General features: G+C 43.1%; 1 protein-coding gene across 3 annotated transcripts; it reads right to left on the minus strand.

The window, feature by feature from the left end:
• Window positions 1-13,252: 13,252 nt before the first annotated feature.
• NR1D2 (nuclear receptor subfamily 1 group D member 2) lies at window positions 13,253-60,091 on the minus strand. Of its 3 annotated transcripts, none has more exons than XM_043965621.1 (8): window positions 59,873-60,086; window positions 41,000-41,251; window positions 40,315-40,403; window positions 35,104-35,248; window positions 32,602-33,233; window positions 29,472-29,657; window positions 19,569-19,779; window positions 13,253-16,800 (listed from the first exon to the last, which is right to left on the minus strand). In XM_043965621.1, the coding sequence occupies exons 1-8, from the start codon at window positions 59,886-59,888 to the stop codon at window positions 16,604-16,606; spliced, it is 1,728 nt and encodes a 575-aa protein (XP_043821556.1). In that variant the 5' UTR covers window positions 59,889-60,086; the 3' UTR covers window positions 13,253-16,603. The 3 variants fall into 3 exon arrangements, with proteins under 3 accessions (XP_043821556.1, XP_043821557.1, XP_043821558.1); XM_043965623.1 differs by lacking the exon at window positions 13,253-16,800 and adding an exon at window positions 26,039-26,117 and having other exon boundaries at window positions 19,645-19,779; window positions 59,873-60,091; XM_043965622.1 differs by lacking the exon at window positions 29,472-29,657 and having other exon boundaries at window positions 59,873-60,089.
• Window positions 60,092-62,849: the final 2,758 nt, after the last annotated feature.

The raw sequence follows: 62,849 nt of genomic DNA on the forward strand, positions 1-62,849 counted from the left end.
AATATTGTACTAGAAATGTTACCATTAGCAATCAGAGAAGAAAAAGGAATTAAAGGAATTAGAATAGGCAAGGAGGAATCAAACTTTCACTCTTTGCAGATGATATGATGGTATTCTTAGAGAATCCTAAAAAATCAACTAAAAAACTGCTTGTAACAATTAACAACTTTAGCAAAGTTGCAGGATATGAAATAAACCCACATAAGTCATCAGCATTTCTATATATGACCAACAACTCAGCAGCAAGAGATAGAAAGAGAAATTTAATTTAAAGTAACAGTAGACAATATAAAATACTTGGGAGTCTACCTGCCAAGACAAACCCAGGAACTCTATGAACACAATTACAAAACACTTTTCACACAAATAAAATCAGATCTACGTAATTGGAAAAATATAAATTGCTCATATTAGCCCAGCAAAGTAGGTACCAAATGTTTTGCCATCATAATCAATCATCATAACTATTTCCCTCCATCCTATTCCCTTTCCATGATATTTACTCTATTTTCTATCTTCTTTTAACCTATTCCTCCTCAAAAGTGTTTTACTTCTGACTGTCCCCTCCCCTACTCTGCACTCCCTTTTTTTCATCCTTCCTTCCTTATCCTCTTCCCCTCATACTTTCCTGTAGGGTTAAAATAGATTACTCCTCCCAACTGGGTGTGAATGTTATTCCCTCCATGAGCCCACTCTGATGAGTTTAAGGTCTTTGAACTAATTCTGTGTTCTAAGTTTTCTTCCTCCCTCCCTCCTCAGCCCTCCCTATGAAATCAAGCAATTCGATATGTCATACTTGTGCAGTTATGCAGAACATCTTTACCTTCTTCAAAAGTGTTTTGCTTGTTACTGCTCTCTCCCCCAATCTGCCCTTCCCTCCTTCCCCTCTCCCCCGCCCCCCGCCCCCCCCCCATGGCAAAATGTATGGTACCTACTTTGCTGGGTTAATATGAAGAAAATTCTTTGTCAAATTTAAGGTACTTTATTCAGGTTATGATGAACAGGATACTATCAGAAAAACCTGGAAAGACCTACATGAACTGAAGCAGAGTGAAATGTACTGTATACAAAAAAAAACCAGCAATAGTGTAAGATAATCTGCTGGGAAGTATGTGGTTATTTTCAGCAAGGCAATGATCCAATATAAACCTGAAGGACTTATGAAAATGGCAACCCATCTACAGAGAAAGAACTGATAGTATCTGAAAACAGATGGAAACACATTTAAAAAAAATTTTTTTTCCTCTTTGACAATTCCTCAATCTGAAGTTTGGGGGCGTTTTTTGACTGTTTTCTCTCACAGCCTAGTTAATGTGGGAATGTTTTCCATAACTACTCATGTATAACTTATTTTGAAATGCTTGAGTTCTAGTGGGTGGGGGGTGGGAATGGAGGAGGAAGAGACATTGGAACACAAATTTTTTTTAAATTGATGTTAAAATGTGTTTTTACATATATTTTGGAAAATAAAATTCTATTCAATAAAAAAAATATAAATTGCTCATGGATAGGCTGAGCTAATATAATAAAAGTGACAATTCTACCTAAATTAATTTATCTATTCAGTGCCATACCAATCAGATTACCAAAAAAAATATTTATAGAGCTATAAAAATAATAACAAAATTTATCTGGAAAAACAAAAAGTCAATAATATCAAGGGAAATAATGAAAAAAATGCACAGGAAGGTGGATTAGCCATACCAAATTTGAAGCAATACTATAAAGTGGGAGTCATCAAAACTATGTGGTACTGGCTAAAAAACAGAGTGGTAGATCAATGGAATAGGTTAGGCACAGGAGACACAGCTCTAAATGACTATAGTAATCTACTGTATGATAAACCCAAAGGAATTCAGTATTTGACAAAAACTGCTGGGAAAACCGGAAGATAGTATGGCAGAAACTAGGAACAGACCAACACCTTACACCTTATATAAAAATAAGGTCAAAATGGGTTCAAGATTTAGACAAAAAGGGTGATACCATAGATAAATTAAGAGAAGAAGGAATAGTTTACCTCTCAGATCTATGGAGAGGAAAACAATTCATGTCCAAACAAGAGATAGAGAATATTATGAAAAGCAAGATGGAAGATTTTAATTACATTAAATTTAAAAGCTTTTATACAAACAGAAACAATGCAGCCAAAATTAGAAGGTAGGCAGAAAACTGGGAAACAATTTTTACAGCCAGCATTTCTGATAAAGGCCTCATTTCTAAAATATATCAGGAACTAAATCAAATTTATAAGACTCCAACTCATTCCCCGATTGAGAAATGGTCAAAGGATATGAAAAGGCAGTTTTCTGATGAAGAAGTCAAAGCTATCTATTGCCATATGAAAAAATGCTTTAAATTACTATCGATGAGAGAAATGCAAATTAAAACAACTTTGAGGTACCACCTCACACCTATCAGACTGGCTAATATGACAGAAAAAGAAAATAATGAATGTTGGAGAAGCTGTGGGAAAATTGGAACACTAATGCATTGTTGGTGGAGCTGTGAAGTGATCCAACCATTCTGGAGAGCAATTTGGAACTATGCCCAAAGGACTATGGGACTGTTCATACCCTTTGACCCAGTGGTATGAATGCTAGGTCTGTACCCCAAAAAGACCATAGAAAAGGGGAAAGGACCCACATATACAAAAATATATATAGCAGCTCTCTTTGTGGTGGCAAAGAATTGGAAATCGAGGGAATGCCCATCAATAGGGGAAAGGCTAAACAAATTGTGGTATATGAATGTAATGGAATATTATTGTGCTGTAAGAAACAATGAGCATGGGGCAGCTAGGTGGCGCAGTGGATAGAGCACCAGCCCTGGAGTCAGGAGTACCTGAGTTCAAATCCAGTCTCAGACACTTAACACTTACTAGCTGTGTGACTCTGGGCAAGTCACTTAACCCCAATTGCCTCACTAAAAAAAAAGAAAGAAAGAAAGAAACAATAAGCAGGAGGAGTTCAGAGAAACCTGGAAGGACTTAGATGAACTGATGCTGACTGAGAGGAGCAGAACCAAGAGAACATTGTACACAGTAACAGCAACATTGTGTGATGAACAATGGGGATAGACTTGGCTCTTCTCAGCAGTGCAACAATACAAAACAGTTTCAAAGAACTCATAATAGAAAATATTCTCAACATCCAGAAAAAAAGAACTGTGAATTATGAATGCAGATTGAATCAAAGTCTTTCTACTTTTGGACTATTTTTTTTAATTATTTTCCTTCTTTTTTTGAGGTTTTTCCCTTGTGCTCTGATTCTTCTTTCACAAGATGACTAATGTAGGAATGTTTAATGTGATTGTACATATACAGCCTATATCAGACTGCTTTCTGTCTTGGGGAGGAGGGAGAAAAGGTTGGGGGAGAAAAACTTGGAACTAAAAATCCAGTGTAAACAAATGTTGAAAACAATACTTATATGTAATATGTAACTGGAAAATAATTTTGTTTGTTTGTTTTTTCGCGAGGCAATTGAGGTTAAGTGACTTGCCCAGGGTCACACAGCTAGTAAGTGTCAAGTGTCTGAGGCCCGATTTGAACTCAGGTCTTCCTGACTCCAGGACCAGTGCTCTATTCACTACGCCACCTAGCTGCCCCTGGAAAATAATTTTTAAAAAAAGAAAGTCACGTCCTGCAATTTAGAAATCATGGAGACTAACCCCATTTTACCGAGAAGAAAACTGAGGCCCAGAAGATAAAATGGTAGAAGATATAGCTGCTAACTGCAGGAGCAGAATTTCCAAGTCGCAGCCTCCAACTCTAAATTTGATGCTTCTTCCCCTCCCTATACGAGCTCTACTGAGATTATCCTAATGACGCTAAGGATAGAAATCCCCTCCAAATCACCATACTTCTCTGACTTCTCCAAGCCAAGGATGCCTTCTTCTGCTGTCTTTGGAGATTATTTTTGGTGAAAAGAGGGTTTTAATTTGTCCAGAAGCTTTGCTCCGACCTCAGGGCAATGGCCCCAGCTCGAGCCAATCCACTCCTTTCTCCATCTACGCATAGAATCATCCTCTGTAGGTCCATCCATCCCTAGCAAGTGTCCTGGAGCTGCTTGCAAACCCAGAACTTAGTGAGTTGTGTGAACCCAATCCGAAAGCCCCAAATTCTCTAACTCCCAACACTAGACCATTCAGAGATCTGGTAAACATCCAAACCACAGAAGAAGAGGCAAGTAAGGGAGGAGTGGGGGATGGGGAGGGGGGGGAGGGGAAGCATCTGCCTTAGGAGCATGAGGGCTCTGGCAGTAAAAGAAAATGAGGTTTCTGTCTCTTTAAGGCTGAGGCAGCCTGCTATTGTATGCGCTCCCTTGGCAACCTGCAATTCGCCAACCTCCCGAATTCAAAAGCAACAATAGAAAATCCTGAGCAAATAAAGTATGGTAGCTCCAATGGACCGTCGTCAGCTTGTTCGGGTCTGACTTGGAGAGCTTCGAAATAAGAAGGCACTCGCTGCTTAGGAACCCTTCCCTGGGTCTGAATGAAAGCGGGCTTTTTGTTTTTTGGAGGACTGGTGGGAGGGAGGGAGGGAGGGAGGGAGGGAGGCTCGTCTTTTCAGACCCTTTCAGACAGAAAAAAAAGGAAGAAAAAGCAAACAACTTTGTGAAAGGTCTCAATGCCAAACCTGCTCTTGGGTTGCAAAAGAATATTAACAGAAATGAGGGCACCAAGAAGCAGGTTTGAACAGTTCCTAATCTGCAACGAGACTACTGGGTGCTGAATTCACTCATGCTCTCATAATCTCTGTCTCTCACTCTCTAAAGAAATAGATATAGATACACACATAGACACACATGTATGGATAAATCAACTATATAGAGTCTATACTATATAGAGACTTTATATGTAGCTATATATATGAGAGAGAGAGAGAATCTATATAAACTATATAAATACAGATGAGAGAGAGCATGAGTTAGGTCCCAATTAGTGCAAATAATGAATTTCATGAAGTAGTCAACATGTATTCAAGTTTGTACTATTTGAAGTTATGATTATATAAAATGTGGTCATTGGACCAGCCCAATGGAAATATGCAAGATCCCAGACTGGCAATACACACACACTCTGTCTCCCCAATCTTATTGGCTCCCAAGGGTTCAATGACCATCTCTAGCAAATGGCTCCCAGTTCTATATATCTGGCCCTAATCTCTCTTGAGCTCCTGAGCATCACCAGCTAGCCATTTGTTAGACATCTCCAACCAGATGTCCTGTGAGTATCTCAAACTCATCATGTTCAAAACTGAACTGGTGATGTTCACATGTGAACCCACCTGTCCTCCTAATGCCTCTTTTTCTAGAGAGGTCATATCCATGCTTCATATGCATAGTACATTGGCATTATCTTTCTCCATCCCCAGAGCTAATCAATTACCAAATGTTGCCTATTCTACCTTAGTAACACCTTTGATATCCATTTCTTTCTCTCCATCAATCTGGCTCAGACCCTCCTCACATTAGGCTATTGCAACAATCTCCTACCAAGACACCCAGCTTATAGTTCCCATTCCCTCTCTCACAATTCATTCTCTACAAAAGGTGCCAAAAAAATCTTCCTAAAGCATGCTGATCTTGCAGGTGATTTGACTCTAGCACCTTCAGTGGTTCTTTATTGTCACAAGGATAAAACACAAAAGCCTCTAATTGTTATTGAATCTCTTCACAATCCGGTCGCAGCCTCCATTGTCGGTCTAATTTCACATTATTCTTCTTCAAGCTGTTCTGCGTTGCAGTCCAATTGCCAATCTTGGCATTCCAGCTCTTGCTTGTATGGGATTATCTCCCCATGCCTGGTCACTGTGTTGGCTGTTTTTGCTTAATTGTTTTTCTTTGTTACAGGGAAAGATTGAGTGTGGAGAAGGAATGCAGAATAGGGAAAGCAAGGTCCAGAATTAATTATGATTAAAAATATAAGATATCTTTTTTTAGAGAAAAGAAATGATGACTGAGCTTCAAGATTGTTTACACGTTCATATTCAAATCCAAGGAACGTACATCAAGCACTTTCTATGAGCTGTGTACTTTGGCATTAGAGCTTAATAAATATCGATTGATTGATTAAAGAACGTTTTTACAGCATTTTACTACTTCTTGGATAGGGAAGAGCCCAACACTGGCCAGGACCCTAATCTCTCCTCATCCAAACAAGATATACAAGCCATAACTGCTTTTTTTTTTTTTAATGAGATATCATCACCTAGGGAGCATTATTTGCTAAGTACACTATAATATGGTAATGACCTATGGGGCTTTGGAAGCCTGTGGAGTTGTTTGCACCCACTCTAAATTCCTTCAGACCGCTGTGAATTTTAATAGTTTTCCACAGCTCTCCTTGCCAGTAACACTGTGAGCTGTCACTTCTTGGTGACATTGTGCCTAATGATACTGCTAACTCACATTCAGGTAGTACATTACGATTAAGTCATGCAAGTGTTATCCCACTCAGAAGAATCCCAACCAGAGAATGAGGGAAGCCAACTGTGCTTTCCTAATGTCACATGGCCAGAAATGGTAACCCTAAGCCTCTAACCAGTATTTCTGACCCCGACATGGTGTTCTTTTCCCTACATGCAATTCTTAGAAGTCCTTTCCCTTTCCAATTGGATGTTATCAAAGTGCCATGGAAAAGCAGAAAGTCCAGTTTGTTAGAATTGTGCCTAAATTCAGAATGACTTAGCTCTGAGTGGTGACTTGAGTGGTTTACTTGGGACTGAAGCCTCTGAGCCTGCTGAAAGCTATTTCAGCCATTTAGTGACCATTTTAATTTGCTTCGGAGTTTTAGACTGTGTCTCTCATGAGTGCCAGATGTGGAGTCAAGAGGTTATTGTTGTTGTTGAGTCATTTCAGTTATGTCCAACTCTTCTTGACCCCAGTTGGGGCTGGAGCAGTTGGCCATTTCCTTCTCCAGCTCATTTGACAGATGAGAAAACTGAGGCCAACAGGGTTAAGTGAATTGCCAAGGGTCACAGAGCCAGTAAGTGTCTGAGGCTGGATCTGAACCCATGAGGACAAGTCTTTCTGATTCCAAGCCCAGTGCTCTATGTACTGTGCCACCAGGGTTCAAATTCTAGCTTTACCACATGTTGTGTGATATTGATGGGGAAATCACTTGACCTCATTTTAAAAATAAGGAAGTTGGACTTACTGGTCTCTAAGGTTCCTTCCTGCTCTAAGTCTATGACCTTATGACTAACCCTGGGCAAATCACAGCTTCTTGACTCCCTGAGATTGTAAATGAAGATTATTAAATAATGCAGATCTACACTGGCAGAGAGCACTTCGTGCCTGGGAGGTTCCCCAACACATGAAATCAGAAATCTAAACCAAAAGTTCTAGCATAGGAAAGGAAGAGATCCTTGGACCAATACTGTAAATTCTCTTATATCTAAATATCTGAATTTTCAAGAGTCCAGTTTTGATGTTGGTTTTTTTTTAATCTTTTTAACACAATAAATTTATAGGGTTTTGAACTGGAAGGAGCCTTAGTAATTGTTTAGTGTCATCTCTTTATTTTATAGATGAAGGAACTGAGGTTCAGAGAGTTTCAAGTGCCAAGAAGACCCCACAGGCAATGTCTCGTTTATAAAGGACAGAGAAGGGGAGAGAGGGAGGGGAGAGGGGAGAACAGGAAGAGGGGAAAGACTCTGTGTGTGTGCACATGTGCACATGTGTACACAAGGCTGGGTATTCGCAGACCACCCCTGCTTTGAGCCTCCCCAGGAAATCCTGCATCTTTGGCAGCTTCTCCCTGACTTACATTCCATTCCCAGCTAGCCCATCTCTACCAGCCATGCCACACATTCTGGCTCTCACTGGAGACAATGAGTGACCAGCTCAAACTGGGGCAGGAGGCAGTTACTGCCACTGAGGAAGGAAGATGCAAGTGTCTTTTTTTGGCAATCTCTGAGTTACCTGAAAGATTCAGGAGTGTAAACTTGTAAAGTTGGACACTGAACTGGTGTGTGTATGGGGGAGGAGGGGGAGAGGAAAAGGACTCTTTAAATGTTCACTAGGTACCCATTCACTTGGGGGTAAGGGGGGGGCTAAAGAACAAAGGGAACCAAGGTAAGGATGCTGGGTGGTTCTGTGACAGTTGGGTACCTGCTAGGACTTCCCCAGGGTCTCACTATATAAGCCTGGAACTGTGATGACTGGGAGAAAGGAGAAATTCCCTATTTTTTCTTTTTTTAATGAAAATTTTTTTTGGATGTAGGTTGTTTTTATCTTTTATTGGGAGAAAGGAAAAAAACATTTTTTAATTACAAAATTTTTAGATTAGTGAATGATATACTTTTATTTATCTGGCTTTTCTGTCTCCAAACTATTTCTTAGATGCAAAAGATTTTTAATGATTTATTAAATACTTGGTAATGGCCAATGCAACTAACTAAATTACCAATGACAGTTTATATTTAATTAATTTTAATGCATAAAATGTCATAACTTTTCAGTCCCTACCTCTAAACATTCTTCTTCACTTTTTCTCCGGTTTTGGTTAATATATACTTTCTCTTCCTAGTTCTACTTTTCTCACTTGGAATTGTTTTATAAAGGTCTTTACAAACATCCTTTTTCATACTTATCCATTTCATTGATTATTTTCATTGATTGTTAATTTCATTATTATTCATTAATTTCATTGATTATCCATTCAATGAAATTCATTAATAATGTTGATAATTATGATAATTAGTAGAATATTCCATTATATTAGTGTTCTACAATTGATTTAAGCACTCTCCAAGTGCTGAACATTTGTTTGCTGCTGGGTTTTTTGTTTTTGTTTTTGTGGGGCAATGGGGGTTAAGTGACTTGCCCAGGGTCACACAGCTAGTAAGTGTCAAGTGTCTGAGGTCAGATTTGAACTCAGGTCCTCCTGAATTCAGGGCCGGTGCTTTACCCACTTTGCCACCTAACTGCCCTGCTGCTGGGTTTTTAATAATTAGGAATAATGTTGCTAAAACACTTTTATGCCCAGAATTTTTGTTTTTTATAACACTTTTAGGGTATATGCCTAATTGTCTGGGGTCAAAGAATACTGTTACAACACTGGCTACTAGAAAAGCAGGATAAAGAAGCTGCTAGATGGGGTAATAGAGCACCATCCCTGAAGTCAGGAGGATCTGAGTTTAAATCTGGCCTCACTTATTTGCTGTGACCCTGGGCAAGTCACTTAACCCCAACTGCCTCAACAACAAAAACAAAATCAAGATAGAGTTAAACTCAAAGCCAGGAAGAGCAGAGTTCAAGCCCTGCCTCTCATGCATGTGACCCTAGGCAGGTCACCTAACCACTCTGCTCTAGATAACCCTCTAAGATCAAAAATTGGAGAGAAGGTGCTGACCTGCATTAGTGGAAGGAGTTTCCTCATTAGAGAGTTAACTATACTAGTAGACTAGTAGGAACTAGTATAAACTAGTAATTATATTAGTAAAATCCCAGGACCACCCCTTATCATTTCCCACTATAATAGGTCACAGATTTAGAGATATTAAGAATGTTAGGGCAGCTAGGTGGTGCAGTGGATAGAGCACTGGCCCTGGAATCAGGAGGACCTGAGTTCAAACCCGGCCTCCACCAAAAAAAAAAAAAAAAAGGTTAGAAATCATCTAGTCTCAGCATCTCATTTTATGGATAAAAAAACTGAAGTCCAAGGAAAGTGACTTGCCCAAGGTCATACAACAGCAGGTAGTAAGTAGAAACAGAAATGGGTCTGCCGGCTCCAAAGCTAGGGGTCTTTCCACTACATCACCCAGCCACCTCATCAAAGCCCCCATACAGGGAAAAAAACATTAATATTGCATAGCCTGTGTGGATGAGTTCAGTGTGACATCACAGGAGCATGTAACATATTCCACGTCATGATGGAAGACCAAGTAACAGAACACCAGTGACAGGCCACTGACATGAGGCTCATACTGAACCAGCTAGGATAGCATCTAATGGAGAGCACTGTCTAAAGTCAACCAAGGGTATCTGGGATCTTGCCCACCCTATCTCCAGGGAGACTTCAATTTCCACCTTTGGGGAGGACAGGAAGAACACTCTGGGCTGGGTACTTACTCTTTTATTTTCTTGTCTCCAAGGATATGGTTTAGAATCATATCTAATACAACTCCATTTTGTCTCTGTTGCCCTGCCTGGTTTCACCCCAGGGGAACCAAATGCCCCCGCTAGGACAAGCTCATCTCTTTTTTGTGTGAGTGAGGCAATTGGGGTTAAGCCTGGAGTCACACAGCTAGTAAGTGTCAAGTGTCTGAGGCCACATTTGAACTCAGGTCCTCCTGAATCCAGGGCCGGTGCTTTATCCACCGCACCACCTAGCTGCCCCAAGCCCATCTCTTCTAAAGCCACCACCAAGCTGTTAACTCAAGCCTCAGCCTCCTCTCTCCGGTCTAAAAGGATGGAGGGGTGGAGTAGCCAAATCCTCCTAATCTCTTCCTTTATAGAGGGGCAGAAACTGGACTCTCAGCTCATTCCACTTTGCATCTGCTGCCCCGTCTGGTTTCTACTCTATGGAACAAGATACTCCCTGGCAAGCCCCCCTTCCCCTCTAGTTATTTCCCTCCAGGTTGATATTGTTCTACTGAACACTCTCTGGGTCTGGTTATTCCTTTAGTATCAGATGCACTTACTATCTTTGTCTTGTCTTTGAGGAAAGTATGCCTTTTCCAAATGCCTTGCTGAAATCCAGGTAAACTATGCTTACAACATTCTTCTATCAGTTTAGTAACTATAGAGGCACTAGAATCAGGAAGACCTGACTTCAAATCCAGTTTCAGATCCTTCCTAGCTGTGACCTCAGGCAAGTCGCTAAACCCGTTTGCCTCAGTTTTCTCAACTGTAAAATGGGGGGTTTGTAAGTCTCAAATGAACTTTTTTTTTTAAGCGGGGGGGGGGGGGGGGGGGATTAAGAGTTAAGTGACTTGCCCAGGTTCACACAGCTAGTAAGTGTCAACTGTCTGAGGCTGGATTTGAGCTCTGGTCCTCCTGAATCCAGGGCCGGTGCTCTATCCACTGTGCCACCTAGCTGCCCCTACGATGATTCTCAATGGCAAAGAAAAGCAAAGAAAAATAATAGGCGAGTTCTGTCTTCTGTATATCACCTCATCCACCTATTGTAAAGTCCTGTTAGGGACAAAACTTCCACGGTGCTACAGAGAATAAAGGGAGGCCACAGTGCCTAGCACCCTGCATTGCTCCGAGGCAGCTCCTGCTGATTTATTAAACATTAGAATGTTTATTAGTATCCAATTAGTGACCAGGAGAGCATGCTTCCTATTGTTGAGAATTACCATGCTTATATATGCTAACTGAAGGAAACAAAAAATTGAGGAAAGAGGTGGGAACAAGTGAGAAAATTAGAGACAGGTTAACGAAAAAATAATTGGAGGAAAAACTTAAGCTGAGCCATACTCGAACAAATAGAATAAAAACACAATAGGTAAGCCTACCTACAGAAATGAACGTTAAAAAAAAAAAACACCTTGAAGAAACAAAAAAGGAAAAGCACCCAACACTGGCTTCTCTAAGGCTCAATTAAGAATGAAGGGACTATTCAAGCTCATTGTGTAAGAAAATTTGAAATAAAAACTTAGACACACAAGATTTGTCTTTTGGAATTTGTACCTAAACTGTCTTTCTAAAGAAACTGATCCTCCTTTCTTCCAAGACGTATAGAAAACTCTGATTGAGAATGAGTTTTCATGTCTCCTTTGTCACGTCACCACAGATCAGCTGAAGTAGCATCTGGATGATCCCCCTGCCCAGGTTAGTAGACAGGAACTAGTTCTGACTCTGATGGAAAGAATAGGGGTACTTAACTGGCAATTAGCAGGCAGCTAAGAAAGCTTGGGTCACTACAGCCTCCTAAACACTTAAAGAAACTAAGAACTAAGGGGGGAAATAGAACAAATTTCAATCCACATAAATTCTGGCCTAGGGATTAAAACCAAATCTCAGAAACAATGTCCCTCTTAACTCTGTGCTCACAAAAAGCCTTTCTGCTAACTCTGCATTTCTTTTGGGGGAGGGGGGAGACGGGGCAATGAGGGTTAAGTGACTTGCCCAGAGTCATACAGCTAGTAAGTATCAAGTGTCATAGGTCAGATTTGAACTCAGGTCTTCCTGAATCCAGGGCCAGTGCTTTATCCACTGCTCCACCTAGCTGCCCCTCGACTCTGCATCTTTTAATGGGGTGGGTCAGCCCAAGCTGACAATTCATGGGGCCTAGTCAATGCCTCCAGCTGATAACTGTTTGGTGACTGAAACCCAACCAAATCATTTTTCCTTAACGTCACTTTTGTCTGAAGTAATAAAAGTGTCTCCAAACGGTTTCATTTTGCCAAGAGTTAGTCGTAAAGACCAAGCTTTAGAGATAGTGGGGACCTCGGGGCTCAAGTTAGTAGATCTAGTATTACAGATGAGGAAACCAAGGGCCCCTAAGTAGCTGGAGTTTCAATTGGGATAGGAATACGCTGCCTTTACTTAAGGGGAGCCAGCACGGAGTAGTTCAGAATAGTGGTTTTGGAGGCTGATATCCTGGGTTCAAATTTCAGTCGTCAAATTTATTAGCTGTGTGACCTTGAACAAGTCTCCTCTCCTCTGAGTTTCCTCACCTATAAAATGGAGTAGGAGGGGGCTAGATCAGAGCAGTCACACAACCCCCAACACACCCAGAATCCGAATAAAATATAATTGGGAAATATGTAACAAAATTCATCAATGTGGGGTCTGCAAGGATCTTTCTGTGTGGGCTAGAGGCCACCATTTCTATGAGTGTCATCACCACTACTGGACTTGATGTTCTCTGAGGTCCCTCCCAGCTCGGAATCCATGTGCATGGGGCCCATTGGCACCCTCATTTTGAGCTTATTTCCATCACCTGCCTTGCCACGTCAGATACCTCGTGTGTGTGTGTGTGTGTGTGTGTGTGTGTGTGTGTGTGTGTGTGTGTGTGTGTGTGTGTGTGTGTGTGTGTGCGTGCGTGCGCGCGCGGCTGTCTTTCTCCAGTTAGTTAACTCCTTGGGGGCAAGGACTGGCTTTCTTATTATGTGGATCCCCAGGACTTAGAACAGTGTTTATTGACTTTCTCACTTAAGTGCTTTTAGATAGTCCTGTGCCACTAGTTAAGAAGTAGGTGTTAGACAAGAAGTTTCAGTTACAAATGGTTTTACAAAAAAAAAAGAAAAGGAAAAGAAAGAAAAGAGAAGAACTAGAAAGTCCCAAACAAAACACTTGGTTAGAAAGCATATTTATTACCCGCCCCATCCCATGTACAGGCTACTATTCAGAAACACAGGATGAGATATTGTCCATGCCCTCATCAGTTATCATTTTGTCGATAAACTGAACCTGTGTCCTGTCTACAATAATGCATTTCTCTCATTAAAAAAAAACAAAACACCCAAAAACCATTTGTTTTCTTTTTAATGCAAGGATAGCTTCAAGTTTTATTCTGGATCATATGAAGACAAGTTCCTTATTTGTCAGTCATGATTTCAAGATGCTCCTCCCTCCCCCCCCCCTAAAAAAATTCTATATCCTAAGTGATAAACTCTTCTTTTACATTCAGCAAACTTGATACTGGAAAAGAAACATAACAATGGAGATAAGCAGTTACTCTCGTGCACAGTAGTAAGTCTAGCTGATGTTTACAGAAAATAAATCATATCTTATCAGGTTACATTAATTTCTTGAAATGTAAATTTGAAAGATAAACACTTAACCCATAGCCATTACCTGCTCAGACATTTTCTAAACCTGCAATTAATTTACCACCTGTCTTCCTCTCCTCCCCTCCCCTCCCCCCCTTTAAGAAAAAGTTCCTCCCAAGAAGACAGGGTTTGACCTTTTCTTCAGCTGTTTCAGTCTACAAGCGGACCCACCCATCCCCAGGGTCTTAGAAGGATACATGAAAAGCGCAGACAAGATTTAGTTTGCTGACATAATGAATGCCCTTAGTTTGCTGACATAATGCCCATGTTTCTTAAAATGCAAAAGCAGAATTAAAATGTCATCGGACTCATACAGTACATTATTAGTCAATCAGCCATGTCCCACCAACTGAGAAAGTTGTCTGTCCACATCAGTTGTCTTCTCAGCATTTCCTAAGTGTAGTGTATGACCAGTGACTTGGTAAAAGAATGTGCTTGTAAAAACACTGCTGGCTTAATTATTTTGGAATTCGAGGTTTCAATAAATGGATCATTTTCCAACACAGAAGTGCTGTGAGTCACTGCACCTTGATTTTTCACATGAACTCTCCATTCATTTCCCATCATCTACAGGAAGAATTCATTCAAATAAAATGTCACAAGACAAAATACGTATCTATATACCTATATAGATGTATATATAGATGTATGTATATATTGAACCTAACTAAAATTTAATAAGCAATACTTACACAGTTCTGGTTATACATTCCTAAAGGCTTAATCATTTTTTAAGATACATGTGATAAAGAGGCGTATGCAAAAGGCAAAAACTGGGTTTTCATCTGACCTATTTTTTCCCCAAACATACCCCAAAAAGCTGTGTCTACTCCCACAGAAGAAAGCAAACCAGGTCCTTGGATATCTTAAAAAATAAGAACTCTCAAAAAAGATAATGCCACCATGTAAAGAATTCACAGAAACTACATTAGATAGTCCATCAAAGTCATACCCAGTCAAAGGTAAGTCCCAATTATGGTTCAGAGAGATGGTATCAGAGATGTCTGTCACCACCACTTGTAGCCTTGGAGAATGGAAGGGCTCGGATTTCTCCCCCACTTGGCTAAGTAGTAGTGTGGCAGCAGTTCAAATCCTAGTCACGATGCTCTATGGCAGTAACGACACTACAAAATAAGGCATTCTGCTCACATTACAGGACAGTAACAGGCATATCAGTAAACTAGACTCCTTTCATCTTTTCACAATTTCATACAATTCACAAATGACAAAAGGGATGGACATCTTTTTTTTTTTTTTCAGAGAACACCACTAAACAACTCTTTTCTGGGCAGGGAAGGGAAAAGAGAAACACAAATTGGCACCTCCCATCGGGCATTTTTCCTGACTGCTACAAATGAGAGGCCATTTTTACAAACCGGAGTTTAAAAAAATTCCAATAGTCTTGCACATACTACCTCCCTCTAAGTCTAGATGTGCACAGCAGAGAGAAGGTCAAGTTAGGCCACTGGATTGATACTTTCCAATTTTAGATTTAAACCCTATTTAATAATAAAACAAAAAATTCCTTGTAGTGTAAAAAAAATGGTCTCAGAATATGAAAAATATGCTATTAACATATTAAATACAATATTCCTTAAACTACATGTTATTAGTTCTGTAGAAAGAACCAACATTCTTAACCACTTTGCTGCTATTTCTTTTTTTTCTTTTTAAGCGGTGCTATAGTATGTGAATAGTGGTCAGAAGCCCAAATTTTATCAGCTCAAGCTTGGAATCTCAGCTAAATGAGTTGTTAAATGAACTAGTACCTTGGACAATTAATTCTCTTTTCCCAAAGGCAGACTCTAAAATATATTACTTAGGTTTGGACGTAATTGTTGCATGTTTACATTATGTGTTCTTTAAATTAACAAAAATAGAGCATAAAGTCAATTTGATAACATCTAAACATTTGTAAGTGATGGTTAATTCATCAGTAGGCAGTAAGTGTACCTATTTGGTTCTTTTCATACCTCTATTTTTAAACCTCTTGTATGATACACTTCTTCACAGTTTAAAATATTGTGAAGAAATATGTAAAACTATATTCACATACATATTTGTACACAAAATTATGTTATTTCATATATTCATAAACATGCAATGTGTGTGTATTGCTACACATACACATATGCATGTGCCCTAAATAATGAATGAGTTGGTGTGGACTGTGAAATCATTCCAAAAAAGTTATTTATGAGTAAGAAGAAAAATAATGCTTTATTTACATAGTGCCTATCTCCCAGGAGGTAAATATGCTTTACAGACATTTTCAAATTAACCCTCACAATGCCACTGTGAAGTAAGCCAAGGAGCTATTTGCCTCATTTTCCACATTGAGGAGGTTGAGGCCTAAGGAATTAAGAGGTTTGCTTAGGATCCAAGCAGCCCACTGATGGCAGGGCCAGGGATGGCCGGAGGAGTGGAGGCTGAATCCAAGCTCAGTTCTCCATTCGTTAGGTCACCCTGCCTACCTGGTCTGTGATTTGGAATTTCCATGCAAGTAGGATAACTTCAGAGCCCACCTCCTTTTAATTGTGCGTTCTGTTTATACCACAGGGAGATGAAAATTCTTTTTGGTTTTGGCAGATGAAAAAAGCCTTAACATTCAGTGTGATTATAATTCAGTGTAGCTTCTCCTGTTTAAGAGCGACACAGCTGATTTGGTGTATATCATGGAGGATGCTGTCAGGTGCATTGCCAGGTGGCTGAAAAGTTCTCAGTATTATTGCGTGATTACAGGGATCTCTAACAATCATGTAATGTCTTAAGGGTTCCTCTTTCTCCACATAGGGTACAAAGCTATAAATAAGCATCTTAGCACAAAATGTATAGTCTGCATGAACCAGTCCAATGTATAAATAAATAGCCCTAAGGGTGAACTTTAAAGGCCAAAAGCTCTTCAGAGTGCATGTTGTTTAAAGAACGCAGATCTGGCAACTTTAAAAGGAGTTTTGTAAAAATAGAGGCTTCATTCGGATGGTTTTTCATTATTAAGGTCCTTAACGCACGAATAAGGGTTTCTTGTAAAGCCTCCACAGAGTTGACATTTTCTATTCCTGATCGATCTAGTAAGGGGGAAGGAGAGGAGGAGAGAGTAGGCAGAAGGAGAGAGAGATGAGGGAGGAGAGGGGAGAGAAAGATTAAACAATATTAAGTATTAAGCACATAATTCTTATTAGCCAGTCTTATACAGTAGCACTTAATGATATAAAAAAAAGTTCCAAGAAACCTGAACCAATTTGATATTCATTAATCATACGACTAAGTACATCTTATATGAAGGAGTTTCTAAAAAAGCAATCATTATATCAAAAAACATGTTGTTGTTTGGAAAATGAAATAAACTAGCATTCTTTACAGCTTTAGATACTCTAATACAATGAAATGTCCCAATTTTACAAAGTGCTCTCTCATTATGGAATATGACTGTTTCCAATTGAAAGTGTGTGGGAGTATTCAGTGAGCCCAAGTCTCCTGATGCTACCCACCCATTGGGCCTCTCATCCCATGCAGTTCCACCCATCCCACCCCTCTTCCTGCCCGGTGATAACAGTATTAGCTTCTCCCTCCACCTTCACATCGCATCACAAAAATTAATAAAGCTGTTAATATCCCAAAGAGGCACGGCTGTTTTGGGAAACCTTCTGACCCTTCTGCTATCTGACCAACCAGAGGAAAAAAGCTCTACAATCAACCAATGGTATGCACTCATGCTTTATCACTTGTAAAAAGAAATTTAAATGTCCCTGTGTTCTTGTTAAAAATAATCAATAATCATAATCATCAATCATAAAAGCCATGGTTTTTTTTCTGTTTTGTTTTGGAGACTTGGTTTCCCTATTGGCTATCGAGGTTCCACCCTGGCCCAGTGCCCCTCCTGAACAACTCCCGAGCCCAAGGGATTCACCACATCAAAGATCCTACGTTGCTCATAAAGCTCTTTAACTTGGTCATTTTATAAAGAATCCACAGCAACAGCACAGAAGACATTTAGACAGCACCTTGCAATGTACAGTATTTTTCACCTTCATCCCATCCTGTCCTTGATTCTGGGCTCCTCATACACAGGATAGCCATGGTTATGCAACAGCACCTCCCCTGAATGTGTAGTCCGGGTGGTGGATGACCCATGTGGCACTGCCACCCTGTGACTGGATTCCTCCTCCTCTTGCCGGTGGCTGCCTCCAGACTCCCATACACCGACATTTTCTTTCTACGCTCATGCCCTTGGCCCAAACTGTAATGGTCACTGCTACACAAATGACGCCCAGATTTTCATCTGCAGCCCTGCATTCCCCGAGACCTACCAAGCATGCTCTGCTATCTGTGATCTTAACATCCCGTCTTGAACTGGATTCAGGAAGCATCCAATTTCTGTAGGGGCACCACTGTTCCCTTAGTGTCTCAGCTCAGTCTCCTCCCCTGGAAAGGGCAGGGCCAGGGGGTGGAGAGATGCCTGAAGGTCCCTTGGAGCCCTCCTCCTTGCCTGGCTCCTCTCAAGACCGTGCCCCAAGCCAGCCCACAGTCACGTCTCCTCAGGGCACACTCGGGCCTTGATGGCAGGAACCCCAGCCCCTGACACACTGCGACTCTCCTAAACACATGGGATCCGTGTCCCAACTAACACCTTTGGTTTCACATGATCAGATTACTATTGTAATGTTATTACTTACCAAAGAGCAGTCAAGAGCCAAGAAAAATACAAGTGATGTGTAAAGTGTACCCAGGGAATAAAGCACCCTTGGGAAGAGTCTCGCTATGGAGTTACATTCAGTGGTGACCTCTGACAACGTGATAGAGATGGCTGAAATGTGCCCTCCAGAGTGTGACAGAAGCTTAGGCTCCACACTGATCTAGCCTTCACATATTTCTGTCCAGCAGGTGGGCATCCCCCAGGCAATCGTCCCAGAGCAGGGCCAGAGCTCTGCACACAAGCAGCAGGCCTCAATAAACCTCTACTGATTGCTCAGTATTAGCCCCCCTTCTCCCTCTTTCTACACCAATGCATCAGAACTTAATGATGGAGCATGCTGATTTGTCCAGCACAGAGAGGTCTATTACTGTATCTCAGGGACCCGTTTTCCTTACACACAGCAGAAAATAGCCTTTGTCTTCAAGGTTCCAGTCAACTTCACAAACATTTAAGCACACAGCACATCCGAGTTATGGAGCCAGGTGGTGGGGTGGGGTGGAGCAGAGCGGGGCAGGGGGCTACAGAAACACAATGTTCTGCTCTTGTTCTCAAACAAGCAGCCAGAGACTTGGGGGTGGGGGAGGGATCTGAATGACAGCTCAGTATGAGGCAGGAGGAAAGAGAAGGTGAGGGAGGAAGTTGTTTGTGACGGTCTCTCTGTGTTTTTAGCTGACTGATATACCACCTTCAGGAAGGCTGCACTGTTTATCTGGCTTATGTAATTATTTGATAGCTATGGCGGGGGAATCATAAGGACTGAGGATTGCAAATGTGTGGTAAATATTCAACAGAAGCTCAAGTGTAGGGTAGTTGGTGAGGACCTTGTAAGACCTAAGCCCAGCCTGTTAGGGGTACAGTGTTCACTATGACAGTGGACAAACACAAATGTTCTAAAGTAAAAACCCATGGCTCTCCAACTGTGCTGCCTGTAAGTGGTCACTTTTCTCTAGGCAGGCTGAAGGCACCACACTCCCTGCCACCATCTTCCTTGGCACATGGTGAAACCGTGGCATGCCTTGGGCTCCCTTCAGCTCCTTGGGAGGAGAGCTGGATCATTCCTTATACTTGCATCCCCAGGGCCTAGCATAGTGCCAGGCACACAGCAGGCACTTAATAAATGCCCGCTGATCAATTGATTACCTGCAGATACTAGGACTACAGCTGTAAACAAACTCATCTCCTCATCGCTGAGTTGTAGAGAATTTAGTTTCTCACTAAATTCAAACATGGAGTTGAGCAGCTCTCCAGCTCCCATTGAGCGTAAATCGTCCACGCTATACTTCTTTCCACTGAGAAAGGTCACAGTACGTTCCTTTGCATCAAACAGTGAGGCAAACCGTACCATTAAAACCTAGCGAGAGAAAAAAAAAGTGCTTTTTGAAAATTCATTAGTAGTACCAAGCAAGACAACTTAATAACATTTAAATTAATAAGAAATATCTTTGATATAAATAAACCATGTAAAAAGAATACTCTTTCCAAATATCACTTTATAATAAAAACAATCAAAAGCACACAATGAAAAACCAGAAAAAAAGGAAGACAAACAACTGTCTATAATCATCTTGTTTTTTAAATGCTACAGATAACACCACTGTCCAAAGAGAATTTTCAAGGATTTGGTGCTTATACACAACTATATTAATTTATACAGGAAAATGGTCAATAATGAAAAGATACCTGACCCCGTTTTTCTAACTCAACAGCTATAAGCTGATCCTTCTAAAACAGGTGCCACCCTTGGTTTTCCTGCAAATGTTTGGGGCAGCAAGCTTTAGGAAGCAGAAAGATACAACTTCTAAGGAAATTGCAAATAAGCTACAGCGTTTTTTAGAGACTTGAGGGAGCTCACTTGACACTTGATATAACTTCAATCCTTCTCAGAGGGTGCTTGAAGAAAATTAACAAGTTGCAGTTAGAAACAAAAACCTATCGGCACAGAGGAAGGGCGAGAAGAACAGCAGCAGCAGCAGCTTCTGGTCGGATAGGCCACTTAGCTTCAACGCGTGGCTCCAAATGGCGAGGTTACTGCCTTTGCAAAGAGGAAACCAACCAACTCCAGGTTCCAAGGACTATACTACATAAATCAGAAAGAAACTTCTCCTTCCCCCAGCTACAGTATAAGCCAACATCATCATCATGACCCCTGTCCTGGGGCTCTTGTATCAAGCTAAAAAAGAGAGACAGACAGAGACAGGAAGACACTTTGCCTCTTCTTCTCATTGTGCCAAGCCGCATGGGTTCAAACGTTGTGGGCTTGGAGTTAGGATGAGAAAGTTTGAAGAGAGACGGGATTTTAAAAGAGATGCCATTTTTGTTACTTTTAAGTTGCCAGCAAAAGAGGTCATACCTTTTCTCCTTTGAGTGGATAATAACCATTATTAGCACACTCATTCTGTGTATATATATGTATGTTTGTATACATATATGTGTGTGCTATGTATGCATGTGTGCATGCGTGTATGTGCGTGTGGAGAGGTAGGGAGCGACGACGGGGAGAGCGAGCACACCAGTATTTTCTAAAAAAGGTCTGAGACACCACTCTTCTTTTGTGGGATAAAGTATACCCTTTCTTTGTTGCCCTTCCCCTGCACGCCATCCCATAATTAAGGACAAACTTCCGGCCTGGCCACTACTGTGTTAGCTAAAATTATTCTCATCTGCAAGGTGTCCACTTCCAACCCCTCTTTCCAACAGCACTTGGAGGAAAGTAAAGAATGGACAGCTGCAGCCTCAGCTGAAGACGAGGAGGAAGGAGCTCATCCCCACTGCTGGTAAGACAGACCCAGCTGAGGGCCCAGCTTGACCATTTCTAACACATTTTTTAAAAGCCCATCCTTCCCTCCTCTATGCCTGCCAATGTGCCTCTCTGCAATACACTGCTTCCAGTTTTAATTCCTCCTCAATAAAGTGTAAGTCTATCAGCAAAGCCTACAAGTAAATGCAGGTAAAAGTAAAGCCTTTGTAAAGTCTTAATCCCCTCCTTGGTTGATCAAAAGTCTATCATTAAGCAAGGAAGAACCAAGAGAACAGTTTAGTAAACACATTGATCACAACTAAGTAACAAGAAGCGTGTGTCTTTCACATCACTACAGAAGGAACAACAGATGAAAAAAGGACACAAGGAGTCGCTGTGGATGGGACGTGTCTGGGCGGCAGCACAGACAGAGGCTGTCAGCTGGGCGATCCTGGAGGACAATGTGATGGCAGCCCTTCCCCTGGAGGGTGCTGGGAGAATAAAGAAACAATATGGATCCAGCACTCTGCAGACAGGACAGCACTACAGAATTCAGTTATCATGACTACTATGGCCGAGACATGTAGCTGGTCTGTTTAAAGCTGGCCGTACACTAAGGGGCTGTTGTTTTTAAAGGCGTTACTCTCTTGTGCCTACATTTGCACTGGAAATACAACATGAAAGCCGACTCCTGTGTCCCAAATGAAACCACTCGTGCTTCCTCAGAGCTGCCTTTTTCTTACCCTAGAAACCCACAGAGGCGGTCAGAGGCAATTCAGCCGCCTCAAAGGTCACTCCAAGGCAGAGCATAAGCTCACACACCAAAGTTCCACAGGACAAATGGAAGAGACACAAAAGCACAGAAGAACGCTCCCGGCCATCCCAGGAACTCCAGTAACTTTAAAGGGCAGAACTGGAGACACACTCAGCCAGTCCCTTTTTCCTCAAAACAAGTGGTCAGAAGGGACCCTAGGAAATGCTATGTCTCACTCAGCAAAGGCTCTGTCTTACAGGAGTCAAGGACAATGCTTTCCCCACAAAAGGACCACTTGACTTTAAAGGTATCCCTTTCCATACTGCCACTATCCCCTCCCATCATCCACCCACCCCTTCATAGGTACAGAACCCTACATACAAGGCCAGATTGTTTTTTCCAATGTTGCCAGGTTTTACTGATTTCCCCCCTTACTTTTCTTTTTAAAAAAATTCCTTGTGATTAGACTCAGCAATTTGGGAGGGAGAAAGTAAAGGGATATAGGGATGAAAATTTCAGCAATGTTAAAACAAAACACACCAATAAAAAAATAAAGGAAGGGGGGGCAGCTAGGTGGCGCAATGGATAAGGCACTAGCCTTGAATTCAGGAGGACCTGAGTTCAAACCCAGCCTCAGACACTTACTAGCTGTGTGACCCTGGGCAAGTCACTTAAACCCCATTGCCCTGCAAAAAATAAAAAATAAAAATAAAAATAAAGGAAGGAAGGCCCCTTTCTAGCTAAGGCAGCGTGGGTCCTTACTTTAGCCGGCACAGGCAAAAATTAGCTTGTAGAAATAGGCAGTTGATCATTGTCATGGTTGTTGAGGATGAATCGAATGTCTCATCTTGAATTCATTCTATGCTTCACGCAGTCATTTACAGTAACAGGCACACCTTTGAAGGGTGGTCAGAGGAAAGAGCTTGCCCCCAGGGGCCAGGAGGAAGAATGATGGGGGAAGCTGTCAGGAAGCCTATTTCCACGGGACCTAAGGACACTATTCCTAACCCTGAGAAGTCTCCCAGAATGGAATGGTCTACACTGTGAGGTCACCTGAGGCTTCTGGTCCCAGGGGTCGCTGCCAACTGGACAGGACTCTCTCCTCAGGGATGCTTTAGACTAGGCGCTCCGGGAGGTCCCTGCCACCTTTAAAACGCAGGCAGTCCATGATGTATCTGACACCCCTCAAGTGAAATGCAAAACACTCATTATTATCAAGGAATGTTTAAGGTTTGTGCCTTCCGTGTTTATGAGACAGAAAGGGAACCGTGAGACACCTAGAACTCACTACACTTTCAAAAGAATCATTTAGCATTTGACTGAATTATCAAACAACATTTAAGAACGAGACTTGTTCCTGCTATCTCTAATTAAAATGTATGCACCATGGGAGGATCTATATAATAACAGAGCTAGATTAGGACTCAAGAGGACCCCATTTAAACTCGGGCTTTGGGCAAATGACTTACTTGTTTTCCTTATTTGTAGAATGGGGACAGAGCAGAAAGGAGTCAGGTGGACCAGATGGCCTCATAATGGGGAAAGGAGTAAGCATTTAGGAAGTACACCACATGAAGTGCTCGATCCCATCTGATCCCCACAACCACCCGGGAGGGAGGTGCTGCAGGGTGGTTTTGTTGTCTCTGCATCATCACAATGTGGGGCACAGACCTGTTGGTGGCTGAAATGAGCCCGCAGAGAAGGTAAGAAACAGGCCACAAACAGCCCAACCTCAGAGGAAGAAACTGAGTAAGACATAAATGAACTTCCAAAGAAAAGACTCCAGGACCAGATGGATTCACAAGCAAATTCTATCATTCAAAGATCAATTAATTAAATTATATGGGAAAAAGCAAAAGAAGAAACACCCACAAATTCTTTCTGTGATACAGATATGGTCTTGCTACATAAATGAGGGGGAGTTACAACAGAAAAAGAAAGCTAGGGACCAATGAACACTGATACAAAAATTTTAAATAAATTCTTAGTAAAGAAGCTAAAAGACTATATCACAAAGGTAATATACTATGATGTGGCTAAATTTATAACAGGGATGCAAGATTGGTTTAATAGTAGTAAAGCTACAAACTGAATTAATAACAAAATCACATAATTGATTAGTGTAGAAAAAGCTTTTGACAAAACACAAGTCATTTCTCTTTTAAAAAAACAGAAAATAGAGAGATGAATGGTCCTTTTCTTAAAATAATAAATAGCATATATCTAAAACTAAGAGGTACCATTCTATATTCAGAGATGAGCCTTTTCCAATAAAATCCGGGGTGAAACAAGAATGTGCATTGTCACCACTTCTATTTGACAAAGAAGCAGGAATGAAAGACAAGAAAAAAGGGACCGAGGGAAGACACACAGGAAACTAACAGTGAAACGCACGCTTCTGCAGGTTACACAATGCAATGGTGCACTTAAAGAACCCTAGAGCCAACTTAAAATTTATTGAAACAGTAACATCAGCAAATTTATAGGACATAAAATAAATCCACATAAATCCTCGGCATCTCTAGGTATCACCAACAAAACCCAAAAGGAAGAGATAGAATTAAAAATAACTACAGAATGTGTAACATACCTGGGAGCCCACAAATAAGAATTATAAAACTACAAATGACTGTTTACAGAAATAATGATGAGCTAAATAACGGAGAAAATATCAACCACTCATAGAGTCAATATGATAAAAATGGTCATACTACCTACATTAGCTTATTTATTCAATGATGTACCCATCAAATTATCCAAGAATTACTTTATAGAACTAGAAAAAAAATTGATAAAATTCAAAGGGAGGCAAAAAGTCAAGAATTCATTAGAAATTATGAAAAGAATTAGAAATGTAGCAAACCCAGCAGTGTCAGATCTTAGGTAGTTCAATGATTTTCAAATTATGTCTCCTGGATATATTCTCCAGGTCAGCTATTTTTCCAAGGAGATATTTCATTTTGCCCTCTATTTTTTTATTCATTTGGATTTGCTTTACTATGTCTTGGTTTCTCATAAAGCCACTAGCCTCCATTTGTTCAATACTAAGCCTTAGGCAATAATTTTCTTCTGAGAGTTTTTGTATTTCCTTTTCCATTTGGCTTGTCAAGCTGTTGACTTTTTTTCTCATGACTCTCCTGCATTGCTCTCATTTCTCTTTCCATTCTTTCCTCCACCTCTCTAAAACTTCCTTCCATCTCTCCCACTTTCTCTTCCAAGTCCCTTTCTGAGCGCTTCCATGGCTTGAGACCAATTCATCTTTTTCTTGGAAGCTTTGGATGGAGGGGCCCTGAGGTTGGTAACCTCTTCTAAGGGTGCACACCTTGATTTTCCTTGTCACTAAAGAAACTTTCTGTAGTTCCCACCTTTCTTTTCTTGCTCATCTTGTTGTCTTTTACTTGACTTTTAACTCCCTCTTACAGTGGGGCCCTACTTCCAAGTTACACCGTCCCAAGCTTCAGAGGGTCCCAAATGTTTCGGTTTGAAGGAGGGCAGGTTTTTCCTCTTGCCTGCCCTACTGTCTGGTCTGAGGATAACCTCAAGCCAACTTGCTAATTAACCAGCCAGCAGAACTTTGTGTGCTGTGCTTCTCAGCTCTGATGAGCCTGCACCCCTCCCCCATCCAGGCCTCCTGCCGCTCGAGATTTCTTCCTGGTTCCCTTCTGGGGTAGGATAGCCAAATTCCTCCTTAGGTCACGCAGATACCTCTGTATCCCAGCCCCCATCCCCCCACCCCAGCCAGCCGTTTGGTCCTCCCACCGGACCGTAAGCTTAGTTCCAGAAAATGCTGGGGCTGCAGCTGATTCAGAGGCTCAGGGGTGAGCTTCTCTGAGGCATCAGATGATTTCAAAGAGGTGTGGAAAGACTCATATGACCCAAAGCAGAATACAGTGAACAATTTATACTATGACATCAACATTATACAAACAAACAATTTTTAAGACTTTACATATTGACAAAGAACGAAATGAGCACAACCAGGAGAACTATGTATATAATAACAACACCATAAAGACAAACTTTGAAAGCTATGAGAAACCATGATTAATACAAGGCCTATTCATCTCTGTGTATTATATGTGTATTTTTTAAATAGAGCAATGAATTTCTTTTGCTTACCTATTCCTATTTACCACAAGACATCTGTTTTTCTTTTTCAATGAGGTAAGTAGTGGGAAGGAGATAAAGTGAATTCCTCCTGTTAGTTAAACAAATTTTCTTTTAATGGAGAAAGGATATGGAATGTTGCATGCATTTTTCAGTAAGGGCATTCAATCTATTCTAATTTTTACCTAATGGTTTTACTTTGTTGCACAAAACCTTTGAGTAGAGAGAACATTTATATGGTTGTAATATAAAAGCAAACCACATCAATAAAACTATTAAAAAAAAGTATTTGAACATCAGTGATCCCGTCTCCATTCACTACTCCAGTTTTACTCACAAAGCAAAATAAGATTTGTCAGTTATGCAGAGCATTTTCCACTATATAAATTATAATTTAGCACTTATATTAGCTAAGAAACTTTTAAATGAATAACAAGTCCCCAGCAAGAAAACTAATCTAAAAGATCATGGATAATCAATTAAAAAGAGGCTGCTGATTTTATAATCTTGCTAAAAAAAGCCACCCAACCAAACAAAACCAACAACCACCTAACCCTGCTCAGATGCTTGATATGGCACTGAGATAAACCCGAGTCCCATCTCTGGGAGGTTTCTCCTGGCCAGAAAGGTTAACTGACAATCCCACTGACACTGCATTAGCTAACAGAGGACCAGCCTCATGAAGCATAAAGAGTCCTTGAGGCTGACCACTAGATGATAAATTCTTTGACCAAGAAACAAAGAAAAAAGACAAATAGCCCCCAGTCCTACCTGTGCAGGCTCTTTTCTGTTGTGACAATGGAAAGAAAAGGAGTAGAGAGGGCTAAGAATCGCATGGTTTGGGATCACTGTATACACATTAGCTGAAATGTTTAAAATGTGAGGTCTTCTAATGACCTACAAGAAGTCGGGCCGCTAAAGAAAACTCATCGTGGTGATACACCCAAGGTGGAAGGAAGGCACCAGCCTTCACAAATCCAACTTGGAAAGGCAAACGAAGGAATTGGCAGAGTAGGCATTATTGTGCATCCAGAGGCACTAAGAATCCTAGACAAGTAAATCTTTACAATTATCCTCTGATTATTAATATCAACAAGACATTAAAGCAGAAGGCATATTCTCACCAAAGCTTTCAGCCGCTGTCATCCAGAGGAGACCTAATGGAAGAAGCCTTCCCTGTTAATCATCATGAGGTCCTCCAGGTGCCCCATTTATAGATGACGTGTTAATAGCATAAAACCTCGGAACATTGCAGAGACCCCCTCAACAAGATTCACAGTCACGCAAAAGAGATTAGCCCAACTATTGGTGGAGTTGTGATCTGATCCAGCCTTTCTGGAGAACAAGTTGGAACTATGCCCAAAGGGCAATCAAACTGTGCATACCTTTTGATCAAGCAATACCACTGCTAGGCCTGTATCTCAATGAGATCAAAGAAAAGGGTAAAAGACCTACATGTAAAAAAAAAAAAAAATATATATATATATATATATATATATAAAAGCTTTTTTGTGGTGGCAAAGAACTGGACATTGAAGGGATGCCCATCAATTGAGGAATGGCTGAATAAGTTGTGGTATATGAATATAATGGAAAATTGTGATGCTATAAGAAATGACAAGCAGGATGCTTTCAGGACAACCTGAAAAGACTTACATGAAATGACACAAAGTGAAGAGAGCAGAAGCAAGAGAACACTGTACACAGTAACAGCAACATTGTGAGATGGTCACCCGGGGTGAGACTTAGCTCTTCTCATTAATACGATGATCCAAGGATTCATGATGGAAAATGCTATCCACATTCAGAGAAAGAAATGATGGAGTCTGAATGTGGACCAAAGCGTAATCGTTTCACTTTCTTCATCTTGGGGGTAGTTTTCCCCTTTGTTCTTTTTCCTCGTTCACAGCATGACTAACATGGAAATACGTTTTACATAACTGTACATATATAACCTATATCAAATTGATAATCTTAGGGAGGAGGATGGGATGGGAGAAAAGCAGAAAATTTGGAAGTTGAAAATTTTATTTAAAAAATGTTAAAAATTGTCTTTACATGTAATTGGAATTCACACCAGAAAAAAAGCAGATGAAGAATGAACAAGGTCTGGACATCCAGGTATGCAGCTGGGTGGAGAATACCTAGAGCAGAGATCCTAGACATATGATACAGATAAGCAACCAGATGGGTCAGACCAGAAAAGGAAGATGGATGCAAGCCGTGCTATGCAGGGCTTTCAGGAACCCCAAGCTTCTCCCCAAAAGCAAAATCCCTCCTTTACAAGACCATTATTGCTCCACTCATGCTACATGGGAGAATATCAAAGAAGACCTGAAAAGCTGAAGTATATGATAATGTGAAAGACTGGGGAAGTATTTAAATAGCCTGAGAGTCCAAGGCATGGCTGTGAAGGCAGCAACAGAAGGATATGATCCCCACGAGTCTGCAGAGGAAGAATCACCCAGGTCCACATGGGTAAAGTACAGCAGACATACATGGAGACATGGAAGAACCGGCCAGCATGTACACGAACCCAGAAAGAAGGATATGAGTTCTGAGAGCTCAGAGTTCCAGCCGCAGAAGGGGAAATAACTCAAGTCTGCTGCTCACAAATAATTAACTGACGTTAACAAGCTAAACACATTTAAACAACAAACACAACTACCAAATTGATGAAAAACCTGATGCCTCCCTAGAAGAGAGGTCCAAAGTCATAAGCGAGGGCTGTAGATTCTAAACCTAAATTTCATCCCTTTCTAAGCTAACAAGGATGAAATCAAAGTCCTCCAGTCAGGCTGGCTGACCCCAAACATTAGCCCTTAACGGATGTAAGAAACAGCAACTGAGCCTGACAAAGCATCTAAAGGGATGGAAAACATGACACATGGAGTACTTAGAAAACCTTCTTTTCGCCCAATAGCCTAAGCCCAAAGAAAAACACCCAGCAGGCCGGCTGGGCAGGGAGCATCAGGGGAAGCCTCAGGACTGGCCCCAAGTGAGCCACAGTAGCCCGATGCCCCAGCAGGTTGTGCTGGCGCCAGCAGCAGCTCAGGAGGAGGTGGCTGATGCTACCCGTTCGTCTGAATCGTTCCGAATGATGGAGAAAACAAGGTTCAGGGGTTTATTACCAGGAGAGAATTAAAGGACATCCCAGAAATCCATTAACAGCTTGCTCTGTGTGGCATAACACTTAGAAGCATCTGAGCAAGCTGAGAACTGTACCCTGAGAGATGAGCTGGGCACCCTACTGAGCGTTCTGGACCTAAACAGAGCTGGGGGAGGGAGAGCTAGACACGAAGATGAGCCCAGCAGATCTTGAACCCAGGTCTTCCTGACTTGGGATCAGCCATTTAGCAATTGGGTCACGCTGCCTTTAAAACAGTTACTTATTGATAAGAGACTAAAAGCCTTCACCAAAACTCTATGAAATGCATTGTCTCACCTCAAAGGTCCCTGCCTTTAAAAGGTTGACCTGGTCGTGCTGGGACAGATCTCGAAACCCTGGGATACGCTTTGCAAACTCAACCACTTCTTTCACTGCGGGGGTAAAACTCATGGAAAATTCTTCCCAGATTTCATGGCCTGATTTATGAGGATCCACATATGGAGACTTACTCATTGGGCACACCTACAAGACACAAAATAAAACAACTCTAAAAAGAGATAAGTTAAAGAGAAAATTCAAAAATCAACGTTCTTAGAAATATGAACATCACAAAGTATTATCTCACTCCTCCCCAACCCTCACCATCACGTGCACGTGCACATGCACATTCAAACCCTGGTAACAACTAATTCTACTGGCTATCTATACTGCTGCAGAAACTCTGATGGGCATTTTGAATTAAATACCTAATATTAACACCAAACAGTTAGTCCAATCTTAAGTACTACAACTAGCCTCTAATTCCAAAAATGATTACACTGACCAGAGTCCAATCTCTCTATGACAGTACTTTAATGGGCACGATATTGGCAAGAGTTCCATTTGCTCACAAGTTTTTATTGGATCACACAGAATTTGATGAGTAGAAAGAAAAATTTCTCCCCAAATATGCCATTATTTATTTGCCCACATCAGGCAGTTGCATTTCTGCCTCTGGCATCCTCTGGTATTATGGATAGTAATGGGATATTAAATAAATGTTTTTAGGCTTCTTTTCCACAATGGAAAACCAAAGCAATGTAGTAGGCCCTTTGAACTACAAAGTATACGCAAGGCTGATGTTTTGAAAACCATGCAAGGATCATTTACTGCTAAGTGACCTTCCCTATGAGAACTAAATTGAGCATTTTGGAAAATTCAAGTCACTTCTCAAGCTGGACCAAAAAAAATAAAAAAAGAAAAAGCAAAAGCCAGTGGTCAATGAAAGCAGTCATTCTGCTGCTGGAGCAGCAGCTCTCTTGGCTACACCAGGAGCATCAAATTCAAATAGAAATGATCTTTACAGGTGACTTAGAAAATCACAGATTAAAGTAAGCTATGCTGTCATGTATTTTTCTTTATTTTGTTAGCCATTTCCCAATTCCTTTTTAATCTGATGCCACCTTTGAACACCTTGGCACTCCACACTGCCGCTAAGGAGGAGTTAAGACCCACTGTCTCCCACTCTAGTAATTCCAATGTCTGTTTCATGATCGACAGCGGGATCAGTTTTGAGCCAATCTCTAGTTCAATCCACCAGTGAGGGAACCGGAAATGAATTTCTATAGGCTGGGGAAAGGAAAATGTCGCTAGATGGCAGTCAAAAAGAGACAGACTCACCCCACCCCCACCCGTCTCAACTGTTACCTAAGAGGACAGTTCTCTGACTGTGGGAACTGCTACAAAACCACAAGCAGGAAGCTGATGCCAAGCTCCCTTCAGCCTAAAGGGGGATGGTCAGGCTGGCAGCTCCACAAGATCCAATGCCAGGGGGAAAAGGAAGGCTTTTAAAGAAGACATCTGCTTAGGAGACAGAAGACAACAGACAACAGAGTTGGCTGGAGAAAACCAGAGTACTGAACCAGGACCACATGGGTTTTTAATCCCATGCTAACACTATTCTTGGTGGAACTCAGACAGGAGATGAACACTGCATGTTCACGGATCTATTCCACAACATTAGCAAATGAGAAATTTGTGAAGGAAGAAAGAATGCTAATGCTCTCCGTTCCCCAAAGCTGACCCCAAATGGACATTTCTGAGAGAATCCTTAAAACAGATTGGGTTACAATAACTTAACTTTCAAATAACAGAAAATCCTAGTACAAATTCTGCATCAAAAATGCTCCTTATTTGGCTTAAGTGTTTTTAGAAATGTACTCTGTAGATGGGGAGTCTGGGATTTTGTGTTGGGTCAAAAGACATTTTCTTAAAAACATCACTATTTAAATAAACAAATAAATTTTGTGTGCCATAAAAAAGGGGGCTGCTTGTCCTATAAGAATTTTCCCGGCAGCTAGGTGGCACAGTAGATAAAGCACCAAGCCTGGATTCAGGAGGACCCGAGTTCAAATTTGACCTCAGACACTTGACACTTCCTAGCTGTGTGACCCTGGGCAAGTCACTGCCCCACCCTCCCCCAAAAAATTTATGTAAAAAAAAAAAAAAAAAAGAATTTTCCCTTAGAAAAATATCTGGACTCAATAGTGTAGAATGCTAATATACTAGTCCATCCAGAAATATTCAGGACTTAAAAAGCACTGGCTCTTTGGAAACATTTTTCATTTGCTGGAGAAGAGTGGTCCTGAAACAGACACTGGAAGTACTCAACAAAAGTGGGAGACACAGTGGTTCCTTCCCTCCTTCTCAGAGGCAGCGTGGCATAGTGCAGAGGTATCGAAGGCAGTGGTGGCGCTGTAATGTAGTTGTTGTAAAATGCAACTGGGAAACATTTAATGAAATAAAGAAAAATATAATTCAACACAGATAATGTTCATTTGGTTTTCTAAGTCAACAACATGTAACCTGTAAGGAGAAAAAGCCCTGATAGTAGGGGGCAGCCAGGTGGTGCAGCGGATAAAGCACCGGCCCTGGATTCAGGAGGACCTGAGTTCAAATCTGGTCTCAGACACTTGACACTTACTAGCTGTGTGACCCTGGGCAAGTCCCTTAGACCTCACTGCCCTGCCAAAAAAAAAAAAAAAAAAAGCCCTGAAAGTTACAGTCTTAAAGAATACCTTATGCTCTAGGACTTAAATGTTGGATTCTGGGTTTGTTTATTTGGTGGTTTTGGGGGGATTTTTTTGAGGCGGGGGGGGGGGGGGGGCTGGGGAGGACTTAAATTTTGAACACCATTTCCAAGGAGAAAAAAGGTACCTTCATGATTTATAATTTGCATAAAATTCTACTCTTATCCAATCAAATCACATACCAACACCTAAATCTCATGAAATCAAGTTATTTAGCAACTGGAAGATGTTTGTTAAAAAATCAAATTGTCTGACCTAAATTTCTGCACAAAATTGGTGCCAGAAATCTCTCAGGCTTTTTTGACTCCAGGTACTACTCAATATTATCACACCAAAATGAAGAAATCTTGGAAATTTCCTCAATTTTAGGAGCACAAAAATAATCAATATCACTATACCAGATGCATTCTCCCTCCAGTGTTGCACAGGTAACTATTCTTGTTCTCATTCTGAGAAAATCCATCAACTGGTATTCGATCACATACTCTTTGAGTATAGCCATTGGAGAAGTTCATACAGTGTCCATTTGTAATGCAAATGGCACGCCCATTTGGATAGTGCATGATGCTCCTCCCTTTGTACTGTCCGCTGAGGTGGTGCTGGCTCTCACTACTGGGATAATGGCTCCCTCCAAGCCCACGGCTACAATGGTCGTGGTTTAAGTTATACTGTTCCAGGCTCTTGGGAATCCTTTCTCCCCTAGGATGCTGCATGACCTCAGCAGGGCTCTCTTGCTGCTCTTGGTTATACATAAAGGTGTCCTGATGGGCTCTGGTCACCATGCCGATGACTTCTTCCTTTGCAAAATCGGAAGGTGGGGGAGAGGGGCTTTTCACGCTCTCCTGCTGCCTCTGGGGCCTGGGTCGCAGCTGCTCCTGGGCGGGTGAGGCCGTCTGTCCGTGACGTTCCACCAGCGCTTCACTCTGCAAATGACCGCTGAACTGGCTGGTCATCATGGTCTTCATGGCACTCTGCATTTCCATCAGCATCCTCTGTTTTTCACGCTTAGGAATTCGACCAAACCGGACAGCTGTGGAAGAAAAAGGTATCTGATTCTTATTTAAAATATGGCTATTAAGTCAAACAATACAAACATTGCTTTATATAGCAAGCTTCTTGTCATTTAATTAAGGACTGTCTCTATGCCCCTAAAACACATCACTCTAAATTTGATGGCTATGCAGACAATATGACAGATATATGTGTACACGCACAAAGATCTAGATTCAAGTCTCACCCCTAATAAACATAGGCTGTGTGACCTTCCAATGCTCTAAGCACTTATAGAAAGGGTGCTGACCTGCACTGGATGAGTGAATGTCCTCAACGTGAAGTTCCCTCTGCCAATAAGTCATCAGCAAAGTCTCTCTCTCCCTCCTCCACCTAAGTGCATTATGAGCGGCCATCGTGCTCAGAGGTCAGCCTACTGACCATAAGGAAGTCACTCTGCTCTGTGCTCATGCCCTTCTCAAAAATCTCCCCCTTGTCAAAACACATCAGTGACTTCACTCTTAACACCTAACAACCATCACATAAGCAGCTTCTCAAAGAAGAAAATTTTTTAAAGATCAATAAAAATGGATATCTGAACAGATACTTGCAGATTTTCATAAAAACAATGGAAAAAATAAGACTATTCACTCTATTCTTCTAGTATCCGCAGTTTTGGTGTCTACCGTTTTCTAAGAGCCTAGAGATCCTGAAGAAAAAAAAAGTTCTTTCTTATTTTACACAGATCATCAAAATTCAATATACTCATTCAGTGAGAAGTCTCATTAATCTAAATGCAGTCACTGATAGTAGCATTTTCAATTCTTTTTTTAATCATCCCTTATCCTCTACCCAATATGAACGCATTCTCTTCTTTACAAATTGTCACTCCTAGGGGCAGCTAGATGGAGCAGTGGATAGAGCACCGGCCCTGGATTCAGGAGGACCTGAGTTCAAATCTGGCCTCAGACACTTAACACTTACTAGCTGTGTGACCCTGGGCAAGTCACTTAACCCCCATTGCCCCACCAAAAAAAAAACAACAAAAAAACCCACCAAATTGTCACTCCTGGAATGGTCTGGGATGGGTATGAAACCCCCCACCCCATATCTTCAATTAACATCACACACACACACACACACACACACACACACACACACACACACAGAGCCCTGATGATCTTACAGAGTTCAAGTGTCAAACTCGATTCTCAAGATACTGCTTGATGCAATGTCCCTTTTTGGGTAACTCAAAAAGACTGTCTCTGGTGCAGTCCTATGGACTCTCCCCACTGGCCATGGCTTGGCAGAAAGCCCACACCCACCTCTGCCGGGGTATTCTAAGATCTGAAGAGGACGTGCCAGCCCAAGAGAAGAGAGAGGGCAGCAACAATCCCGTGGGTCACCCGCTTACATGGGACGTCCCAACTCCTGCAGACTATGGGAGTTCTCCCATCTTTCACACTTTTTCTCCTTTCCTAGCACCCAAATTCTAGCAATTCAAGGACATTCACATTAGATGGGGGAACAGAGAGATGAGGAGAGGAGTCCCAAGGGTCTGCCAAGAAATCAAGTCATGATACCTGAGGGCTCCTTGACAAAAGCAAGTAAAGTGTCTTTGTAACAAAGACCCAAAACACTCATTAGAAAACAAGTTATTTGGGGAGAAGCCAAGTAAACTATATGTAGACAAAACTTGGCATGGGACAGTCGAGAGAAAAGAGGGTCTGGACATTTCCACTTTCAAGAGCTGGGAGCTCTCAAAGACAGGAAAACGTGATTTCGGCAAGTCCCTGTACACCACTAGAAAGGTATCGAGGAATAAGGCTGGGTGGCCTGCAGGGGGAGCGGGCAAGCCTCCAGCAAGAGGAGCCAGGTCCTACAGCTGGCTCCACACTCAGGGCACCTACCGTCTCGTGACATCCCGACAGACAGACACTTCTTGAAGCGGCACTGCTGACACCTGTTCCTGTTCATCCTCATGATAGAACAGTTCTCGTTCTTCAGGCACTTTTTATACTGGATATTCTGCTGAATACTTCTCCTGAAGAACCCCTGAGAACAAGGAGACACACAGAACCAGCTTTAAAAATCAAAATCTGCTCTTCTTTACAAGAACATCGACGCCGATCCATCCTGGCCTCCATCAATATCCCACTCCCACGTGTGTCTACAAACTGCCCGTGTTTCTGTTCGGGGATGGAGGAAAACAGGAGAGTGACCATACCAAAGCGTCAGCAGCCCAAGAGCACAGGAATGGCAAATGTCCCCAACAAGCACCAGATCTCCCTCCTTCTATATCCACCCCATCCCCAGGCAGCGTTGCTGATCAGGGCACTATGTCTATGGGTCATGGCGGGATATTTAAAGGCCAACTAAGCAGAGATGCCAGGAAATACACAACAGTAGCTTCTCTAAACCTCTTGAACGACCACCTGCTGAGAGCCGCCAACACCACTTGGGTGTTCCAAATTTCCCTGCCTGTATGCCCTAGGTAGGTTCCCACGTGGTTCCATGTACCCCATATCCCCATTCAACGTCCTAAGGAAAGAAAAACCCCAGAGGGTAACCAGTGGCTACAAACACATCTGAGGGCTTTGTTTGGGTTATTTTGTTACACTTTGGGGGGGGTTGATGGTTTTGCTCTGGCCATCGATAAATGTTTACAAAGTTTTCGTCACCACAGAAAAAAACGTTGAACAGACTTAGAGATAAACCCTTAGGATCTTATCACATGGATCCTGCACATAGTAGGCAGTGAAGGTGAAGACTTGTTGATGCTCATTTGATGGAATCAAGTGGAATCCTAAGAAAATGGACCACAGGCTTGTAGCGCTGGAAGGGATCAGAGAGTCCAGTGCCCTCGTCTGAGAGGTGAGCAAACTGAGGCCCAGAGTGGTTCAGTGACCAGACCAAGGCTGCACAGCAGCAGAGGTAGAACCTGAAGCCCAAACCTCTGACTTCAAACCTAATGGACTGTGTCACATGCTAAGTCTATTGGAAGGGAGCGTTGTGGCTTATCTGAGGACAGAGAACTGAAGACTTCTTTCTTTGACATTCCCACAGTGCCAAGCACAGGGCCTGACGAACACTCAAAACATGTCGGTGGACTGATTTTTAAATCTGGCATTGATTGGGTTAATGGCAAATAGTCAAACGCTTTTAAAAATCTTTTTTTCCTTTTTTGCCCAGACCTGTGACTTCCAATTATGCAGGGAGCTCCCAACAAGCAAACCTCCTCTCCCAATGCAGAACAGCAGCAGCATTTCTGGGGCTGCCTCTCTCACTGTAAGTGTGACTTAGCATATTTATGATGACTGCCTACTTCTGGTGTTTCAGCCGTGCACAAAGGACATCCCCAGCAGGAATTTATATCTGCCAAGGATAAGACTTCAATCTCAGGCAAACAACTTCAGATCACAGGGGCACAGACTGCATTCCTCACATCTGGCCATTAAAGGCAAGTTAAGAGCTGACAAAGAAACCGGTGTCTGAGAATGGCTTTTGGATTTCTGAAACACAGGGTTGACAGATTCCTGGCCAGACATGGAGTATGCCTAACATCACTCTTACCTGGTGAGAATGTATTGATCAGATGGCATACAAATGTAATCAAAAGAGCTTTAAACTAAAAAGGAGAAAGGAGGGAAAAGTTGTATATTTTTCCTCTCCAAGTTAGATACTATAGAGAGTAGTCACAAAGACAGAACTGCAGCTGAGATAACCAGAAATTCACAGGAGACAAAATCCAGGAAAGGGGAGCAATACAAACAATTCATGGCCTCATATGTCTACATACAAATGCTCTGGGTTTAAGTAATGAGCAAGTGGAAATAGAGGCCCTACTGCAAGGGGACACCATTGATTTCATAGGTTATCATATCACAATGATGTGGGTGGGAGGAGGCCTGTGACTGGACTATAGCTCTGGATGAGCATATCTCATTTAAATGAAACAGGACAGTAGGCATTCACTAAGTGCCTCCCGTGTGCCACAGGGGTGATTGCAGGTGGTATTTAAGGTGGTCTACTTATGTAAGGAAAACCCAGGAATCAGAGGGAGAAGCATGACAAAGAGTATTTGGTTGAAGGTGAAAGAGAGAAACAAGAAATAGTTTTAAGAAAGAGATCTCAAGTGGGCACAGAGGCTTGCTGGAATAATGATGATGAACTTCAAGTATCCAGACACCAACTGGAGCAATGGGAGCTCGAGAGAGCTCTCACTCTCGCTCTCGCTCTCTCTCTCATCACTTCTTAACTTGTCTAAGAAATAATTTCATCTTGCAAAAGGTGAAAGGATCAACTAGGAGAAATTCTATTCTGAATCTGAGTCTTATTAACAGGGAGGACTTTATCGCTGGTGCTGAAAAGATGGGAACCTTGGGGGAAAGTAAACACTTTATCCTAGAATTTGTGATAGAGGAGAAGAAATATAGGAAATAGTTTGACAGGCATCCTAGATTTTGAGAAAGCAGATTTCAAAGGGTTCAGCATTCCTCGGACTAATACGCTTTAAGGGACATTAGTTGAAGAGGAAGGGAAGATGTTAAAGAAACAGAATCCAAAGACACAAAGGGAAGCAATCCCAACTAGGAGGGGCAATGGGATTTGTCTGAAGAAATCAATGTGGATGCCCAGTCATGAGAAAGGATGCAAGCAAGACTGAGTAACAGTATGAATGTGAGAGTGTGGCACAGTTCTGTAAAAATACTGTGAAGAATGCCAAAGCTGAGAATGAGCTGAGGCTAAGATGAGAGCATGTTAAGGACAACAAAAAAAGGGGGGGGGTGGCTATTCTAGAAGAAAAGGCAGGACAAAAGAAGGGACAGGACCTTTGCTTGAGATGAATGGGAAGATAAAAACTGACTGAGAATCAGAGTTTCTCAATTATTAATGTGTTTCTGGTTTTTCTTCAAAGGAAAATAACCTTTATCCTGAAAGTGACAGGACAAAACTGACTAAGAGAGAGCTGATACCCCAAATAAGTAAGAGAGCATCTAGCTGCCCTGGGCTCAGATTAGTTCTATTTCCTCAGGAAAATATAACTACTGAGCCACTGTCCTGGATACTGGGAAGATTGTGGGAAATGAGGGAGGTGCCACAAGGTTTTTTTGGTTTTCAGTCATTTCAGTGATATCCAATTCTGTGTGACCCCATTTGGGATTCTCTTGAAAAAGATACTGGAGGGGTTTGCCATTTTCTTTTCCAGCTCATTTTGCAAATGAGGAAACTGAGGCAAAAAGGGTGAAGTGCCTTGCCCAGGGTCACACAGCTAGCAAGTGTCTGAGGTCGTATCTGGATTCAAATCTCCCTGTCTCCAGGCCTAGCACTCTATTCACTACACCACCTGGCTGCCCCAAGGCTAGAGAGGGGAAAATGTTACCCTAGTTTTCAAAAAAGTGCAGATGTATGTTTAGCTGAATATAAGAAGACATAATTCAACAGGGTAAGAAGAAAGTCTTATACTGAGGGTACAAAAAGATTAGCTTCACACACACTTATTTGGGGAGAGGCCCGGGGATATTGGTGGACGCCAGCTCCGTGGGTCAGCAGGGGATGTGGAGACTGTTAAGAACCTCCTGGGATCTTCAATTGCACTCAGAAGGGTACAGCTTCCGGGATGAGGGAGGCGGGGGTCCTGTTTCTGCCCTACTCAGACCTTGTCTGGAGCACCGGCCAGTGCTGGGCATCCTGTTCTAAGGACATGTCAGCTAGAGAATGTCCAGAGGAGGCCAATCAGGACATAGAAGGGCCTGGAGTCCACTGCAGAGGAAGGTAGTTAATGAAACTGGGCATGTGCTACCTGGAGACACGAAGGTTTAATTTTGGTAATTCATCTTCAGGTATGTGATGGTGTCCTGTGGAGATGGGATTCTACCTGCTTCATTTGGCCTCAGGGCCTAGAAGCAGACAGGGTAATAGGTGGAAATGACAAAGAAACAGGCTCAGGCTGGCTATCAGGCTGTGCCCAAGAGGAAGGGTCCATCTGCCTCCCGAGAGGGCATCTTCCAGCGGAAGCCAGATAACCATTCGTCCAGCACAGTCGCCAGACAAGAGCCTGAGTCTAAAGGTGGTTTTCATGGACTCTCCAGCAAGACATGACCTTTTCTGGCTTCAGTTCCTCCAGCTGTACAATGAGAGCAATGAGACTCAGTTTTGCTATTAACTTGATTTACAAATAGAATCTTTAGAAATAGTAGGGAAAATGCTGCTGGATCGATTAAAACAATCCTGGCCAGACCTGTTAGGCAGCCAGCCTCACAACTGCTCAGGAGCCACCCGAGATGAGCTCTCCTGTCTCGCCCTATGAATTCATCGTCTCGGCTGGCCCACTTGACCAAATGTGACTGTTTAGAGTTCTAAACCCAAATGGAGCCAGAGCATGTGGCCAGACTCCATTTATGCACCTGGACACCTCTGATGGAGGAAGCTTTAGAACGAAGAAGATATTCCCCCGCACTCTCTTGCTCAGGAAGGGTCAGTGTCACTTCCCAAAGTGCTTCAGGTGTGGACTAATGGAAGAAGCTGGCCATAAGATTGAAGACCTTCATTTTTTTTTGAGGGGCAATTGGGGTTAAGTGACTTGCCCAGGGTCACACAGCTAGTAAGTGTTAAGTGTCTGAGGCCGGATTTGAACTCAGGTACTTCTGAATCCAGGGCCGGTGCTCCATCCACTGCGCCATCTAGCTGCCCCAAGACCTTCGTTTTTACAAGTGGCAACCCACCATGCCTTTCTCCAGAGCCAATCAAGCCTGATGGATCTGATACAAGTATCTCAAGATCAATTTAATTGGGGTTTGTTCCCCCCTCTTCACACAGCACAGTAATGAATTTCACTCAGTCACTGCCTGATTCTCAGTCAGTTTTGGGGTCTTACTTGTTAGGAATGGTCCCAAGGGAAAAGGAATATTTTCACAAAATTAAAAATCATATTCTTTAAAACAAGATGTTTTTACACTCCAAAATGTTTTAGGCTTACGTTTCATAAGTGAAAGGGAGAAGTCACCATTCCTTTCTTTCTTTCCCATGCAGGAAGTTGAGCATGTGCCCCCCATCCCCCCTAGAGCCCAACACTCTGAATGCAGACCCACCAGCACAAGGAGAACCTTGGCATGCGTTACCTTACAGCCTTCACACGCATGAACTCCATAGTGGAATCCTGACGCCACATCCCCACAGACTTTACACAGTAGAACCATACCACTGAATTCTAGGGCACAAACAGACAGCAGGTGAAAAGCTGGTGCAAACACTTCACAAAGTCAGAATTTCTTTGCAATTGACTATTTTGATCCCATTCAACTTGAAAGCATCAACTACCAAGGGGCAGAGGACACAAAATAAATCTTTGCTTTTAAATTTAAAAGTAATTTCTGCAACAAATTCTCAAACCCAAAGGTATTCTATGAGGCTTTGCTGTCACAGTGACATTTTGTGAAACTGCCCAAAATAGATCCTGCAGCTCTGCTCTCTTGAGCTGTATTATGAAAACAGGGCCCTTGGTGGTGGCTCCAACTACTTTATTACTTGAAACCCTATGCGCAGAGAGGACTCAGGAAAAGCTGTTTAGATGAAAAGAAGCTAGGAGCAAAGAGCCAGATGGGCAGGCTGGCGGGGCTACCCAACCTCAGCCTGGAGATACCAGGAGCGGAGCCAAGAAAAAGGACCAACCCAGCACAGGACAATGACTGCCCAAGAGGCCCATCAGAGTCAGTCTATGAAATGGCACAGGAGGTGAGGGGTGACCAAGGGCTGCAGAGCCCTCACGTGGCAGCAGTTACAGCCAAATAACAGAGAAACACTTACTTGTCGCCCCTGCGGGACCCTTGCTCATGCCAGCGACCCCAGATTTGCTGGTTTTCACCAGGCTGTCTGTCCGGTCGCTCTTGGAGGCCCCTTCAGCACCACTGCTGCCATTGCAGTCTGATGATGAAGAACTGTTTGGGGAGGACGGAACTGAAGAAGAGGAGGACTGGAAGCTACTCTCGGAACCCTCACTGTGACAAGATGCAGGGCTGGAGGCTGAGCTGGAGGAGCTGATATAAGCAATCACACCACCTACAAGAGACAAGGAAAGCCCAGTTACGTGAGTCAGTCCCCGGACGGCCTCCTTCAGCCACCAGTACAACCCAGCCCCGCCCCCAGCCTAAGGTGCTCCCCTGGGCAATGTCCTGGAGGATGGAGATTTGAGAAATCCCACCCAGGGACTCCACAAAGACTCCTCAACACTTGGGAGTGAGTGAGGTGCTTAATCAATCCGAGAACAAGTGAGGAAAACTCTGTCTCGTGCAGGACACCCTTGCCAGGAGGCCATCGTTATTTAGGATCTCCAAGTGTCAGCACAGCGCTGAGCGTGCTGACTTGGGAATCTGGAAGACGTGCGTTTAATCCAGCCTCGACACTCCGACACTTCCTAGCTGTGTTGCTCAGCCTCAGTTTCTTCATCTGCCAAATAAAGCTAACAACAGCACCTGCCTTCAAAGTTGGAGTGAGAATCAAAGGAGATCACATACACTGCAAATTTTCAAGCACAGTGTCAATGCTATTTTTATTACCATCACCACCACATCTAAACCTAGAAAACTGCTCTGACAGCAAGTCTTTTTTGAGACCAGGTCAGCAAAAGTGGCAACCAAGGCACAGTCACCAGTGTAGAACTAACTGTATCAGTAGGGCTGTGATGCTGCCGGTCAGAGAAAACTCTCGACACTGCCCCTTCTGTGAGAACCAATACCGGGTCCAATGACCAAGCAATGCGGGCTTTGAGAGGGGACGACGCCAGTTCAGAGAATTCCACCTGGAAATCAATGTCTGCTGGGAGGAGCAAGAAAGCCGCAGTGGAAAAGAATCTGCTTACCTGGGACTCTGAAAGATCAGGAATTTAGAAAGGGCCTTGGAGAAAGCAGTGTTAATGCGCCACTTTCTGGCTTTCCCAGAGGTCAGTCTTGCTCTTCTCTGGGCTCTCAATAAAACTTTGCTTTTGCTTTAATCCCTGAGGAGTGGAAGAGGAGGATTTGGGCAGGGCCATATGGTCATTTTCAAATCCCTTCCCCCTTCCTTCACAGGTCACCTCCAAAACACTCTTCTAAACAAGTCTCCACTGCTAGGACCCTGGCATTTTACTCTCTATATACCTGTATATATGCTGTCTCTCCAATTAGACTGTAAGCTCCTGGAGGCCAGACTATTTCACATCTGTGGCTAGCACAGGGCCTGATGCAGACAGAATCTGTGCAATAAAACTCTGTGCTTAGGGGGCAGCTAGGTGGCGCAGTAGATAAAGCACTGGCCTTGGATTCAGGAGGACCTGAGATCAAATCCAGCCTCAGACACTTGACACTAGCTGTGTGACCCTGGGCAAGTCACTTGGCCCTCACTGCCCTAGAAAAAAACAAAACAAAACTCTGTGCTCCATTCCTCTCTTAGATAAAGCAGGATGATGTCGTTTGACGCTACAGTTTAACATTAAAAACAGACAAGTGATTCCAAGTATATGCTGAAATTAAGACTAAAAGACAATTCCCTCCTCTTCTTTCTGCTCCTAGCCCCAACAAAGCCACCCTGGATTTAACCATGAGAAGCTTTTTGCTGGTTTTATGGCATTCATGGTATAAAGGAGACCAACATGGAGCTGTGAAATGATCCAACCATTCTGGAGAGCAGTCTGGAACTATGCCCAAAGGGCTATAAAGTTGTGCATACCCTTGGACCCAGCAATCCCACTATCAGGACTTTTTCCCAAAGAGATCATAAAAAAGGGAAAAGGACCCACATGTACAAAAATATTTACAGCTGCTCTTTTTGTGGTGGCAAGGAATTGGAAATTGAGGGGTTACTCATCAATTTGGGAATGGCTGAACAAGTTGTGGTGAAATGATGAGCAGGAAGATTTCAGAGAAACCTGGAAAGACTTGCATGAACTGATGCTGAGTGAAATGAGCAGAACCAGGACATTGTACACAGTATCAACAACATTGTGTGTTGATCAACTGTGATAGACTTGATTCTTCTCAGCAATACAATGGTCCAAGATAGTTCCAAAGGACTCATGGAAAATGCTCTCCAAATCCAGAAAAAAAAAAAAAAGAACTCTGGAATATGGATGCAAGATTGAACCACACTATTTCTATTGTTTGTGTCATTGCTGTTGTTTTTCTTTTTTGAGGTTTTTCCTTTTTGCTCTGATTCTTCTCTCATTACATGACTAATGCAGAAATATGTTTTTGGTGGGTTTTTTTTTTTGGTGAGGCAATTGGGGTTAAGTGACTTGCCCAGAGTCACACAGCTAGTAAGTGTCAAGGGTCTGAGGCCAGATTTGAACTCAGGTCCTCCTGAATCCAGGGCCGGTGCTCCAACCACTGTGCCACCTAGCTGCCCCCAGAAATATGTTTAATGTAATTGTACATATATAATCTATATCAGATTACTTGCTGTATTGGGGAGGGAGGAGGGAGGGGAGGGATGGAAAAAAATTTGAAACTAGAAATCTTATAAAAACAAACATTGAAAATTATCTCTAAATGTAACTGGAAAATAATAAGATATTTATATGGGGGGGTAAGGAGATCAACAAAGTTAAGAGCTTTTTTCTTTTATGTTTTCAAAAAAAGAAATGAAAATCCTGAATGACTCTACTGTTCAGAATGAAACACCACAACTGGAAGCAAGGAAATCTGCTCTTCATCTCCATGTGGATCCCTCTGTTAACACACTGACCCTCATCAGGGATGTCTAGAAGAGAGAGCTCATCCTATGCATCTCCTAGCGCTTGGCTAAAAAAAAAATGAGTGAAGAAACAACCTAAGCAAACACTCTCTAAGTGGTGGGGATGGTAACGGTAAGTTACACAGAGCTTTAAGGTGTACAAAGCAAGGATTATTACCACTTGGAAGATAAGGAAACGGAAGCAACTGAGAAAGACTAGCTTCTCTAGGGCCTAGCTTCTTAAACTGTGGACCCCATATGGGGTCGCCAAAAACTTGGCAACAACAGTAAAAGGTTACATATACCTATTTTACATACCTATATACCTGGGTTTTCATAAAAAGTTCTCAAGCAGGGGGCAGCTAGGTGGTGTAGTGGATAAAGCACTGGCCCTGAATTCAGGAGGACCTGAGTTCAAATTTGACCTCAGACACTTGACACTAGCTGTGTGACCCTGAGCAAGTCACTTAACTCTCACTGCCCCACCAAAAATAAAAAATAAAAAATAAGTTTAAAAAAAGTTCTTGAGCAGAAAGGGGTCGCAAATGGAAATAGTTTAAGAAGTCTTGCTCTAGGGTTATATAACCAGAGTCTGAGGTAAGATTTGAACACAGATCTTCCTGATTTAAAACCCAACATTCTATCTACTATAAAGCAGCAAAGGACCCTAAAAAAGAAACAGGAGGTGACAAGGGGCAAGGCAAGTCCAAACATTGCCACAAGCCCAGGATATTGGGAATAACGGTATCTACCAGACTACCAGGCCTGCTACAATGGAAGTGACATTAAAGAAGAGAACTGACCTTCCATCTGACCTACAGTCAAAACCTTCCATGTTGTAGTCTTCTCCATTAGAATGGGAACTCCCTGAGGGCAAGGGCTTTGTACTCCAACGCTTAGCACAGGGCTTTCCAAGTGGTAAGGTTTCATTTATATGCCATTGTTCAAATGTATGGAAATAGCAGTTAACTCTGAAAGAGGCAATTATCCTTTAAAATGTACTACTTCCAACTATTCCCAAACTTTCCTCTTTTGCTCTTCCCTCAATATTCTCACAAACACTTACTTCCTCCCCACTTCTCACTTTGTTCTACATCCTTCCATCATCCAAAGCACCTATAGTATGGCTTACACATGCAGTTCCTACTAAGTCCCTTTTAGCAGGGTCAATCTCCCTACTACAACAGTGACGGAGGTTGGACATCAATTGGCCACAGTCATACAAAGATCACCAAAGAGCCCCTTGTGGCTCCAGAAACAGAACCTTCATACATACATCCCCAACTCTTAACTGCCCCAACTTCTCAAGGACTAAGATCGTAAGGGAGAGCTGGCCTCAGTCAGGAAGCTCACAGACCATACACAGAGATCTTTTCAATTTACAGATGAGGAAACTGAGGACAATCACACGCCTGCTAAATGTTTGGGAAAGGATTTGAACTCACTACTTCTGGACTCCAAACCCAGAGTTCTATCCACTGCACCACAGAGCTGCCTTCTGATGTCTATTTATTCTTCTACCTCCTTTATCTAATGAGATAAGAAAATTCTTTGCGGACAACAGTGATGCTTTATTTACTCCTGAATTCTCATCCTATTAGACACAACATTGAACAATTTGTAGTTGTGAGAAAAGGATTCTTTAAAAACTTAGTTTTATTCACCACTGTCCACAAAGCTATGTTCTGAAGCATCAAGCAGAACAAAATTCTTACATGAAATTATTTTTCTCTGTTCCACCTTCCAAACAATTAGAACTGTCTTAAGGTAAGTAGTGTGGGCCATGACTGAAGCAGGAAATACTTAATTGCTAAAGATCAGCAAACATGTAATAGATGACCCTTTGAGGGGTAGGATGGATTCTCTGCTATGACTAGATGGCCTCTGAGTGAAATCCCATTCTGAAACTTACATGACAGACAGTATTTTCCCCACCATTATTTTTTGGTTTGGGTTTTTTGTTTTTTTTTCAGGGCAATGAGGGTTAAGTGACTTGCCCAGGGTCACCCAGCTACACACCATTATTTTTAATGCTTTAATATCATGAATAAATGAGCGTTACCTACACCACAAACCACGGTTTTAGATTAATTAAGACTACAATCATTCTGCTTGACTAGTTTGTTATCCCATGAATTGGAAGGACACAGGGGTTGACATGGATTTTTCTGAATAATCTTTAGCAGACCTTTCTCCAGACAGCTGGCTGTCTTATTCGATGAATGGGAATGCTCCCAAGCCCCTGTATATGTAGGAGCAAAAGGGAACCCTTGTCAAATGTGGCGCTAACTGCTCGGAAGCCAATGGACTGATTTGGAGGAAGATTTTTTTTTATCTTGAGAACTTTATATAATTGATATGGTAGGTTTCAGGTAGATTTGAGTTCCTATAGGTTTTATCTTACTTACTTACTTACCTACTAACATCTACATATTGTAAACCTCATAGCCAAACCAATGCAAGAGAGAAATAGAGTTGGGAACACTGGTTTGCAGAATTTTACAAAAATGAATACATCATGGGGGGGGGGGGGAGGCAGAGCAGGTAGAAACAATGCTTTGAATCCAAGACAATGCCAAAATACTCATAAAGAAAAATGCTCTCCACATACAGAAAAAAGGAACTATGGAGCCTGAATGCAGATTGAAGCATACTATTTAAAAAAAAAGAAAAGAAAGAAACAATGAAAGAAAAAAGAAACATTGCTTGGAGCCTAACCACGGAGTAGGTGAGTGAATGGTCCAGCAGGATGAGCACTGGGCTCACTCAAGAGAGGAGAGCACCAAGCAGCAGTAGCTCTCGCCCAAAGCAAGTCTTACTTAAGTCTCAGGGCCTTGTTACTTCAGTTAAAAAAAAAGAGATTGGGGGCAGCTAGGTGGCGCAGTGGATAGAGCACCTGCCCTGGAGTCAGGAAGACCTGAGTTCAAATCCCAGCCTCAGACACTTAACACTTACTCGCTGTGTGACCTTGGGCTAGTCACTTAACACCAACTGCCTCACCAAAAAAAAAAAAAGAGAGAGATTGGATGAGAGGCTCTCTATGCTTCTAAAAAGCCTGACATATGATCCTTAAGATTGTAAATTTCAACAAGCTGGATGATTTCAAAAAGGCCTAGAAAGACTTGTATGAACTGATGTATAGTGAAGTGAGCAGAACCAAGAGAACATTGTAAACAGTGACAGCAATAATGACTTAATGATCCAATACAATCCCAAAGGACTAATGATGAAGCATACTATCCACCTCCAAAGAAAGAACTGATATTGATGGAACACAGACTGAAGCATACTCTTTTTTCACTTTCATTTTTTTTCTTTTATTCAAGTTTTCTTGTACAAAATGACATATAGTAATGCTTTACATAATTGTGCATGTATAACCTATATCTGATTGCTTACCATCTCAGGGAGGGGAAAGGGAAGGAAAAAGGGAAGGAGGGATTAAATTTGGAACTCAAAACTATACAAATATTTATCATTTTTAAAAATAAATAAATTGATGACATAAATCACTGGGGGAAAAAAAAAAGATTTGTGGATTTCATCTCCCCACATGGGGCAGTCATTTCCATGGCTGGAAAGAATGTACTCGAAATTCTACTCAACAAATGTATGCCATCACCCACAAATGAGTGAGAAGGAAGATTGTTCGGTAAAAAGCATGTTCATTATTAAGAATACTAAGCAATTCCTCTCCCAGAGTATTAGCTTTTATCCTGATGCTGATCAGAACAGTATCTAAATTTCCATGTGGCTCTCAGATCTGGATGTCCTCCTGACAGCACCTCTGGCTTCTTGAGTCATTTCATCTCTATGCCAGTGAGACACCCTTACCATAAAATGACAAGAAAAAAGTACCATCAGGGTCCTGGAAGACAGCCAAGTGATCAACCCCAACAGCAGTCACTCTGTGGTGGTCTAGAACCACACAGCACACACACCACACAGATCAGTCATTGAATGGTGATGGAGGTCATGACATTTCTATTATACTTTAGCACATGCAAAGCAATTCATATGCATCATCTCATTGGACCCACACTACCACTCTAGGAGGTCAGCAATGAAGGTATGTGAGGTGAAATGACTTGCCCCTCAGGGACACAGGGAGTACATAACAAAGCCGGGGAGACTGGGGGTGGGATATTCCATCCTTTGGTGGTGGTCAAGCTGGTGTTCAACCCCCCCCCCGCCCCCGCAACACCTACTGGGGACCACAGGCAAGCTGACCAACCAAATATTTAACAGCCAGAAATAGGGCAGAGTCAAACAGCCCAAAACTCTGACCTGCTACTCCACTGGTGACTGCAGACAGATAAAACAAAGGATGAACTATCTGCACACATTCAGTGATCATTGGTCCCTTCAGTCTTGCTCACAGAAAAACAAATACTCTGAGACATGTCCTTTTTTGATGTGGTGATCAACCACTCTGGTTACTCAGCTGAGATAACAATTCAAATGATAGTAGCTAACTTAAAGAGCTCCAAGATAAGAAATGTACAGATACACAGTTCTTTGACACCAAAGTGACACTTTTTTTTTTTTGGTGGGGCAATTGGAGTTAAGTGACTTGCCCAGGGTCACACAGCTAGTAAGTGTCTGCGGCTGGATTTGAACTCAGGTCCTCCTGAATCCAGGGCTGGTGCTCTATCCTCTTCGCCACCTAGCTGTCCCGACACTTTTCTTAAAAATAAATGACAAGAGGTATTTTGTTCTTGTTTTTGCTTCCTGTTTCTGTCTAGGTCTTGCAATGCAGTACATAGTCCATAATTAATGAATGCACATATGAATACTTTCCTGAGGGATAAATGAAATCCCTTGTTTTAATACTTTACCAAACAAGATAATTGTAAAAAGCACTTAGCGTGGTGCCTGGCACATAGTAGATGCTACATAAATTGTTTTCCCTTATCTTGCTATAGAAATGTAGTTGCTCCTAAGTGTGAGACGTCATTATTTTTAAAATAGGAAAGAATGACAAAATATGGACAATTTCTGGCAAATACATCAGTGTAGAATAAGAAGGGAAGAAAAATAGCATTTGACAAACAATATAACTGAGTCTCAAAAAACTTGGGTTCAAGCCTTACCTCTACCATACCTTGTTTTCTAAGACTACACACTATGGAACAGCTGCTAATCTTCAACTAGTTATGTCTAGTGCAAAAATACTAATAACTGAAATGTAAAGCTTGTCTAGAACATCTAGTGTGTCATGGACTGCCTGCCTCTTGATACTATCCACTGTCTCATTCTGGCACCATGAGCAGCCCATGTCATATCAGTCCTTCTATATGTCTGATCACATACAGAAATGCTACAAAGGAACTATAATTTCATCAGTACAGAAAACTCCCAACGGGGAATCTCCTGGAGCTGAATCTTATTATGAATTAGTAGCTAAGTCCTAAGTAACTAGTACAAGCACGCAGAAGCATATAAATATACATATATACAAAAATAATACGTGTGCAATATATGCCTAACAAAGTCTGGATGTGTGCTTTTCATCGACTTCATTTCCAGTGGGGAAGATGACAGCAATGTCACACTATGAATATCTTTCATCGGAGGAGTCTATGCGTTGTTTCTAAACTCCCACACATATACAAATCTGGAAAACCTTTGAGATCAACAGAGATTCTTCATTGGACTTTGTGACCTTCTAGAATACCAAAAAGCAATTAGGCAAACATGTTTTCTTGTCCAGCACCTCATCTGATAGTAACATATGGCAGATGACCTAACAAAGTGCTCTATATATAATCACATTTTTCATCATCTCATATAACTTTAACATATATGTAGGAGTGACTTTCAGTAGTATTCTTAGTTGCACTTTATTTATATGCTTTAAAAGCATTTGACTAGGGGGGCAGCTAGGTGGCGCAGTGGATAAAGCACTGGCCCTAGATTCAGGAGGACCTGAGTTCAAATGTGGCCTCAGAGACTTGACACTTACTAGCTGTGTGATCCTGGGCAAGTCATTTAATCCTCATTGCCCCACCAAAAAAAAAAATTAGATCAGTTTGGGGGGGGGGGTGTTGTAAAACAGTTGACGGGACAGATTAATTTGAAAAATACTTGTTACTTGAAAAGTCAAAATAGACTATTAAGAAAAAAAAAGTCAGCTCCCCCAACCCACCACCCACTTAGATGCTGAGTTAATTACAATTCCCTTTATTCCTCAATAATTATCCTTAGCAGAGTCTCAAGACATTTGCCTTTTTGAGAATATAATCCATACATGCTGGACGTTAATTCCATTCCTGGCAGATAGTCCCCAACATCTTTGGAAGACAGAGGAAAGACAATTCCTACTTTTTTTTCTTTTTAACGGGACTTTACTAATTTGTACGTTAAAGTCATCTTCTCAAATGCATCTTCTCAAAGGAAATTACCTCCGGTAAGGAATTCTCATTAGAAATACTGCATATAAAACAACACACATAATGTCAACAACAATGTAAATGGAAAGAAGCAACAAAAATGAATGTTGCAAAATTACAAATAATAGGCACAGCTCAAAAGACCTAGAAGAAGACACTTCCACCCCTCCACATGGGTTGCACATCATAGATATTTTCAGGTTTTTTGATGCATTACTCAGTGAGGCTGATTTTTTCTTTTTCCTTCTTTTTAGTCTTTTAAAAAATACTATTTCTCATATGGGATGGCTCTCTGGAAGGGAAAGGGGGAGAGATACTCAGGGAAAGTATGTCAGTGTTTAAAAAACAAAACTAATAAAAATTTATTTTTAAAAATTAATACTGGGGGGGGGGGGAGCAGCTAGGTGGCGAAGTGGATAAAGCACCGGCCCTGGATTCAGGAGGACCTGAGTTCAAATCCAACCTCAGACACTTGACACTAGCTGTGTGACCCTGGGTAAGTCACTTAACCCTCAAAAAAAGAATAAAAAAAATTAATACTGTATATAAGGATAACTTAGAAAATTACATCCAACATTTATGAAATTATTCTGCAAAACTGATTAATAGGTGTTGCTGGGTGTAAGTAGTAAGTATATAGTCAGTCATTTGTTCAACAACTATACTGTGAAGGTTTATAGGAGCTACAAAGATTTCTACATAAATGAGGCATATTATCTTGGCAAGACCCCTGCGATCAAATCTTTCTCTCTTGAAAAGCAGAACAGAAAACTATCAGGAGGGTCATCTATTCCAACCACCTCTCTATGCAGAGCTGTTTTCTAGGTAGACTTCTTTCCTTTCCTATCTGACAAGAGCAATGGGCCAAATGGTTCCAACAGCAAGTTCCTAGATAGCAGGAACAGTCTGGGTGAATGATAGCTAGTCATGTGCTTTGTACAAAGAAAGCTGCAATAAAAGGGTCAGCAATGCAGCTGAAGCAATGCAGTCTAAGTGTTTTCTCCTCTACTTCTCAACACAAGTATGTAGATGTAGAGTGAGAATGGCCAGTGTCTTGAGCCCTGAGGCTGCTATTTGCAATATGAGCTATTTTAGTCAAAGTGCTTAACTTAACCCAGGCTCCCTTTCCTCAAGTCTGAAATAAGGAGGCTGGAGGAGAAATGACCCCCAAGGTCCCCCTCAGCTCCAAAACCTGTCCTCTTCCACTCTCCTCCTTTCCTCTGCTCTCACAAGATGAGATGGTCCTTCTTACCAAAGCTACCACATACCCTCCAGGGGAACATCTCATCTTTAATTTCTCTCTATCCCCCGATTTCTTCTATGCCTAAAAGTATTCCAGGCATCATAACTGGAGGAAAAAAAAATCTATATTTGATCTATTTAAGACAAGCTCTCCTTCTGGTCAGCAGTGACCTCCTAATTAACCAGATACAATGACCTTTGTCCTCTTAAACAGACTAAGCCAGCTGCCAACCTACCCTGTCCAATTCAAGAAATGGTTATTAAGCATCTACTCAGAACAGCATCTCCCCTGGGGACACGACACATACAAAGATAAGATCATATCGAGTAATTTCAAGAAGGAGAGAGCATTAACACTTGGAATTTGAAAAAGCCAAGCAGAAGCATAACTGAATCCAAGATAGGGGAAACCCCTTTATGAAGGAGTGAGTGAAGGAAAATAATATAAGAAAACTAGAGGGGACAGCTAGGTGGCTCAGTGGATAAAGCACTGGTCCTGGATTCAGGAGGACCTGAGTTCAAATCAGCCCTCAGACACTTGACACTTACAAGCTGTGTGACCCTGGGCAAGTCACTTAACCCTCATTGCCCTGCCAAAAAAAAAAAAGAAAACTAGAAAGGTGGGGGACAGCTGAATTTCAGGGGGCTTCACAAACTGAGTTCAGGACAATTTGTTTTATTCTAAAGGCAAGAAAGGCTTTTGAATAGGGAAGGGCTATGGTTCAGATTTGTGTTGTAAGGTTATTTTGGCATTTGTACGGAAGATGCATTGGAGAGGGAAGAAACCTGGTTACTGGATGTCTACCTGTTTACTCCTCTGCATTCTACACTAATTCTCTGTCCCCGCTAAGTATGGCATCCCATGAGGGCACACCAGGGAGAGATCTCTTGGCAACTTTACACACACCAATAGCTTCACTTCTCACCTCTAAGCAGATGACACCCAATTCCCCAGACTGAAGAATCTCCAATTTCAACTGCCTGCTGTCCTCCTTTCTCAAGTTCAGCCCATTAAAACTGGGCTCATCATTCTCCTCCAAAACCAAAAAGCACCTTCCCTTGCTCCCCATTTCTCACTTTGTGTCAATCCATCAAGCGTGGCCCAGCCTTCCCTCAAACCCACAGGTACATCCAGTCAGTTTCCTCTTCAAGCCCATCCCTCCCTTTTCCTGGCACTCCCGACGACACAGCGTCAGGCCAGGTGAGAGGGAACAAAGTCAGTCTTCAGATCCTAGCCCAGATCGGGCTCCCCAGAGCCTGCCAAACAAGCCACATGCCCAGCGGCCTCCATGATGTGACTCCAACCTCAGAGGATCTAAGATCACAGGTTTGGTTAGAGCTGGGAGGGACCTGAAAGGCCATCATGTGCAATATTATCTTCATGTAACCAATGAGGAAACTGAAGCAAATCAAGGTTAAGTGATTTGCCCAGGGTCATTCAGCTAGTGTCTGAGGTGGGATTCGAGCCCAGGTCTTTCTGACTCCAAATCTGTGAACGAAGGAACCTGCCATTTCACCTTACCTCCTATTACTATCCTTTCCAGGTTCCATATTCCAGCCGATCACCACCCCCCCTACTCCCATCCCCCATACCTACTGCCCCCCTGTCTTCCTGTGAGCTTCCTTCAAAGCCTAGCTCAGCTGGTGCCTGCTCCAGGAAGTCTCCTTGGATCTGCCACCTTTTCCTCCTCCCATTTCTCAAAGTCATTTGTTCAACAACTAGAACTTTTCACATGCTGCCTTAACCTACCATTGTTGGTGTGTTTGTGTCTAATCTCCCTGTTATTTTAAACTCTAAAGAAAAAAGACGTGTCCTTCATCTCAGTTTCGCTGGCCAGGTGCTTATTGTAACTCTAAATCTAGAGTTTTCCCACTGACACAGGGCCAAAGGTATTCTTGTTCACGTGCACGCTCTTTCTCTTCATTCATATGATTATCATTGGTTATTTATTATTTACTAAAAATTTACTATTATTTACTTTTAAAAAAACAAGGAAAACAAAATCATAAAAGTAAAATTTCAACCACATTTAGTATCTTTTTTTTTCTTTATAATACAAATGACTAAAAGTTAGGGAGCATGTTTTTTAATTAGTGCTGCTAATTCAGGAGAAAGCCCAAAATTCTGGAGTACACGCACACTATATTTTTATTGGCCAATTTGAATTTTTCCACAGATTTTTGTCTATTTTCTGTTTATATGTAAAAGACTGCTAGAATTCCTGGCACCAAGGCTGAACAGTAATGAAGTTGGTAATTATAAACAGAATTGATTTAATCCTCCATTTCTCAAAGATGGAGCGTAGGACTGCTCCCATGGAACATGTTTGACAAAAGAACACAAAACCTGAGTAGAACATATACTTTTTAGCATAGTAGGTCACTGTAGCCTTGCACTTGCTACGTTTCTACGATTTCATTAATATAAGGAACTCAGTGTCCTGGAGGACTGAACCCAATTCGCTGCCTTCTACTCCTCACTCCATCTCTTCCTCAAAATCCTGCTCTGCTTGAGCTCCATTGACTGATCACCTGTAACGAGAGATTTCCTCATCCTTAAGCCTATCTCACTGTTTCTTTCTGTAGCATTTCTTTATTTAATGCTTCAGTCATATGCCGCACCATAGTTGCAAAAATCATCTACAACAAAAATTCTCTTTCAAATTATGCTTTCTTGAGGCAGCTAGGTGGCGCAGTGGACAGAGCACTGGCCCTGGAGTCATGAGGACCTGAGTTCAAATTTGACCTCAGACACTTAACTAGCTGTGTGACCCTGGGCAAGTCACTTAACCCCAACTGCCTCACCAAACACACACACACACACACACACACACACACACAAAACAACAACAAATTATGCTTTCTCCTATGGTACAACTTATTTCCTTAACAATCGTACTCGAAGATTAAAAAAAAAAAAAGATATGCATTTTTCAAAGTGTGGTTGGATCTGTGACCTCCCTAATGTAGACACTGCCTCAGATGGCGCACATGATAACTAACCCACTTAAGCCCTTTCATTCCATTTGTGTCTTCCATAGATCCCCCAAGGTGAATACACCCAACATCCTGGGATCTGCTCCTCTCAGTCTTCTGACTGTAGAGATTCTAAATGCAGACATGGGCCATCCTGTGCTTGCATTCTGTGACTGGGCCATGTCCTCTCTGAGTAATACGCTTCTCTAATACTATCTTTAATGCTGTGTCCCCTGTTAGGTATCTCAGGGATGGTGTCACAGTCTGCTTGTGCCCACCATGAGCCTTTCCACTGCTCTGTCAATAACATATCACTTTAATTCCACAGTATTCCATCACCCACATCCAAACAGTACCACAAAAAGAAAATTCAAATTAAAAAAGATGAATCTTTGCTTCAGGAAGAAGCTTGGAATTATTAATACACAATTTTCATGATCAGATCTCAAGTTAAACCATATAACGAGTAATCATAAAAGTTGATCAATGGAACAGATGACATAAATGACATTGCAATAATAGAAAAGGGCAGTCAGGTGTTCAGTAGTCCCAGGAACCTCAACTAACAAAGTAAGGACTCTGTTTGACAAAAACTGATGGAGGAAAACAAAAGGTATTTTGGCAGAAATAATAGTTCAACACCTTATACTAAAATGGATACATAATTCAAATATTAAAAAGTCACAGCATACCAAAAAAAAAAAAAGGGAGAATGGAAGGAGATACCTTAATCAGTTTTGGATAGAAGAAAAATTCTTAAGTAAACAAGTGGACTTGATCAGAGATGATAAAGTGAAAAATTTCAATTATACAATATTTCAATAAAATTGAAAAGATTAAACAAAATCAATATAACTGTAATTAGAAACCAGTTAATGGGGGGCAATATTTGAGCAAATATCTGATCATGGTTTGATATCCAAAATATACAGGGAACTGATACAGATACAAAAGAACAAGAGCCATTCCGCAAAAACATCTGGAGTTAGAGGATATGAAAAAGCTGTCTTCAAAAGAAGAAATGCAAGCTATCAACAACCATATAAAAGAAACCTTCAAAATGACCAAGAGAAAGAGAAGCTAGGTGGTGCAGTGAATAAAGCACCAGCCTTGGATTCAGGAGGACCTGAGTTCAAATCTGACCTCAGACACTTGACACTTACTAGCTGTGTGACCCTGGGCAAGTCACTTAACCTCCATTGCCCCACAAACCAAAAACAAACCACAAACAAACAAAATTTTTAAAAATGACCAAGAGAATTACAAATGAAAACTATGAGGTTTCACCTCACAATGATCAGACTTGACAAAGCTGACCAAAAAAAAAAAAAATCAAAACAGTAAATATCCTAAAGGTTTTGGAAACACAGATACCCTAAAGTTCTGTGGGTGGGAATGTGGATTGGTCCAGTCTGAGAAACAATTTGAAATTATGCTAAAAAAAAACCCTCTGTACATGTCCTTTGATCCAGTGATACCATTAGATATACACCCCAAAGAGGGCAAGGATAGAGGAGAAGTCCCCATATATGTAAGAGTATCTACAGCAGCTCTTTTTCTAACAGCAAAGGATTACAGAGAAAAGAGACATCTTTCATTCAAATGGAGAATGACTAAACCATGACATATGAATGTTATCTGTGTTGGGGATGTGATCTACAAATGAAACAAAAAATATGAAGAATTCAGAGAAACTTGGGAAGACCCACAAACAGATGAGAGTGAAAGAAGCAGAACCAGGACAATAGTTTACACAGTAATCACAAGAAGGCAGAAGACAAGACTACAGAGCACTGAACAGTGACCCAGAATGATTCCAGAGAGTTGATGGAGAAACATACCGTCACCAGAGGTGCATTTTCAGATGTGGCCAACATGTTTTGTTCTGGTAGACTGTACTTACTTATCCAATTTGCAGGTGGGGAGAGGGCTATCAATAGGAAGTGATAACAATAAAACAAACAAGGGGGAAAATCACTAAAGCATGTTCTAAAAAGAAAAAAAGAAAACTACTGGGGCAGCTAGGTGGCACAGTGGATAAAGCACTGGCCCTAGATTCAGGATGACCTGAGTTCAAATCCAGCCTCAGTCACTTGACACTTACTAGTTGTGTGACCCTAGGCAAGTCACTTAACCCTCATTGCCCCACAAAAAAAAAAAGAAAGAAAAGAAAAAAGAAAAGCACCACATAATTTCCTAAAGGCATGTTTTCCTCCACCTATTCATCCTGGAGTGATTTCATTCTCCCTCCACTGGATCTCCAAGATTCAACTCTACAAACAGTTCATCCCGATGTCCATCAGTCTGGACAACAGGCATTCTTCCATTTGTTTGGACCCCTTCTCTCTCTCTCTCTCTCTCTCTCTCTCTCTCTCTCTCTCATCTCCCCCACACCCCCAAGCCAACACCTACTGCACTGAGATGAGGCAACAGACAAATGTTACAGATGACTAGATTATGCCCTCCAAATTACATTAACATATATTTCAATATTCTGTACCATCAATGGAAGGCCACCAAAAAAGTTAGGAAGCAAACCTGTGAGATCAAAGGCTTGTAAGCTTTACAGAAACCTCCCACCCATGGATCATAAATATCTTCTTCAAGAAGGCTGCCTGGGCTAATGGAGGGAGAGTCCTGGCTTCAGATCCCACCTGACAAATGAGCTGGTGGACCCTGAACAAATCACAACCCCTCAGTGCTCTGGACAGTTCTCTCCAACTCTTCAGTTACAAAGAAGGCACTGAACTGCATTGGGAGAGGGAATTTCCTCACCAAGGAGTGCCCTGCACCAATGAATCACTGATCTAGGGTGGTTATCTATCCCTTTCTTCAAGAAGAGAACTCAGAGGCACTAGAAGGAATCAGCATTAAATATTTTTTAAAATGAAATTAGACTCATCCAGACAAGAGATGACTAGCACGCGCGCGCGCGCGCGCGCACACACACACACACACACACAGGCATCATTCCCAAATCAACTGTGTGTACACCAGACAATTGTGTGAGTACAAATATCAAAATCATCTTCAAAGAAGACTAAAAACGAGACATGCTATGTAACTCAAGGGACTTGATTCACTTAGATAGGCTGTTGACAAGAAACAATGGGAAATGGAATTTTTTTTTTAAAGTATCATACTTTACATAAGAAAATGAAATGAAAACAGGACTGTAACCAATTCACTTCTGTTGGTGCTCGTCAACTCATACCACTGAGCTGCTGGTCCAAGATGAGCCCTAAATGCACTCAGCCTACTTTGTTGAATTCTCACTCAGACCCCGGGGGATTGGCTTGAGCCTTCTTCTCTTCTCCCTCACTACTAAAGTACTAGGAGATCTCATCAGTTCATCTATGATGATGATTCCAAACTACCTCTCCTGCCTCAGTCTCTCTGCTGACCTTCAATCTCCCATCTCCAGTCGCCTTTCAGACATCTCAAACTCAATATGTCCCAAACTGAATTCATTTCCCTTCTTCCTAACCACCCCCCCCACACACACACACACAGCTATTGCGGCAGAGGGCACCACCATCCTCCCAGCCCCTCAGGCTCACAACCTAGGTGTCATCCGGGACTCCTCGCTCTCTCTCAGACCTCACATCCAATCTGTTGCCAAGGTCTGTCAATTTCACCTCTGCAATGTCATACATGCCCCCCCCCCCCAATTCCCTCTTCTGACACTGCCATCCCCGCCACACTAGGACTACTGAAATAGCTGCTGGGAGGATCTGCCCGCTTCAAAGCTCCCCGCACTCCTGTCACCAAAGTGTTTTTCCTAAAACACAAGACTATGTCACAAACACCACCCTCAATAAACTCGGGTGGCTCCCTATCACCTCCAGGACCACATACAAAATGTTTGTTTGGCATTCAAGGTCCTTCACAACCCAGCCCCTTCCCGCCTTTCTCCTGGCCACTCTTCAACGCAGTGACACCGGACTCTTGGCTGTCCCATCAACGAGAGTCCGTGCAGCTCTCAGCTGGGGGCCTTCTCTCCGGATGCTCCCCATGTCTGGAGCACTCTCCCTCCTCTACCTTCTGACCTCCCTGGCTCCCTCTCAGTCCCAACTTAGATCCGCGTTTTACAGGAAACATTCCCCAACCCCCCATCTGTCCCGTCAGTAGTTGGCTTGTACGTTTTGCTCGTCTCCTCCGTTAAATGGGGAACTCCCTGAGGGCACCTTTCCCAGCCCCGGGGCTTAAGCCCAGTGCCCGGAACAAGGAAAGCCCTTCAACCTGCTTATTAAGTGAATGACTGGGGTGCTGGGGAAGCGAGCAGTCTCGCTTTGCATGGCTGGCCATGCAAAGGTGCGCAAGAAGACGGGCACAGTGTGGCCCCGCATTTTCGGAGGCCGCCCCGAGTTCCGGCGCAGCCCCAGGCACGGGGCTCCCCGGGCCCCCCGGGCTGCTCCGCATCTCCCCCCGTGACCCGGCGTCAAGGCCGCCGCCCCTCGGGGTGGGGCCTGGGGCCGCGTCCGCCGGCCCACTAAGACAAGGCCGCTCCTCGCCCTCGGGAATCACTGGCTCTGGGCCCCGGGTCCAATCAAACCCGGTCCCTTCTATCAGTGTCGGGGCCGGCGCGGAGCCGGAGCTGCGGGATCATCCCCCGAGTCATCCCCGTTAGGAGTCCGGCCACAGGCCCGGTCCGCATGGGGGGGGGGGTCTACGGGGCCAGGAGCGAGAAGGTTCAGAACCGGACTAGAGCGAGGGGGGTTGGGGGGGGGCAGACTCTCCGGGGTCTGAGCATTTGGTGGGGAGCTCGTTTTACAGACGGGGAAACTGAGGCGCCCGCCGGGGAATCTCGCGTCCTCTCCGGGCCAGTGCGGCCCGGGAGGGCGGTGCCCGAGGCGGGCTCCTCGCGGCGGGGGGCGGCGGCCGGCGCACTGCGGTCTCCCCCTCCCGCCCTCGCCCCCGGGCCCGGCCCGCGTGCCGCCCCGCCCCTCGCGCGGCCTCCGCAGTGGGCCCGCGGTCCCGCTGGGAGGGGAGGGCGGGGAACCGCGTCATCCCCGGAGCATTCCAAAGGGGCGGGGCCGCCGGACCGCCCGCCCCCCCCTCCCGGGCGGCGGCCCCGCCCCCACGTGTCCCTGCAGACCCGGGGAATGTGGGTCAGGGAGCCCGGCGGCCTCACGTGTCCCCGCCCGCCGCCGCCGCCAGGGCCCCCATTATGTAATGCCGCGTCACGGGCTCCCCGGGCCAACCCGCGGCCGCGCGCCGCCGAACGTAAACACAGCGCGCACGTGGCTCGCGCGGCCGGTCCATGTGAGGGGGGGCCGAGCCGGGCCGGGCTGCTGGGGGAGGGGAAAGGAGGGGGGAGGAGGAAAGGGGGGGGAAGCCCCGCGCCCCCGACCCCGGCTCTTACCCGCGTTCACCTCCATGGTGCCCTCGCGGCCCGCCCCGGGCGCTTCAGTCCTGCGTCCCCCCGGGCCCGAGCAGGAGGAGGCGGCGGCGCCGGCGACTGCGGGCGCCCTTCATGGGCCGGGCGGGCGCCCCGAGATCGAGACCGGCGGGCAGGGAGGGAGCTCCGGGGACCGCCCGCCCGCGCCGGGCACCGGGCAACAAAGGCGGCGGCGGCGGCGGGCGAGGAGGGGGCGGCGGAGGCGGAGGCTTCCTGCAAAGCTGCGCAGCGCGCAGGGAGAGGCGAGAGCAGAGCGAGCGCCGGCGGCCGAGGAGCCGAGCGCAGGGAGCCGAGGGGGCCGAGCGCGGGGAGGGGAGGGAGCGGGCACCGAGGGGAGGGGAGGAGAGGGAGAGGAGGGGGAGGGCGGGCCGGCAGCGCGGCACGTGACCCGCGCGCGCACACCCCCGCCCGCCCTGCTCCTCCCCTCCTCCTGCCTCCATCCGCCTCCCTCCTGCATCCTCCTCCCCATCCTCCTTTTTCCTTCCTTCTCCATCCTCCTCTTCCCCATCCACCTCCCTCCTTCCTCCTCCTCTCCATCTTTCCTACTCCCCATCATCCTTTCTCTTCTCCCCTCCTCCCGTTTTCCTCACCCCCTCCCTACTTTCCTACTTTCTCCTCCCCCTTCCCTCTCTCCCTTTCTGCTCTCCCTCCTCCTACCAAAGTCTCCTAATCCCCTCTTCCTCTCCCCATCACTCTTCTCCATTCCCTCCTCCCCCTGCTCCTTTCTTCTCCATACTCCCTTCCCCCTCTCCCCTTCCTCCCAACTTTCTTCCCTATCCCTCTCACTCCTCCTGCTCCCTCCCTTATCCCCCTTCCAGCGGGACCTCTCAGTTCAAAGACCATCTCTGCCAATTGTTATTACCTGGATGACCCCCCCCCCCACCGCCAAGTCATGTAAACTCCCCAGGACTCATTTTCCTCATTCATAATATCATGGGCTTGATTTCTAAGGTCCCTTCCAGGGCTCCATCTTCTCAGCCCCTTCCTCACTCCTCTCTTCCCTCTCTCTTTTCCCAGCCCCTTCCTCCTCTCAACGCTAGCTCTGGCCCAGGTTTCTAGCCTTGTCTTTCCTTGTCCTGTTCTTGGTGGCTCCCTCCCCTGCTCCTCTGCTCCTGGCACGCACGCCCCTTCTGGGTCTGGTAGCTCCAGAATCTCCCCTTCCCCCTGCCTGCCCTTAGGGTGTTTTTTGCTCCTCTGCCTTTTCCTTTCACCCATTGACACGCTTTTCTGGTGGCCTTTGGTCGGACCAAAGCTCTGGGTGGCCAAGAAGCTGTGTCTCAGATGGAAAGGAGGCATTGACTGCTGTTTAGAATCTGGGAAGAGAGGGAAAGAGGTACAGAAAAGGCCCGCTTCAGTGCCTCTATACTGTTACAAATATTTGGAATCCTTCTTCCTTCCAAGCACTGGGCAAAGCAACTGTTCAGAAGGTGACATCTCTCTCCACCTGCCCCCCCACCTCTACCCTGCCATTAAATCTCAAATTTCACTGATGATTCCATCACTGGGTCTCTAAGACCCACAACCAAAATACAGGTCTTGCAATACTTGGTGGGAGGCTGGGTGTGTAGTAGAATCCTAAAATTGTGGACTTCTCGCTGGAAAGGACTTTGGAGGTCATCTGGGCCAACCTCTTTGATTTCCTCATGAGGAAACTGGGACAGAGAGATTATTACTTGTAACCAGTAACAACCCAGCTTCTAACCCAGGTGCTCAGAAGCCAAAATTTGTTACAAAGATGGTTAGCCTCCCCCCAAACCCTAGGACAGTTTGCCACTAGTCCCCCAAGACCTTCCTGCCTGGGGGAGACACTAGGTTGTGTTTCTTGCTCATGTGTCTAAATCATGAGTAACTGAGTATAAATGAGATTCCGTAATTAAGTGTTTAGATCAAAACAGCCCCAAAAACAGTACAGCCATTTGGGGATCTAGTCCAGTTCTTAGCTGATTTCTAGTCTTGCTGTAGTAGTTATTCAAATATTTGTTGAAAAAAATAAATGGTTTTTAACAGGTTTACAGTGTTTTTCTTCCAGGGTCTGTGAAGTGCTAGATGCATTTTATTCAGACCAGTTGTCCAAATGTGTCCTCAAAGCTTATCAAGATCATTTATGGTGGGTATCCAGAATCAACTTGTCCTTCCAATAGACTTGGATTTCATGGCTCCTTTCAAACTAGAGTGAAAAAAATCCTCCAAATGAATGAAGCAAGATCTTTGGGCCCACTTCTGTACAAACCTATACCTCCACAGCTATAAATTCACTTAAGGGTTGGAAATAAAGGTCCAATAGTCATCATGTAGAAGTGACCATCCTGCACACCATAAGCACAAAAATATGGCCTATAAGTACCTTTCTAGACCTTGGCAACCTGCTCAGGGACCCTTGGTGCATGTGGCAGGAAGTAGTTTTCCCTGACAGATGACAACTTGAAGAGCCTGCCACTACATAAGAAAAATACCTCTATAAAAGGATATTTCCAAGAAAAAGGTCAGGTAGAGAAAGGCAGGATTAAATAAAGAATGTCTGGGACACATTCTAAGAAAATCGTTTAATAGAATGAGGGGTCTTCAAATAAAGACTTCAGTTTTTCCTGAAAATGGTGGAAATGTTCCAAGCTTAAAATCAGTTATATTCATTAAGGTGTGTGGTCTGTTGATCCAACTCTAATAATTAAATTAATACATCTAATACCCTTCCCATTCACAGATGTTACTGGCAGTAATTATCATATTTATGCATAGGCAGAGGATTTTTTTTTTTTAGAAGTCCAACCAACGGTTTCTCCATGGCTCATGTCCTTTGATTTGTGGCTACAGTTTTCTTTGGCCAAGTTTAATCATTCTGCTTCCTAGATTGACTCTTTTGGGGGGGGAAGGGGCGAAGGGCAATGGGGGTTAAGTGACTTGTCCAGGGTCACACAGCTAGTAAGTGTCAAGTGTCTGAGGC

This window comes from Dromiciops gliroides, chromosome 5 (genome assembly GCF_019393635.1).
Source record: "Dromiciops gliroides isolate mDroGli1 chromosome 5, mDroGli1.pri, whole genome shotgun sequence".
NCBI lineage: Eukaryota > Metazoa > Chordata > Mammalia > Microbiotheria > Microbiotheriidae > Dromiciops > Dromiciops gliroides.

Bases quoted from the DNA above. Each gene is read 5' to 3' on its own strand.
- NR1D2 (XM_043965621.1), bottom strand. The intron at 40,404-40,999 runs GTAAGTGTTTCT...TTTGTGCCCTAG, and splicing joins GGGTCCCGCAGGGGCGACAA to AATTCAGTGGTATGGTTCTA. The intron at 33,234-35,103 runs GTAGGTGCCCTG...TTTCTTCCACAG, and splicing joins TGTCGGGATGTCACGAGACG to CTGTCCGGTTTGGTCGAATT.